We start from the raw sequence: 72,089 nt of genomic DNA on the forward strand, positions 1-72,089 counted from the left end.
CCTTCTTCGAAAATATCAACTACTTCGCATAGAAACGGGTTTCTGATGAACTTTCAGGTTTCACGCTTCTCATCCAGATCTGGAAAGTATTTGATGAACTCCGCTTTCAATTCATTAAGGTGGGTTTCTATTTGTTTCTTCAACGCAGACTCAAAGTTACCATCTTTGAGAGCAGAATCCAAGTTATTGAAGCTCGCTGAATTTCCTTGTTCAATTCGACTCTTCCAAAGGTCGAGTTTGGCTATAAAAGTTCGAATGATGTCATGATGCTTGATGATGTTACCAGTTCTCTGGTTAAATCGTCTTTTGTTGGACGCATATCATATTAACAGTGGCTTAATGTTAGTAGTTGCCACTAACTACTTTGTAGGTTGCCTACAGTACGAGTTCTAAAAAAAATGCCTCTATCTAGTAAGTAAACTTCAATTTGAAAGTGATCTTGATCTTATTGTTCTTCAAGATCAAGATCACACAAAAAAAAAGTGATCTTAGATCAAGGTTAAGATCACCAAAAAAAGTGATTTTCAAGATCACGCCCATCTCTGATCGTAAGTGATATGTTATGGAAACCAACTTGTCAGTTTCTTCGGAAACTTGATTATTCTCTGCTTGCTTTTTGGAATTTTGTGTTTAGGCCTACGTTATCTTAAATATTTTTTTTTTGTGCGTATGTTGAAGCGCGGGAACTTTTCAACGTTTTATTTATGTTTTCTCTTGTAAGCTTATTTTACATGGAAAAATCGTCATTTTTGTAGGGTGGCAATTGAATAGTAGACGGTATGGTCGTTTCATTGTCTCCCTGTCGGTATGGGAACTTGTGTAACTTTTGTATTGTGTATATTGCATATTTCAAACATTGTCGGCAGCAATGGCCGAGTGGTTAGCGCGTTGGGCTCGCAGTCGAGAGCCTGCGTGTTCGACTCCAGCCACACGCACTTGCTGTTGTTTCTCTGGGCAAGAAACTTCACGATAATTGCCTCTACCCAGTGATCGATTTCGAGTAATGGGTAGTACTAAATTTAAGTCATAAATAGAGTAGACAACCGGAAACAGACATTGCCGTCGGCTGCAGCGTGGGTCAGGTGTACGTCGGAAAGCGTACACCGATGCATAGCGCTCAAGTCCGCTTTCCCGCAATGCAGGATAAAGATAAACAAACAAACAAACAAAATGTACCTATGTTCCTGATACTGACAAATAAAACATTGATTGATTGAACCACTGCGTTTATGGCAACACTAAAATTTTGGTCAGATCAAAGTTGAATTTGAATGATTTCAATCATTTTCAGTTCAGTTCAGTTGTTTTTATTTCTGACCGTCATATCAAAACAATACACGTCAACATAGCAAAGGTCGAGAAAAAGGTAGAAGCGACAAAACGCAAACGTCCTGGGCGAAAAAGATACTACTGTAGGCGACAACTACAATAGTCGATTTTCTGAAAGTAGCCTATATACATAACTTGGCAACCTTAGTGACATTTGAATTTGAAGTTTGATTGAACCTTATAGAAATAGAATAAGCTTACCAGTAGCTATATACTGTACATCCCTTACCGCCTGCCGGTACGGTACTATAAAAAATGAGTCTCCTACAAGTCAGCAGTTGTGAACTGAGCAAGTGACAACTGAGTTAACAACTGGCTAAAGTTGGTAAATGCTGAAACTGACAAAGTAATATAATAACTGAGCAAGGGGCAACTTGGCATGTCACAAGTCAATATATTCAGTTTAGCAAGTGATAACCTTGGAAGCATTGAAGCAAGGCCGATGCTGGGTGAAAATTTCATTTGCTGAGTTGTCACATGCTGAGTGTTCTGATTACCATGAAAAATAGATCAATTAGTCTACTTCCCGGGAGTACAATAAAGTCATCTGTAATTGAATTGGGTTGTGGATTCTACTTAGTTTAGCATCTACGGTATTTATTGTTGTGAATGGTGAAGTCACTTAAAGCTTAGTAGGATGTCGAAAGGATATTTTCATGGTGGAATTGAAGGGTAAGCTGATTTTATAGATTTTATATTTTCAATTTTTTTATCCCTATACTCTTGAGCGCACAGCCGCACAAACACTTCCTATGTAAGCCTAAAGCTTATCACAAAGACAAATCGGTATTCTGCCTTTCTACATTTTGCAGATACACTTTTTATACGGTACCGTCAACTGGGGTTACTTTGGAGTAACCGGGTAACTTTGGACAATTTTTAGATTTTGTTCATTTTATTATAAAATCTGTTGTAAAGTGCTGAAGTTGCAGTAATTGCATGGAAATGTCTTCAAAATTATCTGTGTTCATACTAGAGCATTTTATTGAATTGTGGGGTAAGTTGATTGGTGCAAATTTATAAGAATAGCCACATCATTAAAATATCATTTTTTCTTTGTCCCCAAAATTAGCCGTCAAGCTGACCAATGGCTAGTAACATACAAAATTAAATGTTACCCGTATGTTAGTAATATCTTAGCCTTCATGTTGCCCCAAAACAATGATTATGTGGAAATGTGTTACAAAAAATATTATTGTATTGTTGTGTGGTGCTGATATTTCAGTCGAAACTGGGTAACTTTGGACAAGGTCTACAGAACTTTTCCATGTGTTTTCCCAGGTGTTGTCTTCCCAGGTTATTTATGTGAAGGTTATTTATGCAAAAAATGCTATAGAAGTGCTTTAAAAATCAGGTTATTTATGCAAAATGTGTTTTCCCAGGTTATATATATAATACATAGTGTGGTAGAAAAGTAGTGAATGACAGCAAGATTATAATGGTAAGGACATATAAAAGGAAGCCAGGTTCGAGAAAGTACCAGGATTACACAGAGGAACGTCTGGAAAAGGCTGAACTGAAAGTGTTAAAAGGAAGAAAATGTCATTGAGAGAAGCTGAGAGAAAGTTCAAAATTCCCAAATCAACAATAAGTAATAAAGTGAAAGATATATATACATACAAATAAACCAGGAAGGCAACCGGTGTTTACCATCGAAGAGGAAAAGGAAATAGTGGAGCATTTAATAACATGTAGTGTGTGGGGACAACCCTTTTTACCACTAGTTTCCAACACGTTTTGTTCCCACAAACCTCACTAAAATACATAACACCCTGCTCAATTATTCAATGGGTCATTCCATATCAACTCAGCCACCCATGTATATGGCACCTCTCAGATTTTGCTAAAAAGTTGTCATACTATACCTTAGGCTACCAAACGAAAGAATCCTAAGTTTTAGATCAATATCTCAAACGGTTTTCACGTGGCGGCCATTTGAATTTGGGGCGCTACCCTCGTTTTTGACTTGGGGGGGCAGCGAATAGCAATTTCAGCCATTTTCAGAGCCCCATAACTTTTATTGTAATTGTGGTAGAAGACTAAAAATTGCTGTGCTAGTTCATCATAAACTATATATACTACACAATTCAATAGTAACAAACAACATCTCTTGATGCATAAGTGTTAGGTGGGTCATCAAAATCCTGTTTTTTTGCCCCGCATAAGTGATTTTTTCAATTTTCAAATGCTTCTACCACCGAAACCAATCAAAATATTTCTCTAAAACCTAATTATTTGTAATATTTGGAAACTTTTCTTCTACCAACTTGAATTTGGGAGTTGTGGTGCCATTAACAGAGATCTTATTGGAGTCTAAAAACCCTATCAGGCAGAAATGGCCCTTTTTTACCCCTATGTTTAAGGCCCCAAATGACCGCGTGGGCATTTTATGGTCATGCTGAAATTTATACCAGACAAACACATACATTTATTCTTTCATTTCATGAAATAAAATCTTTGAATATCAAACTCCTTCACTATAAATTTTATGTTTTTAAAATGTAACATTTTGGTCATTTTTCGCAAATAATCTCAAGTCCTTAATGTAGGTCAGAGAAAATTCAACAATGACTTATCATGAAAACAGTGAAAATAAGTAGGCACTATGCTTAGTGATCATAAACATTGGAATGTTGACACTGTTGACCTTTAATTTATGTTCAAAATGATGCTTTCACCTCTTCTCACCCATGAAAAAGTACCCACCTGCAATCAATAAGCTATTATATAGAGATAAAATTGTAGGAAAATGATCTATCCGTTTTCAGTTTGCACTATAATTCTGCATTATGTAAAATGCTTAGCTCAAATCAGTGTTCCAATTGTGCGGTTGTTGGTACACAACTCTCACCAAGCAGTGAACAATGCTGAGGGTTCTGTAGATGGGTCCATTTAGGAGTATTTTTTTAGGTAGATTTCCAATTTGGCAAAAATTTCTATTCACCTGATTTTGTTTTTAAGATATTTATGATTTTTAATTTGTCATACCTAATCCAATGTTACAGGCTACAGCACAAAATAAAAGGGAATGCATGATCCATCTTTGTGACTCACCCTTGTTACCTCATCTAAAACAGTTTATCCCGAATCTGCACAAAGTAATCTATTTTAGCGATGGTGCAGCTTCACAATATAAATATTATAAGAACTTCACCAACCTGTGCTATCACAAACGTGACTTTGGTATTTCTGCTGAATGGCACTTTTTTGCCACTTCGCATGGGAAAAGCCCATGTGACGGAATTGGAGGCACTGTCAAGCGTCTTACAGCACGTGCAAGTCTTCAGGCCCCCAGTGCAAACCATATTTTGACACCATTACAGATGTTTGAATGGGCAACAACAAACATCAAAAACATTCAGTTTTTCTTCATTAGTGCAGACGATGTTATAAAAATAAAGAAGAGTATCGTCGTCGACGTCGTGTGAGCCTCTGGGGCCGAGGGTCTATCCATTTACCACCCCAGATTCACAATGTTTCCGGACTACACTGGAAGGCTACTAGAGAGCAGCCAGTCTTTGGTTTCATCATCCATGATACGCAGACCTTCCACTCTGTTAGGTGGCTTGAAAATGGAGCAGTCATTGATGATGTGGTCTGCGGTCTGTTCCTCGGCACCACATTCACAGGAGGAGGAAGAGGCCATTCCCCATTGGTGCATGGTTGAGAAGAGTATGAATTGGAGAGATGTTATGCCTCGACAAAAACTATTAGGGGAACACGTTCACACCATTGCTTTATTCCAATTTCCATTAATATGGTACGAATGAAAAGAATGTCACAAGATTGAATAATATTCACTGACATCAGTGCAGAACAAATCTGTGATGCAAAACATTTGGATGAAAAACGCTTGCTTTCAGATCAATCAAAAATCTCAAGTCTGTTCCAACCAGGAATATGCATTGCCTGTATCTATGATGATGATTGGTTCATTGGAAATATTATTGACTGTTCAGATAAACATGGTGGATGTTTTCGTTAAATTCATAAAGCGTGTAAACAACATTTTGATGTGGCTGCCAGACCAAAGACAAATGCCTTGTTGGGTGCCATTCCAACATATAATTTGTTGTGTTGGTGTACCAGAAACCTACAGACACAGTGCTCGAAAATACAAACTTAACCAAAAAGATTATGAAAATGTTCTGACACCACTTCCACAGTTTCTTAGACAATAGATGATATTCAAACTCAACTGAGCTGATTTGAGCTACCGTATGCATTTTACATAATGCAGAATTATAGTGCAAACTGAAAACAATTTAATTTTTGAACATGACTTATTCATTTTCCTACAATTTTATCTCCACATCATAGCTTAATAGGGTGTGCCACTTTGTAACTTTTTTTTCATAACCAAGGTCTCAACCCATTTTGGGGTTCCTTTTAGGACCAAAAACTATCCCAAAAATAGATCAGAAAGAAAGAGAAGAGATCTATGTTCGTTTGCTTCTTCCTCGGTAATTATATTGAGTTGAACAAACTGAAGAGAATACATCATATCCCCATGACATGATAGCCCCTGTGATCAAAAGCATTGGTGCAGTGAGCCATGCACGATGGATGGCCAAATTACTGTGTGAGTTAAAGCTTGCTCTGTATTCTCTTCAGTTTGTTCAACTCAATATAATTACTGAGGAAGAAGCAAACGAACATAGATCTCTTTCCTTGTTTTTGATATTATTTTATGTTCCTGCATGGATAACAGCACCTGATCCATTTGATGCTCCATATAACGATCTCCTTAAAACTCTTCTTCAACTTAAGAAAAAGAATGATCTTCCAGAATCTTTTTCAAAGTTCATTGCAGCAATGATAAACCGTCTTATGCAACATCTGTGGTATCTTAGTGAACCATTTGTATTTTTGGTATTGTTTTCTGCATTATCGTCTGTGCAAGAAAAGGAAAAATGTCGTAAAGCATTGCTAAAATATAAACCGGCTTCTGAATCATCGTTGAAAAACTTGGGAAAATTAGTCACACCTGCAGAAATGACAATGTCATCTAACATGAATAACTTGTTTGGACCAGATTCTTGGCTTCCCAAAAATTTTTAGGATAGTTTTTGGTCCTAAAAGGAACCCCAAAATGGGTTGAGACCTTGTTTATGAAAAAAAAGTTACAAAGTGGCACACTGGCACACCCTATAGCTTATTGATTGCAGGTGGGTACTTTTTCATGGGTGAGAAGAGGTGAAAGCATCATTTTGAACATAAATTAAAGGTCAGCAGTGTCAGCATTCCAATGTTTATGATCACTAAGCATAGTGCCTACTTATTTTCACTGTTTTCATGATAAATCATTGTTGAATTTTCTCTGACCTACATTAAGGACTTGAGATTATTTGCGAAAAATGACCAAAATGTTACATTTTAAAAACATAAAATTTATAGTGAAGGAGTTTGATACTCAAAGATTTTATTTCATGAAATGAAAGAATAAATGTATGTGTTTGTCTGGTGTAAATTTCAGCATGACCATAAAATGCCCACGCGGTCATTTGGGGCTCTAAACATAGGGGTAAAAAAGGGCCATTTCTGCCTGATAGGGTTTTCAGACCCCCATAAGATCTCTATTAATGGCACCACAACTCCCAAATTCAAGTTGGTAGAAGAAAAGTTTCCAAATATTACAAATAATTAGGTTTTAGAGAAATATTTTGATTGGTTTCGGTGGTAGAAGCATTTGAAAATTGAAAAAATCACTTATGCGGGGCAAAAAAACAGGATTTTGATGACCCACCTAACACTTATGCATCAAGAGATGTTGTTTGTTACTATTGAACTGTGTAGTATAGTTTATGATGAACTAGCACAGCAATTTTTAGTCTTCTACCACAATTACAATAAAAGTTATGGGGCTCTGAAAATGGCTGAAATTGCTATTCGCTGCCCCCCCAAGTCAAAAACAAGGGTAGCGCCTGAAATTCAAATGGCCGCCATGGGAAAACCGTTTGAGATATTGATCTAAAACTTAGGATTCTTTCGTTTGGTAGCCTAAGGCATAGTATGACAACTTTTCAGCAAAATCTGAGAGGTACCATATACAAGATATCTTCATATTGGCTGTTTTGATATGGAATGACCCTCTTGTAACATTTACATAATTTTCAGTCGTCCTACTTTACCCCTAGGTGGGCTTAACATTGATCATAATATCTGTTTGCTATGCTTCATAATGCAAACTTGTGATCGGTCCAAAGTTACCCCACAGCTGGGGTAAGTTTGGACAGTCAGAAATTTAAAAAAATAAACAAACTCACCAATTGCTTCAGTTTATTTTTCAATCCACATGAGATCTATAGTTACCTTCTTAACATTCAAACACATAATTGCTTGGAAAACCTACATTACATTGAAAAAAATACCAGTAATGCCCAAAAATTGTCCAAAGTAACCCCGGTTGACGGTAGATGTTTTTCATAAATTTTTCAGCTGCTAATGACGAACACAAACTCTATCCTGATATTGGGATCAAATACCGCAAAAGCAGTTTGCAGCTATTGTGGTGTCTATTAGGGTGGAGTGAAAAAAACTTTTTCTGTCATATTAATGAAGAGGGGTGTTAAAAGGGTGTCATAAGGTCTAATATTGACTTTAAAATTATTTTTTTGACGTGGCACCCAAAATCGAGCGTGCCACCCAGCCCCATGGGTCACGCAAAGGTGAAAATCCACGAAAACAGCGTAACTTTTTTTTATAATGCTCCTAGAAAGCTGGGAGTAGGCTTAAAAGTTGCAGAACAGCTATGTTCCTATATGCTCTAAAAGAACATTTTGTTCTAAATGCATCTATTGAGCAGATATTCCAAAAAAACGTATTTTTTCCATTTTTGGGGGCAAATTTAGATGAAATTGCATTTATTTGATACTTAAATACATTTTTTTACTACACTTTGTTCATTTATTTTGGGTGTTATTATGGAGTCTACATATTTGGACAGATGGGAACCTTGGCTATTTTAATTGAATAGCTATGGTTGGTTACCTATGACGGTAGTTTGTTGGTAGGTAGGCCTACTATACCATACCGTCCTTAGCATTAGCATATTGTAGCGGACTTAATGAAGCAAGCGAATACTATCTTTTAATTTGATATTGTTATACATTCATCAACATTATAGAGAGTTACTTACAAATTGAACAGGATATTTAGAACAGCACATATCTAGGTATTTAAATTAAAATAGAAAATGCACAATCAAACCATAGCTAAGCCACAATTCGACTGACCTGCCACCATCCCCAGTCCACAATCGAACAATTGTTCAATCTGCAGGAAGTTTAATTTAAAGCAACAGTAGTCAGCTTCGAGGAAATACATGCATATAAAACAATTGTACAGTAAAACCATAAAAAGTGTTACAAGAATAGTAGGTATTCAAATAATCATAATATTAGTCCATTAAGAAGCAAAATGTTTCTTGGTGTCGAAGCGTTTCATTAAACACCGAGAGTTAATTTTTTGCTTGATCAATCCGTCACGTCTTTCATAGCCAGCAACTGAAGACGATGCCTCGGTAACAAGTTTAATGTGCCTTTCAACAGCTTGACTATGACATGGATGACACAATGGGGTGGATCTTACTTCTTCAAGCTGAACATTATTCAAGTGTGTGATTGCCGGATGTTTAGAGATGTCAGCCACGTTTAAATTGACCATTTTAAAATATTCTTTTGCTTTGAAGTTTAGATTTGGCACCAAGAATCGTCGCACATCAACATTATCGTTGCTTGATTCGTTTTCACCATCTGATTGATCAACAAATCCACCTTCAAAATCACCCATATCTATATTTTCAATTGTGTAATTCGATAAACAACCTCTAATTGATAGAATCTTCTGTCTTCTGTCTGTCTTACTGTCTATGTTTCTTTATGTAATTATTTTGATAACCAGAAAATTTAAGTGCAAGTATAGAATCCGCCACCCTGGTCAACATGACGTCACAAAACGGACGCAACTACTACATAAGGGGTTAAAAAAAAGGATGCTGAAAAGCGGCGGAATGAAGGTGATAAAGTGACATAAAATTTACCAAATTGCATCAATTCAACTAAAAATTTACCCAATTAAACTTTAAAAATAAAAATATGAAACATTTACAACTAAATGTGTTGTAGCAATCTAATTTCTGCTCGCATTTTAATTTTTACAATAAAAGTACCAATCTAATGCAACTGCAAAGATTATATCTTATCTAGAAAACGAGCAATCGTTTTTCAAACTTAACCGCCAAGCGAGCTTTTTTTCAATGCATTGTAAAGGCAAATCGATCCTGATTCAGTATACGCCACCCCTGTTTGCTGTGATCGGTAAATAGTGCTTCAACTAAACTTGCTGTGTAGTTTTCTTGTTTTTGCTTGGATTTTAACAATTTTGCCATTGTTGGAAAGCACGATTACATATCTACCCAAATCAATTAAATGCAAGCACAAAGTAAGTACCGTAGCCTACTAGATTTATTTTGTGATAACTTAAACTTCACCAAATTGTACCGATTCTCAGCAATTTAATTTTTACAATAAAATCATTAATTTTTTACAAATTAAAAGAGTATGTCTTACTTTATTTACCTGAAAAGTTTCAGGTTTATATCTCATCTACCATACGAGCAATCGTCGTTCAAACTTAACCGCCCAGTTTAGTGGAAGCACTATTTACCGATCACAGCAAGCAGGGGGTGGCGTATACTGAATAAGGATCGATTCGCCTATACATTGCATTGGAAAAAAGTGTCGCCGAGCGGCGACGTTTGAACGACGATTGCCAGTTTTGTAGATAAGGTATCAACTTGAAACTTTTCATGTGCATAAAGCAAGACATGTTCTTTTAATTTGCAAAGATTTAATGATTTCATTGCAAAAATTAAGTTTCTGAGAATTGCTACAATTTCGTGAAGTTTAAGTTGTCACAAGATAAAGTTAGTACTTTATGCTTGCATTTAATTGATTCGGATAGATATATAATTGTACTTTCCAACGATGGCAAAATTGTTAAAATCCGAGCAGAAATGAGAAAGCTACAGCACTTTCAGTGGAAGGACTATTTAACGATCACTGCAAACAGGGGTGGCTTATACTGAATAAGGATCGATTCGCCTATACAATGCATTGGAAAAAAGCTTCGCTGGGAGGTTAAGTTTGAACAATGATTGCTCGTTTGGTAGATGACATATAAATCTGAAACTTTTCAGGTGCATAAAGCAAGACATACTCTTTCAATTTGCAAAGGATTAATGATTTTATTGTAAAAATTAAATTGCTGAGAATCGGTACAAGTTGGTGAACTTTAAGTTATTACAAGATAAAGATAGTACTTGTTCTGGATTTGTAGCCAATTGTTTTGTGTAGATGTATGAATTGTATGATCTTGCTTTCCAACGATGGCAAAATTGTTAAAATCCGAGCAGAAACGAGAAAACTACAGCAAGTTTAGTAGAAGCACTATTTACCGATCACTGCAAACAGGGGTGGCGTGGCTTATACTGAATAATAATCGATTCGCCTTTACAATGCATTGGAAAAAAGTGTCGCCCAGCGGCTACGTTTGAACAACGATTGCCTGTTTTGTAGATAAGATATACATAAACCTGAAACTTTCCACATGCATAAAGCAAGACATACTCTTTGCGGGTCTGCTACTATTCGACTAGTCCGATTCGGCTAGTTCCCTATTCGGCGAGAGCCCTTTTCGGCGAGTGCCCTATTCGGCGAGTTTTTGAAATTTTTAAAAGGAAATTATCGGGTATCGTAGCCTAATTGCAATTGCCGTTTTTACATCGTTTTAACGTCGCTAAACGTTGAAATCGTGCAGAAAGGAATAAAAATAAAATGTTTGAACTATTAATTAAATTAAAATTCGTCATGTCAGTTCAGTTGTTTTTATTTCTGACCATCATATGAAAAACAATACACGTCAACATAGCAAAGGTAGAAGCGACAATTCACGTCAACATAGCAAAGGTGTAGAAAAAGGTAGAAGTGACAAAACGCGAACGTTAAAACGTGCTTGTGACCGAAGTAAGTTATTGAGTTGAAAGAAATTTGGCAAGGTTGCATCACCTTCAAAAAAATTTGAAATATGAAGGAAAAATAAAACAAAGAAAATGTTACAAAAAAAATAATGTTTATGTCTATAAGTTAGTACTTTTGAATAGTTAAAATCATAGGCGCCTAACTATTTTTTTGGCCGTGGGGGCGAAAGCGTGTTTCATCAGCAGCAACGTAAATTCAGCGAAATGTCACGCAGATGGATGACGTAATTATGTCGTCACACTAGGATTGCTTTTATTGCCACACTCGGAGTTATCGCTACGTTCGACCTACCGTTAATTATTATAAACAAAGCTCGACCAAAACACATGCTATGCGTCTGCGTTGGCTAGCGGTTGATGGACTGCGACTCTTTAAGCTAAGCGCAACATAAAGTTTAGCAACGAACTAGATTTATTAGCATGAAACAAGAGACGAAAAGGTTTACTAAAAGGTATATAATACTGTAAATGGAATGAAAATACTAACTTGATCATATGCTTGAAAATATACCTGTTGAAAGCAAAATCATTCATGTTTACATCAATTCAACAGCACGTCACCTTTAATAAATTTAAAAGTTGCTGACATCCGTAAACAGCCTTTGAAAAATAGTTACAGAGAGACGTTTGATTAAGTTTTCGACTTGACATTGCTCCCTTTTCACTACAATATCGCAACTTATGGCTGACCAGCTTTCAAGTTTCAATTCGCTGTAATACGCTCGTTTCCGTGTTGCAGATGAAACAAAAGATGCGCATATTCCCCGCCTTTGATCGGGTTTCTATGGCAACGGACGTGTGTGCGCCATGCAGTTTGCGCGAGTCCGTTGTTGTATTGATTATGCCGCTTGTGCGACTGTGGGCAGTGCGGTTTGTACCAGCCCTTGTTACGTTGGTTAGTGGTAACCTCGGGCCGAGACTTCAAGTTCATTTTCACAGCAACCGATTCACTGCCGCGACAATTCTCTGCAGAGGTTTCGACTTTCGAAAGCGACAGGAGGCTGTTTGCAAGCGCATTAAGTTAAACGCACGCTGCGTCAACGTAGCAAATTATGTTGTTTTTGGGTGCATTCAACATCTGATGACATTGAATCGACGCAAAATGGTAGATTTTTGCTATGTCACAGGCAGCAAAATCTGTCATTTTTACATTGATTCAACGTCTGCAGACGTTAAATCAACGTAAAAATGACAGATTTTTTTGTCTGGGGTGGGATTGTAGCATCGCTACTCGTTCTAGTGATTATTTACTGCGAAGCTGTTGCGGTTTGTATTTAAAAATGTTTTCCTGCTGCCGATCGCTAGTTCATCTATTGTTTTATGTATCAATGCCGCATAAAAAGTTGCTCCCACGCGGAAATATGCGTGGGGGCCTGGCCCCACGGCTTAGGCGCCTATGGTTAAAATGATTAGTTTGGATCAACAAATGTGTGACCTACACTCCTACAGCTTAGATTGAAAGGAAATTATCGGGTAGGCTACCGTAGCCTAGTTATACCGACCAGCAAAAATTTGTTCCAAGAACCCAGTTAGCCAAAAATTTGTTCCAAGAACCTAGTTAGAAACATTCACAGAAGCCCTACGATACGTTGCATTTTTAAGATAATGTATTCAGACGTTGAATCAATGTACAAATGAAATGTTATGCTAAATGGGTTCTTGGAACAAATCGTAGGGCTTCTGTGAATGTTTCTCAGTTTCAAAGTATCCTAGTCAGCAAAAGCTCCCTTTTCTACACGATTTCAACGTTTAGCGACGTTAACACGATAGGCCACACATTTGTTTAGCCTTTTCATTCTGTTACTACAATGTAAAAATGAACTGTGTTCTTGGAACAATTTTTTGCTGGTCGGGATAACTAGGCTACGGTACCCGATAATTTCCTTTCAATCCAAGCTGTAGGCCACACATTTGTTGGTCCAAACTAATCATTTTAACTATTCAAAAGTACTAACTTATAGACATAACATGATCTATTTTTTTTTTTTTTTGTAACATTTTCTTTGTTTTATTTTTCCTTCATATCTTAAATTTTTCTGAAAGTGTTGCGACCGTGCCAAATTTCTTTCAACTCAATAACTTACTTCGGTCACAAGCACGTTTTAACGTTCGCGTTTTGTCGCTTCTACCTTTGCTATGTTGACGTGTATTGTTTTTCATATGATGGTCAGAAATAAAAACAACTAAACTGACATGACGAATTTTAATTTAATAGTTCAAACATTTTATTTTTATTCCTTTCTGCACGATTTCAACGTTTAGCGACGTTAAAACGATGTAAAAACGGCAATTATAATTAGGCTACGGTACCCGATAATTTCCTTTCAAAAATTTCAAAACCTCGCCGAATAGGGCACTTGCCGAAAAGGGCTCTCGCCGAATAGGGAACTCGCCGAATCGGACTAGTCGAATCGGACTCGCCGAATAGTAGCAGACCCCAGTAGAGTAGTACTTTCACCAATTTAATTATAAGGCCTTCTTGCATAAATGAGTTTTAGTGTAGTATACACAAAGTGACATTACTTGATTTTTGTGTACTGTGCAATATCCACTGCGTTTTCAGTTTATTCTTGGAAATTACTGCACAATCACATCCTTAAGTCCTAATTTAAAGTTTGTTGTAAGTGCCTTGTAGTGTTTTTGTAAATTTTTTTAATTTTCCAATAAAAACTGGACAAATATGATGCTCTGGGTTTTTTTATGGTTTTTTTTGGGTTTTTTAAGTGGGTTTTATTAAAAAAACCACCCGGGTTTTTTTGGGTCGGGTAAAATACCAACAACCCTGGTACTTTTATTGTAAAAATTAACATGCGAGCAGAAATTACATAGCTACAACACATTTAGTTGCAAATGTTTCATATTTTTATTTTTAAAGTTTAATTGGGTAAATTTTTAGTTGAATTGATGCAATTTGGTAAATTTTATGTCATTCTAGGTAGTTATATTCAACACTCGACATCGGTTTAATGTTTTTATTGTAAAAACACAGTAAAATTGTCAAAAAATCCATATCCATTCCGCTTTATCACCTTCATTCTGCCGTTTTTCAGCATCCTTTTTTTCACCCCTTATGTAGTAGTTGCGTCCGTTTTGTGACGTCATGTTGACCAGGGTGGCGGATTCTATACTTGCACCAAAATTTAATTCAAAAAGCGTAGGCCTATTGTGAATTTTTATGGATTATTTTTGTCAATCTATCTAAGCCAGGTCTGTGTCTTATTTCATTGATGATGATAATTATGTGTCTGATCTGATACAGACGTTGCCGATCATGGTCTTCCAAATTTCTCTGTCATTTACTATCCATTCAAAATTGGTAGTTTTGATCATAGGCGCCTAACCCGTGGGGGCCCGGCCCCCACGCATATTTCTCCGTGGGGGCAAATTTTATGCTGTATTGATACATAAAACAATAGATAAACTAGCGATCGGCAGCAGGAAAACATTTTATAAATGCAAACCGCAACAGCTTCGCGATAAATAATCACCAGAACGAGCAGCTATGCTACAATCCCACACCAGACAACAAAATCTGTCATTTTACATTGATTTAACGTCTGCAGACGCACCCAAAAACAAAACAATTTGCTACGTAGACACGGAGCGTGCGTTTAGCTTTATGCACTTGCAAACAGACTTGATGCGTTGCTCGATGTCGCTTTCGAAAGTCGAAACCTCTGCAGTGAATCGCTCGCTGTGAAAATGAACTTGAAGTCTCTGCCCGAGGTAACCACTAACATTAACCAACGCAACAAGGGCTGGTACAAACCGCATTGCGCACACACGGCCGTTGCCATAGAAACCCGATCAAAGGCAGGAATATGTGCATCTTTTGTTTCATCTACAACACGAAAACCGGCGTTTTACAGCGAATTGAAAGCAGATCAGTCATAAGTTGCGACATTGTAGTGAAAAGGGAGAAATGTCAAGTGGAAAACTTAATCAAACGTCTCTCCGTAACTATTTTCAAGGGCTGTTTACGGATGTCAGCAACTTCTAAATTTATTCAAGGTGACGTGCTGTCATAGGCGTAGCCAGGGGGGGGGCGAAAGGCGCCATGGCCCCCCCAAATTTTCAAAGCTTGCATTCCGAAGTTGAGCCCTTTGTTGAAAATGTAATAAAATTTGTAGAAATTTATAACGTTTTCCAAGACATCTGGCTATTACACCCCAAGGACTTGTTTTAGACACACAGAAAGACACCAATAAATTTTGCAAATCGTAAATCGCGCAAAATTTACTCGATTTATGTTTCTTTGAACTAATTTGTGGAAGCAATTTCAGAATGGCTTACTCTGTTGGGTTTTTGTGTAGCTGAGTTTTTGGTGTTCTCTAATGTTAGCCGCAGATTTTGCCCGTTCGTGTGTAAGAGCTACCTTTAATAAGTTAATAGCTGTTTATCTGCTAATAAATTTTATACTAATATTATCCTAAAAGTGTTTCCAGAAAGCGCTATAATCCATTATTTGAGTGTAATTTTGCAAAAATTTTCCGGGGGAGCATGCCCCCGGACCCCCCTAGAATACGCATGCCTTCGGCATGCTCTAACCCCCACCAGTTTCATTGCTTCCCATTGCTCAACCCACCAGGATACGCCACTGCACATCAGGTGGCGATGTCTTAAATCAAACACTTTGTCGTTCTCTTCAATGCATCAAATATTTGCCCCCCCCCCAAATTTTTGTCCTGGTTACGCCACTGCGTGCTGTTGAATTGAAGTAAACATGAATGATTTTACTTTCAACAGGTATATTTTCAAGCGCATGATCAAGTTAGTATTTGCATTCCATTTTCAAAACATTGTCATTCCATTAATACAGTATACCTTTTACCAAACCTTTTCGTCTCGTGTTTCATGCTAATAAATCTAGTTCGTTGCTGAACTTTATGTTGTGCTTAGCTTAAAGAGTCGCAGTCCATCAAACGCTAGCAGACGCATGGCATGTGTTTGCTTAACCGAAGTGATCGAGTTTTGTTTATAATAATTAACGATAGGTCGAACGTAGCGATAACTCCGAGTGTGGCAATAAAAGCAATCCTAGTGTGACGGCATAATTACGTCATCGATCTGCGTGACATTTTGCTGAATTTACGTTGCTGCTGATGAAACACGCTTTCGCCCCCACGGTCAAAAAAATAGTTAGGCGCCTATGGTTTTGATTATTGTGTTTGTGGCCCATTGGTTCAAGCTGTATAAATAAGTTAATCTTTGCCGACCTATGCTTCTTTTTTCGCTGGTGTGTAAGTCTACGCCCTGGACCTAGTCATAACTGCTATGGCATGAATATTCATATGTCAATGATTGGAATCGACCAAGACATATTTCCGTGAAGTGTGCGAACAAAACAAAGATAAAACAGTTTCACCCTATATTTTTGGTCGATTGCAATGTATGACGTTATGGCATTTTTGACCAGGATGGAGGCTTGTATACCAGCTTCCTTCTTTTTTGTATCATGCCCAGTGGTGTTAATTTTGGGCAACACTAAAAGGCGGAAACGCGGAAATAAGCCGAAATAACTTTAGAATTAAAACAGTCTTAGTATTTAATGATCTCACAATTGCTTCTAAATAATATCTTTCAATGATATTTCAACATAAGAAAATGTTCGGTATTGAGTTGTGGCTAAAAATCGCATTTCCGCCTTTTTCCTGTTTAAATAAATTCCTTTTAATTTTCGAAATTTACTCCAATAACTGTGGAATTAAAACAGTCAAAGTATTTAATGACCTCACAATTGCTTCTAAACAATATGTTTCAATGATATTTCAACATAAATGTAGGTTCGGTGGTAAGTTGTTGTTAAAAATCACATTTCCACCTTTTTCCATGTTGAAACATTTCATTCTTTCATGATGAAGTTATCGCTATGTTAAACAATATGGAAGCCAAGATCCTATTTCCGCGTTTTCTACATCGGCATTAAATCACTACTTCTGCGGACAATACGCCATTTCACGCCCGGCTTGATTCCGCATTTCCACCTTTTAATGTTGCCCGGTAAATTTTCCAAATCTCCATGTCTGTGAATATGCAGGCCTCAAAATTCACGGCGGACATGTCCGCCGTCACAGCATGTGATGTCCACGGGAAGTACCATCTAGATCGGTCATATTTGTCTGCCGAGAAATAACGGGAGCAAGTCTTTTAGGCGCTGACAGTTAGGCGCTGGTCTAATAGGCGCGCACACTGTGGCGTCTGGATATTTAGGTGCGGAGCACTGTGGCGCCCGTTCATTTAGGTGCTATTCCTAGTAAAGTCTGTAGATTGTATCAGCTTGGCAGCTTGCCAGAAAATTATATCATGGCTTCAGTGAGTGAAGCTGCTAAAACCGGCAATGCTTTTCACACAAAATGTTACATTGAACAGAAAAATATATTGTTGTTTTATTGATTTATTATTGTTTTATTTGTTGTTAGTCCAGGTTTGCTTTGGTGAAAGCTTTATCAATAAATTATTCAAGCTTCCGAACATTATTGAGTTCATTTTTAGTTAACTCTTTCGCGACCACGGACGTATACACACTAGGGAGGGCCGTCCATGCACTTTTTTTGTCAAATCCCTTAGCAACTCGGCTCAGATAGGAGGCTTAGGTCACAAACAAATAATCTGAAAACCTTTTTTAGATCGGGCCGCGGGAAAACGCCGCACAAAAAAATCAATATCACCCAAATAAAATAAAAAAATTCTTTTTCCAAAAAAAAAGTAATTAAAAAAATACACAAAACGACGTAAACAGTCAAAAACAATCACAGAACGTAATCTTTCTTTGACTCAAAACGTGGACGCTGTGAACGAGCAGCAGTTCGCGTCAGAATAAGTTCATGTCTACGACGTAAAATACGACTATTATCATGGCCATGGCCGATGACTTCATCGCTCACTTCGGTGGCGAGTTTGACTGCGCGCTCAACTGCTTGTGTGCAGCATGGAAAACTGTCAATCGATGTAGGAACATCGGTCTAGACGAAAAGCTCTGTGAGCTGTTGGATGCTGAAATCGAGTAGAATTGATGGCTCAGTGAGTTTCTGCTGACTCCACCGGAGCAACTAGTAGCCTATGTTGTCATTATTTGCATTCAATCAATCAACGTAAAATACGACTGGTAGGCTACCACACTAGCACTATTACGAATTACTGTCCCGAATACCTGTAATAAATTGCGAATTGTGTTTTAAATATCCCTTCACTTCACTATTATGATTATATGTTTCACTGAAACAGAACCCAATTATGGTACTTGCTTCAGTCAGTAGGGTAACACCCTACCTGTTCTGCCTTCACTGAGCACTGATACCTGTGTCGTCCACTCGTCCATATACCCTGACTTCACTTTTCATTGGCCTACTTACTACTTGCATAGGCTACCCTTTCATCATCTTTTATATATGCTACCAAGTACTTAGGCTACTTGCATACCCTGCCTTCACCATTTATATAGGCTACCAAGTGGCCTACTTATTTACATACCATGCCTTCACCTTTTAAATAGGCTACAAAGTAGCCTACTTGCATACCATGCCTTTACCAATTCCATAGGCTACCAAGTGGCCTACTTACTTACATACCATGCCTTCACCTTTTATATAGGCTACCAAGTAGCCTACTTACTTGCATACCATGCCTTCACCTTTTATATAGGCTACCAAGTAGCCTACTTACTTACATACCATGCCTTCACCTTTTATATAGGCTATCAAGTAACCTACTTACTTGCATACCCTGCCATCACCTTTAATGTAGGCTACCAAGTACTTAGGCTACAGTACTTGTATAGGCTACCCTGCCTTCATCATTTATATAGGCTACCAAGTAGCCTACTTACTTGCATACCATGCCTTCACCTTTTATGTAGGCCACCAAGTAGCCTACTTACTTGTATACCATGCCTTCACCTTTTATATAGGCTACCAAGTAGCCTACTTACTTGCATACCCTGCCATCACCTTTTATGTAGGCTACCAAGTACTTAGGCTACCGTACTTGTATACCCTGCCTTCATCATTTATATAGGCCACCAAGTAGCCTACTTACTTGCATACCATGCCTTCACCTTTTGTGTAGGCTACCAAGTAGCCTACTTACTTACATACCATGCCTTTACCTTTTTTATAGGCTACCAAGAGCCTAGTTACTTGCATACCAAACCTTCACCTTTTATATAGGCTACCAAGAAGCCCACTTACTTGTATACCCTGCCACCACCTTTTATATAGGCTACCAAGTACTTAGGCTACTTGTATACCCTGCCTTCACCATTTATATAGGCTACCAAGTAGCCTACTTGTATGTTTAACTGTATGATGATTGATGAATCAACCATGTTTGATGGGTGTGCGGTGCACAAACTCTGAATATACGCCACTGCAATATCTAGGGCTGCCATCGACATGAACCCCAAAATAAAGACAACAGAAAAATTAAATTTTCATACAAAGTAAAACAAACGTTTTTGAACAAATCTCAGCATTTATACGAGCCATTATATATCACATGTCATATTGTTTGCCAGAAACAATGTGTTCCAGCAACTCATTGCTCGTAAAAAAATACTTTGTGCATCTCAAGACAACTCAGGTCTAGGTTTACTTTTACTGTAGTAGGGATTTGGCTGTCATTCCACTAAGTTTATTCACTAATTGTTGAAAATAAGATAAAATAAGGACTCAAGTCAAAAAAAAGGACATTTCCTTGCAATAAGGACAGTAATATTTTCTAAGATAGAGTTCTTCAAAATAAGGACAAATCTTAGAAATAAGGACGGTATGGCAACTCTGTCAATATCCCTGGAATGGGGTGATTTACCGATTAAGTCCCTGTTGTGCGCCGTCTTCCTGGCGTTCAATTAAAAAATGGTTTTCGATTTCGCCATTTACTCGACAAACCTCCTCAGAAACTCGAGTTGCTAAGCGATCTGTTTCCGACGGCCCTCCCTAATACACACGCCTTGGGGTTTTTGCCATGATGACCAAGGAAGTATCCCTACGTCCAAGGTTAAAAGGTATTTCAAGCAAAAAAATAATGTAAATGATGGCAGATCCATAGTCTTTGCCTGACCTTTTTTGGCTAATTAAAAAAAAATATTTTGGCGGTGCAGTTATCAGATGAGGACTTCTTAAAGATGGGGACACAGTGGATTTTTTTTCTTTTACTCATTGGAATTGGCAGTCAAAACTGGCTAGGCAACCTCTTACTTTGGAATTTCTCGATCAAAAAGACTGTAGACTAAATTACGTAAACTTTTTGCTTAAAATTTTCCAAATTTCTCCATAATCATTCTGCTGTACCTCCTAAAGCATTGCGCGCAGAAACGAAGTAAATTTTTTCTCATGTGCAGAATTGTTTTGGCATTCGATTAAACTACATATATTTTCATATTATTGTATCATGCTTGGGTAGTAAAAATTATAATAAAGTACACTTTTCTGCCAATTTTTAATTTTTTAGAAATACCTTTTGGAAAGTTGCTAGTTGTACATAGAATGTTTTAAATTTTATTGCAAAGCTTTGCATCTTCGGATAGCTGAAGATGTATGCTTTCATTTGATGTCAAGATTGTGCGTCTACGTCGATCACATGACATGTTTTTACCGCGTAAATACAACAGATTTGTGTGAAAAATGTCTGGTAATTTAGATTAAATATAAATTACTTCTGTTCGGGATGGATTGGCCATGTGACGAGAACGCGTAAGACGCTCTACTACTGTTCACATGAATACATTTCTACAGAGCATATAGGCTACACCTTGGCTACAAGTTGCAAGCATAATGGTGAGACTTCGCTCTTTATTAAACCTAGTCCGGGTTTTGACGGAAAACTAAGTTACTCTTCACTCAAGCCTACCGCCCGCTTGGGTACAGCCTACGGTACATTTTTTACTGATGTTTAGTTATTATTTGACCTAACTAAAAGTGAACTCAATCTCATACATTTTCGGAAACTTGAATAATTTATTGATAAAGCTTTCGCCGGCGCAAACCTGGACTAACAACAAATAAATGCTGAACACGCGCATTAAAAAAAACAACATATTTTTCTGTTCAATGTAACATTTTATGTGAAAATCATTGCCGGTTTAAGCAGCTTCACTCACGGAAGCCATAACATATTTTTCTGTTCAATATAACATTTTGTGTGAAAATCATTGCCGGTTTAAGCAGCTTCACTCACGGAAGCCATAACATATTTTTCTGTTCAATATAACATTTTGTGTGAAAATCATTGCCGGTTTAAGCAGCTTCACTCACGGAAGCCATAACATATTTTTCTGTTCAATATAACATTTTGAGTGAAAAGCATTTCCGGTTCAAGCAGCTTCACCATATATTTTTTCTGTGTGATATAACATTTTGTGTGAAAAAGCATTGCCAGTTTAAGCAACTTAACTCACTGAAGCCATGACCAACAACGCACACGCATTAACAAAACAATATACTTTCCTGTTCAATATAACATTTTGTGTGAAAAGCATTGCCCTACGCCCCTACCTGCCAAGCTGATACAATCTACAGACTTTACTAGGAATAGCACCTAAATGAACGGGCGCCACAGTGCTCCGCACCTAAATATCCAGACGCCACAGTGTGCGCGCCTATTAGACCAGCGCCTAACTGTCAGCGCCTAAAAGACGTGGACCCGAAATAACACAGGAACTAGCGATACAAATCGTCATTGCATAGCACAAACAACTGTAGCGAGAATATAATCTCCCGCGCATTCTAGCGCGCGACCAGAAAATGTGAATGCTGTATCGCTTAGTTTCCATTCCAGCATGAAAACTTTCAATTTTTACGTTGCTTCAACGAATGATGACATTGAATCAGAGTAACAAAAGTGAATTCTTCGCTAAGAATCGATGGGAGTACGGGTAGGCCTATTTCTACACTAATCACGCGCAACTTAGTTCAAGTCTTACGTCACAATGTCTGGCTTTGATCTCCAAGTAATATTGATAAGGCAAGGTTGGTTACAAAATTAGAGTATACGAGTAAGCTATTACAGCAAAATTTGTTAAATTTTGGTATTACAGTAAGAAAGAAAAGGCCCAGGGAAAGTTCACTTTCGCTCACATGACACGCAAAAATAAACCTAAAGAAAAAAGCCCAGTGAAACTTTGCACAACAGAAAATACTGTTGTAACGTTAGTGTAGAACAGGGATACTCAACTAGCGGTCCAAATCCGGACCTTCTGGGTGTTAATGGTGGACCTCGGGCTTCTGGAGGAATAACCTCATCACATTTCAGGGCCTTTGTAAACAGATTTCTACTGGGAGGAAACAGATTTTTCTGTGATTATCTTAGTAGCTAATCTCCCCAGACCCCTAAATGCTTAGTCAAAAATTCAAGTCGAGTTACATTTTACCTAAAAAAAATGGTTCGGTACCATCATTAATAATTTAGTTTCGTTGTGGCGTATGAAATAATTTATTCACCGGACCGCTAAAAAACATTCAACTTGTCAAACCGGACCTTTGTTATTCATTAGTTGAGTCATGGCCACCTGGAGATGCGGCCTGATTTGTCACATTTTGCAGATTTTGATTACAGCTACTGCTAGTGCTTGACTGACATTTTTTGAGATGTTTTTGCTTTTTGCGGTTTCCTAATGACAAAAAACTTTTTTGTTGCCTTGGGAAAGCAGTAGTAAATGAGAAAAAGAAAGTTGAAAAACGCAAAATCAGACTGTTATTGAAAATTAACAGTCTGACTAAAATCTAAAAAATCAAATTTTTTTTGTTTTTCAACATGTGAGGATGTTAAAGCCTATTGTGTCATCTGGGGAAAAGCATAAAGATAGCGTAAAAATCTAATTTTTAGAAAAATGTATTTAGACGTTCGCCCAAAGTTTGAAAAACCTGGAAAATTCTTCAAAATGTGACAAATCAGGCCGTATCTTTAGGTGGCCATGGTTGAGTGGTACCCGGTCAGTTGGTCGACAGGACAATTGGTCGACAAGACAGTTGGTCGACAGGACGTTAGGTCGACAGAACGATTCATTTTAGGGTTAGGGTTAGTTAACTAACCTTAACTCTAACCCTAACCCTACGCACTTTGCCCTAACCTAACGTCCTGTCGACCAACTGTCTTGTCGACCAATTGTCCTGTCGACCAAATGTCTGTCGACCAATCGACCGTGCACCGGTTGAGTAACCCTGGTGTAGAAGTTTTCCAACTCGTACCCAGAGCATTGTGACGCAAGAAGACACACGAGCTCGTTCGGCGGAAGTTAATCAGTTATGCGGCAATCAACTACACGGCGCTTTGACTTCAAGCACACGTCATTGGTTTGATGAAACCCTTTCAAAGTGACTTCGTTGAAATTTTAAAAAGCCTTCTAAACCGCAGGGTTGCTAGTCGATATTGAAAAAAGTAGGGGATAAATCGATATCAATAGTCAAACAAAAAAGTAGAGAAACATCCGATTTCGATAGCCTCCCAAAAAGTAGAGAAATATTCGATTTCGATCGTCTCCCAAAAAAGTAGAGAAATATCCGATTTCAATAGCCTCCCAAAAAAGTAGAGAATAAAGCATATAGGCTAATCGATATTAAACGCAAAAAAAAATACAAATCAAGTATCTGATTTTATACTGCCTACCAGTGTTCCCTTTCTGCTCAATCATGCATAACTTCAAACAAAATGCTTATCCATTCAACTCCGCTTGATCAGTATTGTTCAGTTATCGTTTTCTCGCATGAGAGTAAAAATACGTTATGATATCTTTGTCCGTCGCATGTTATTAAGTAGAATTAATGGCTTGAAAAAAGTTGCAAAACAATCGAATAAAGAATATCGATTCAGTCAGAAAAAAGTGAAGAAAAACCATAAACGATATTGGCGGAAAAAAGAAAAGACTATGACGTAATCGATATTGAAAAAGTAGAGAATAGCGCTATTGAATAGCGATTTGAAACCGATACTTGCAACCCTGCTAAACCGTAGCTATCGTTCTCAAATGGTGAAGAATTATCAAGATAAATTGATTAAGCATGACGATCGACGCTAAAATTGGTGTGTTCGCCGTGAGACTAAATTTCTCTGCCGAGATAGCTGCTCTGACCGGACACGTTTGTCCGCCGTCAACAAAAACGAATTTCGAGGCCTGATATGCCCTACAAATTCCATCTGGTGCCTTACAACTGTTGTTATTAATCTTCTTTCTGTATTTGCCAATTCCAGAACTTTGACATTACTTTTCTTTTCAGTCCAATAGATCTTCATCATTCTTCTGAGAAACCACATCTCAGCAGCCTATAATCTTTTCTTCATATCGTTACTTATTGTCTAGCATTTGCATCCACAGTTTAAACTAGATTTCACATACATATATATATAAAACAATGAAAACTATTAATATATACTACAAAAAGTGCTCAATGCTAAGCAAAAAAGCAAAGCAGAGCAAATTAAATCAAATATAGTTATTAATTACTACTGTATCGGAATTCTTAACAGCCTGTTTCACCTCAAACGGATCATCAGAAGGGTCTTTTCAAATATTTGAATAAGACCCTTCTGATGATCCGTTTGAGGTGAAACAGGCTGTTAAGAATTCAGATAGTAATAACTATATTTGATTTAATATGATATATATATGATTTTAATACATTAATTTTGATTTTTATTGTTATGTTGCGATTTTTAAAGACTGTGCTCATTTTACCGAAAGTGTTGTGTCATTAAAATAGTTTAATTTAAATGGTTATTATTGGTTAGCCTATTTAAATTTTTTCACTTGTTTATCTTCATGATCATAATAACTGCTATGTAACATGATTACAGAGGTGGCTCGCATTCAACTATGATCATCATGGATTCAAATGGAAAGATTGTTGGAACTAGTGAGGGTCCCGACACAAACATTTGGGTAAGACACCTTGGTCTATAATTGCTAAGTTTGTTTCACTTTAGTATTATCGTGAGCGCAATACTTTTTAGTTACCGGTGTAACGGTCTAGGAGTTACTTTGGTCTAGAAGTTCTCATAGGAGTTATTGCCAGATCAAAAGTGACCAAACGAAGGTTGCCAGATTTGACGATTGCACAAGTTTCAACAAAAATTAGATGAAAGTCAAAGCGAAATCTGGACCGGAAACCCTGGTTCTCCTGGACCGCTACACCGGCATATTCAAAGAGACAGTGAAAAGGATTGTTGATGCTTCAGAAATAATCCAATATTATAGCCTACCATGTGTCATTTTAACTCTAAGTGAAAACTTCATAAAAAGTAATATATATATATAATGTCTTATTGTTTGGTTTAGGCCATGACAATATGCAATCATAAAAATGTTGAAAATTTTTATTTGAAGTGCAATGATGGATCGCTTTTGGTGATTATTGTTGTTTTTCGGTGTTACAGTATTTCGAGATGTTATGTTCAAGATGTCAACTAATTGCTATAAAAATCGGAAAGATTTTACAGCATTACCAAACAGATCTTGTACCATATATAAATTTTTAAAGTAAGGTACACATAATTAGGGATGGGCAATTCAGAATACCGAATCCAGAAGGATTCGGATCCTAAACTATCCGAATCCAAAACGGCAATAAAACCGGGTAATAAGATTCGGTTTTAAAGATATACATAAGTCTTGTGCAAGCTGTCAGCTGGAGACAGTGAACTGAAAAAAAGTGTGGTTTACTCACTTTTTTCTTTGCACTGACACCATCCGCAGTTCTGCACTTTCAAAAACATTGTGCACGCGGTGTGCGCGCACGGCGCATGCAACTTTACGTCACTCGCTCGCATGAGCAATCAAAGAAACTAAGCGCGCAATTTTCTTCACGCTTTGTACACATGCACAATCGTGCAATGCTTTTTTTCAATCCACCTGCGTATGCGACTCTGCGATAGTTTGACTGGTGGGTGTAACAACATTGAGCAGATGCCCCTGCTAAAGGAGTTGGCTCTGAAACACCTCAGCATACCTGCCACATCAGCATCTTCCGAGCGATTCTTTTCGACTGCGGCTTGACGGCAACTAAGCTGCGCTCCCGTTCAGCGTTGCCAGATGAGGAAATAGAATATCAAATTAAAAAATTCTGGTGAAATTTAGAGGTCTTTATTGCCAAGCTTTTTGACCTTGGAACCAGATAACTTTTTGGTGAAATCTGGTGAAATTTTCCCTACTCAATTTTTTTCAAGAGTTTTTTTAATTTTTTTAAACTTTTTAGCAAATAATCCCTGCTCGTACAGAAAATGTTTTGCAAGAGGTTTGCATATGGATGATGGCAGTGTCTTATGTCTTAAAAACTATTTGTATTTAAGCGAAATTGCTTTATTTAGGGTCAGGGCCATAGCCAGATCGCAGAGAAAGGGGGGCCAATTTTTTTTAGGGGGGGCCGAAAAATTTTTTTGGGCAAAATCATGATAATTGTAGCTGTTGCTCGAGAATGTTGGGATTTTGCCAGGGGGGGCGAATGTTTTTCAGGGGGGGGCGATGCCCCCCTTGGCCCCCGGCTGGCTACGATCCTGTTAGGGTGTTTTAAATATCTGATGAAATTTTAGTTACTTTTTGTTGCCAAGCGGCTTCCATCATCTGGCAACACTGCTCCCGTTTGCCTGGAAGTCATTTAGAATGCCTTAATGTGTTGCATTGCAACAAACATTTACTTTGATTGTGTAGCTTTTGTGTCTGAAATTGTTTACTTTTTGTGTCGCTGGAGCCTGGAAGTTAATAGGATTCGGTATTCTGGATTCGATTCTGGATTCGGTTTAGTATTCTGGAATAATTCTGGAATAGTGAATTATTCTGAATTGCCCATCCCTACACATAATATCAAAGTAGGAACTTGATGTTTTGAATTAACCTGCAGAAGCTATTCAACAAACAAATTAAATTTTAAACATAAGTTTTTTGCAGTACCGTATTTTACGGACCATAAGGCGCACTTTAAATTCTTTTTTTTCTTCATAAATTGATCGTGCGCCTTATGGTCCGGTGTGCCTTATGTATGGATCAAGTGCGGTAGTGCTTATGTAGTGCGGTAGTGTAGTTAGGTAGTGCGGTATATATATGTATATATAAATTCAAATTAACTGCATTTTACATAGCAAATCGGTATGGAAGAAGTCTTCAAGAGAATCAATCAAATGATATTGGAAGCAAAGAAAAATGCTGGTATTAATGCAACCATGAAACTTAAATCATTGGTACATACATTTTATATATAGTTGCAACTGATCAGATAATGTCACTATGAGTTGGTTGTAGTGCACTTTTGCTGACACGTAGCTTTGGCAGCAGTTTATTATGGACCTACTGTGTCATTACAAAGCTATTTTGTCTGTGTTTTGTTTAAGAGTTGTATTTGTCAATACAAATCAAGGTTGAAAGATATAAGTTCATAATGGATTAATGACGAATAGTGTAGAATTACCCTTAACCAAACTTCTCTTGTGATCTAGGAAAACCTAATCAGGTTGTTGTAGTCATATTTGAGAAAATCTCAAGAAAACTAATATTTTGTCATTGCCATTAGATAATGAACAGTTGAACACCACATGAATTTTGAGATAAACGGTACCTTAAAGAAAAAAAATACATATTTTGAAATGGTCAGCAGCTGCATCAAAATCATGTAAGTTCAAAAATTAGCATAACTTACTAATTCAGTTTTCACAAAAAACTGACTTGCTATGTTTTTCAGGTTACTAGAGTCTGCTAGGTTATATGATATACTGTATCTCCAATTTGATAAGATACTGGCGAATAAATTTTAGTCTCTATGTCATCACTCTGATGACCGACAAGAGTTGTGTTTATGTTCCAGGGAATGTGTTTGAGTGGTGGGGAACAAGAGGATGCTAACAGAAAAATGGCTGAATACATGTCGAAGCAATATCCTAACGCCACGGAAAGCTTGATCATCAAATCAGATACTTTTGGTTCCATTGCTACAGCTTGCAAAAATGGTGTGTGGGTAACTGGGTATGGGTAGTGATAGTGAATAGTTTTGAGTTGAGCTCAGTGCCTGCAATAAAACAATTAGTGAGGCAACAGGCAACTATGTATTTCATATGTACATATACGTAGCCAAATGTTTTAGGTTCAAGGCTAAAAATTTAAACCTGTACCGTACCGGTAGTTAAAAATATTTTTATAGCTCAAAATTTCCATTTTCTAAATGAATCAAATTGGCAATTAAAAGCACACTGATCCATCTAGATGTCTTCATAATTCTTGCCCAATTTTTGTACACATTCCTGAACCCTTCTCCAAAAAACTGATTCAAACTGCTGTACAACTCTAGTTGATTCCTGTATTTCCACTTTTCAGTACCTTACGCATCATCAAGGCTTTGCAAAAAAGCAAATGCTGAAATGCAATAAACGATTCTTATGAAAAGAAAATTTGTAGTCATTTACTATGATTGACTGCTCTATGTAACTATACTTTTTGTCTCTTGTATCCTCTCCGCTCATGGATTCAATGACTACAAAGTATATATCATAGAGAATATCTACAAAATGTCTACTTTCTACCAAAAAATGTCCTCACAAAGTATATATACTAACTGTATCACAATAATTATGATATAATCGCTTTTCCCTGTTCCTTTAGTTGTCACTTGTCAACTAAACTTGGATACTTTCATTCGTCCATTTGTAGGAGGAATTGTACTGATAGCTGGCACTGGATCAAACTGTCAGCTGGTGAACAGTGATGATACGATGTTTCGGTGCGGAGGATGGGGACACATGATGGGAGATGAAGGAGGAGCGTATTGGATCACTCACAGAGCAGTGAAGATTGTTTTCGACCATGACGATAATTTGAATCCTGCTCCGCAAGATCCCACTTTTGTGCGAAATGCAATGTTCAAATATTTTAAGGTCCGTAACATTGCATGTTAGACATACTAAATAACAGAGTAAACCATATCACCAATGTGATTAACTTTTCGTGCGGCGTTAAGCATTATGCTTGCAGTTTTTTTTTTAAACAAGTTTCAACAGGCAACCCTTTCTTTAAACACATATTTCGTAAAAGAATACGTCGTATATTGTGAAGGGAGCGTTCTTCTTAGCAATTAGCACAAGGCTGAGCGCTCAGCAAACATAACGATGTAGCTTCCACGCTAGCCATTTAGACCATCCAATCAACTATATTATGCTGCCGAGAAACAAATACGTCGTATATGTACCTTACCACATTTTTACATCTGTAATGTTTTATTTTGGCTTTAAATCTGTTTGTGTTATTTTTTTAATATATTGTCTCTCCGTAAACTTTTTTTTTATTAGATTTCCAGCAGGGATGACCTTCTGAACAGTTTGTACTCGAATTTTTCCAAATCGGTCTTTGCTGGGTTATGCAAAGTCTTAGCTACGGATGGTAAGCTACAACTCATTTCCATGATTTTCACTTTTCACGAGAATTCTTCACACACATCGTCATTCTAAACCTTGAATCGTAACACTTAGTTTGTCGTCTAATATTGCCTACTCTTATGTTGATTCCCCGATAGCTATTCAATCGTTTTTTACATTGATTCAACGTCTGCAGTAAAAAACGGCTGCTTTGCTGTCTGGATTGTTATTTACATCTGACAGGTTCAATTTCATATTAATGAAAGAGTTTTGGGAGAGAAGACGTTATTGTCACAAGAGCTGAAGGCTTTTGCTGAAACAGCTTTTTCCGAATAGTTTTTGAAAGTTAATGACGTTTCTTTTAGCTGAGGAGGTTAAAGTATCTTGCCTGTCATGTGATTCGTCTTGTCGAGAAAAATTCAACATGTTGCTAAATGCTAAAATTTGTGGACAGTTGAGAACACGTTGAAAAGTGGCTACATTTTTTTGAACAGGCATTCCGATCCAACCTGCAAAATTATCGTTTCCACGTCGCTGGACGTTGAAACTATGCAAAAAATCTATTTATTCACCGTGAAATGTGATTCCGAGCTGTTGTTTCAGGTAAAGATGATCTGCTGTGCCGAAAAGTATTTGCTGACGCCGGGGAAGTTCTTGCCCAGCATATTCTTGCCGTTCTCCCTAACGTCAAACAGGTGTGTGTTAGGGACATCACATTATGAAACTCCGTTTTTTCACCCACACTTAAGAAGGGTCAATTCTCAATTCCGTTTGATCTGCACACTTCATCAGAACCTTAACCAGAAGCTTTACATCATGTCGAAACTAATTTCATAACTTCTATGCAGCCTCTGCAAAAACAATTCACAAGCCACACTTGAAAAATCATTCAAGATTCTTTTGTTGTGACAGATAAATCACAAGCTGCCTATTTCCTTATTTAAATTCTCAAGTTTGTGTTTACTCCACTAAATGCAAAGAGGTCAAAGATCATGTTCAGTCAACCGAACAAACAGCTGGTGCAAAGGGTCTTACTTGTGAATGCAACATGCATAGCTCATCTGAACGCAAAACAACCAGCCTTCCACATCAAGGGGCTTGACGCACCATAAAGGCATTGCCAATTATTTTGATACGATAAAGTATTTAATATCAACATCCAGGCAGGGACCGAACTCAATTTGGCGACACTGGGCGATCTAGCGCAAATCCGTGATTCATGGAAGCAGATGCCCGTGTTGATGTGCTGTCTGCTTCAGCGGAGATGGTGACTGAATATAATATATTCATATTCAATATTTGACACAATATTCTACTTCTCAACGGCCTCGCATTTTTACACCGCTTCAACGTCTCATAACGTTAATCTGAATTTATTTTCAAGCTCAGGCGTTACGTAACCAGTTCCCTTTTCCACCTCTTAATCTTTTCAAAAAGAATATCAAGTGTGTGTTAGTTTTCGTTATCGATGCAGGGATTTTCAATTCGTACAGCGCATCACAACCATCTTTAGTTCTTTACCGTTTGCCCAGCGAGAACAAATCACGGATTTGCCATAATAGCTTTTTTTGATTTTCCGAAGGTTATAAAATTGACCTTTTGAAAAATCCATTTCAATGTGAAACTAACCATCACAGTTCTTCATTGATAGTGAACTTTTTCGTTCGGCATTGCGTTTAGCATTGACCATCGTTTTCGTGACGTCGGCACAATGTCTTCTTTATGCTTAAGTCACCTCAGTAGAATTAATATCGTCTTGACTTTCTCTGCAGGATGGATAGGTGTCAATAGTTCTTTATATTGCAGGAAATGCTGAATCAAGATGGCGGATTACGAATTGTATGCGTTGGGTCAGTGTGGAAGAGCTGGGATCTTTTAAAAGAAGGTCAGCGAATAGTGACGTTGCTTTTGTGTACCTCAGCCGATCATTACTTAGTTAGAGCATCATTTAACTGATACATTTCGCCACTAAATTTATCCTGCACTGTATTGTATATCTTTAAACCTGATATTAGTGAATGTTGTACGGTTGAAACTGTGAATGTGGGCTGTTCAAACACCACATGTATGCCTCCTTTTCCTCACACCCTTACCTCTCTTAACGTATTTTTGTCGACAACAAAACACACTACAGTGTTTTATCGTCATTTCTGGCATCCACTGTGAGTGTCGTACAAGCACTTGCAAAAACTCCCTTTATTACATGACAAATATATTCCATTGTTCCACTGTGAACTACCGTCGATATCAAGGGACATCTGGCGTCATTGACGAATCTTGTTGTTTGGTATAAGTTTTTTGTGTCTCAAATTATCTTAAGCAAAATTTTGAGGAAATATTAACCTGCTTTTCTTACTCTCAGCATTCATCAAAAGGTTGCGAGAGAAGGCAGACGGAAAGTTGAAATCCTTCACTTTGGTTGAGCTGACACAGAGCAGCGCTGTCGGGTCTGCGTTGGTGGGCGCGAAGCATTGCGACTGCGTTGTGCCGATAGATTTTACCAAAAATTACAAACTTCTCTTCCAGGGTCAATTGTAATTCAGTTCCTTTCAATCTCAATCCCACTCGTTTTAATGCGTGATTAGCAATTGATTTCCAATGTATTGTACCGTTTTAACTCGCCATACAAGTACATATTGTATACTATTTATGTGTCGTTACGGTTATTATTTAGCATCATTTTTCCCCGTAATAGCAGGCCACAGCAAGGAACATAACCCATATTTTTTAACCAGATTAAATTCAAAATCGTAATCCATGCACTATACTTGTTAATCAAACATGACCCTTTCGTATCTTTATCTAAAACTGACTTTCTCAAAATCTCCAACATCCGATCTGCTTGCAGAACAGTAGGCTGCAAGCACTGTTGCCATACGAATTAAATATTTCTATGCAAATTTGGTTTTTCTAACTTAGCTTTTCCAACAAAGCACAACAGTTCTCAACTCTACAGTTACAAGACACAATTTTGCTTCTGTAGCATCAATATAATTTTATTTCACTTGAATTTTAGTTTTTTACAAATTTAGACAGTTTCTTTGGCATTGTGTGCGGTTCGATATTTTAATCATATGTATTTTTCCTCTTAATACTCGCCAGTTTTTTTTTTCAACGATTTGAAGTAGGTTCCCACCTACATGAACAAACAGTGCCAGCACCATTGCTGAGGTTAATCGTGGTTAGAGGGAATGCATTAGTGAGGCATTGTAAATGAAGATGGTAAAGATGGTGTGCTAATGCCGCGGAATTACCGTGGTAGGTAATCGGGTCACTTCAAAAAGTTCAAATTATTGTTTCTGACTGAGCTGAGACATTAGCTGCAAATGAAGGCTTCAAATGAATCTAACCAAGAATTGAATTTCAAACATCTCTAACTTTTACACCCTCGGTTTATTCCTGTGCTGAAATTTCAAAGGTGTCATTATTCATTACTGAGGTGATTTCGGTGTTGCCACCGTGCCAAATTTTTGTATTTAGTAAATCATTTCTGTCTCGAGTACACTTTGATCTTTCCCCTGTCAAGTTTTATAGCTGTGATGATCAAAAATAAAGCATGAAATTTAGATCACTAGGTGGCGAAATAGATCTAACTTTCATTGAGTTGATTAATCTTTTCTCAGTGATTTCTACGTTCCACTGCAAACAGTGAAAAACTACTCAGCAAATCAGTCCTTTTTGTAATTGAAATTTCATTGATTCAACATTTGCAGACGTTGAATCGATATAAAACGGAATAGTTTGCTTGTGTGGACACACCGTGTCGCGTATAATCGAGAAATGTGTCTTTTGATGATCTGATATATTTTCCAAAGGCTATTGCTTTTACTTTCATTCAACGTACTTTCATATTAAATTTGCCAAGCAGTGCAATGTTGCATTGATTGTACCCAGTTAGCAAATCAGCCCTTTTTACGTTGATTTAACGTTTGCAGGCGTTGAAACAATGACATAAAAAGAACGTTGAAACAATTTAAAAAGGGGCTGGTTTGCTGACGGGCCTTATGCTTACTTTGTGGTGGAAGAGATTTTTTGCCACATAATTTTTATGATAATCTTTGTGTCAATTTATTTTCTTCTGTCAAAAAATGAAACCGCCCCAACCAGAAAATCAGTCGTTTTTAACACTGATTCAATGTCTGCAGACGCTGAAGTAATGTAAAAAACGACTGATTTGCTGTCTAGGGCACGACATGAGCTTGAAGTGAATTCGTGTATCTAGAAATCTGGTGATATTTTGTTTTTGTTATCGTTGTTATCTTGATTCCGTGCCATCTTGTTGATCTAACCTACATGCAGACCAAGCAATATGCAGTGTTTATAATCCACCTTGTAGTTCAGTCCGCCTGCCTGCGTAGACGTAGTATTACAATACATCAGCTATAATAGTATCTTGAGTTGTTTGTCTTAAATCTACCGACGCTAAAGTTTACTAGCTGCAGAAACAATCTCTGACGATTTCACTCCAGGAGTGTTGACCACCGTCCTTCGCCTAGTGAAACAACACAAGTCTCCAGGGCCGGATCAGCCTTGAACTTGTGCCCTGTGCTGGCCCTGCCCTCAAGTCCTGGTCAGGGCCTATAAGAGGGGGGTACGAAGGGTACGGCGTACCCTTGAGGGCCCAGGCCTGTGATTGTTGGGAGGCCCGAAATTGTGATTTAATACTTTACGCGCAAAAATGTTGGTTAAAACCATCTATCGACTAAATTTAAGCATGAAAGTTGTTATTCTTTAGTCCTGGGGGGGCCTGTAATGTAGCAAAAGGGCCCGGAAAAGTAATTGAGTGCATTGCGCGCAAATTAGGAGCCCAAAGTAATAATTTAATGCTTTTCGTGCAAACATGTTCTGTTAAAAGCACCCTAAATTAAATCATAAAAGTTGATTATTCTCCTGTTCGGGAGGGGGGAGACATAGGGTAGCAAAAGCAAGGTTGAGAAAAACCCTTGAAAGTGTTTTTGGGATTTTTTGTGTTATTTAAAAATCGTTTGAAAGGGGTAGTTTCACGCTTATTTCCCTTCAAAATGAATTTCGGAGTTGGAGCAGGAGTCAATACTTTCGGAGCAAGAGTGGAGCCGGAGTAAAAAAAATATGACTTCGTTCACCTCTGCTAGGCATGTGGTGAATGCAAAAGTCAATGAAAAAAGGTTATTAGTCAGATAATTAATTTGATTAAAAATGTCTTAACAAGATGTTATGTTTGAGCCTTGGTAGAGAGATTGACTTGTTGTAAGCTTACCAGATACATATAACTTATAACACTCAGTAACGTTGGCGGATTTAAACATTTTTTATTAAACACACACAAAAAAAACTACTAAATCCATCGTTTTCGACACCACATAGTGTCCTCATCAGGAATATTTATAGGCTACATCTAAGAGAAATAAGTTAGTGAATTTGAAAATGTTACTTTTTAAAGCTGTACAAACGACACATCTCAACAGCACCATCAATAACTGACTCACGAATTCAATGCAGGGTTGCCTAAACAAATTGGAGAGGGACAGATCACATGACATGCACAACACTAAATAATAGTTTTATTGCAGCCTGATGCTATTACTGCGCACAGATGTCCAATTCTGCAGTAAAATGTTGTATGGTGTGCAATACGCCTAAGCAAGCATCACGCGCTTTGCCAAAGACAAAGGGGGCCTGGAATAACTCTTCGTACCCCTAGTGAAAATTTCTCTCAGAGGCCCTGGTCCTGGTTACGTCGATTCCTTTCTTCTTGCTTGCACCACCTCACAATCCCAAAAATCTAGAGAAGAGCTTCAGTGGTTGCGATCCCTAAGCCTAACAAGCCACCAGAAGACACACGGAATTATCGTCCATCTTTTTTTGAATGGTCTTCCTCTTTGACGGATATAGGCTACTATTCCGCTTTTTGTGAAGATGCACCCGTGACAACACAAGCAGATGGCTTGCATGTCTAAAATTTTTGACATGATTTTTGTGGTGTAAAGGGCCAGATTAGTGCTTTGTAGTTGAAGCTTGAGATTAACTGGCCGAGAAACCAATGTTGATGTTCACCTTCAAGCATTAGGGGAGACCGGGGCTAGTTGTAACATTTTTTGAATTATTTATTATATGTCTGTAAAAACAAGTCTGAGCGAATTTTTTGGAGATTAGTTGTATAGGTAGACTATTTACGCATATTATTCCACCTAAAGCCCTGTGATATGTATTAAGGATTTTGAGAAAATTGGCCTAGAAAAACTTCAATCGAGCGTTACAACTTGCCCCGGATCTGGGGCAAGTTGTAATACAGGCAGAGGCAAGTTGTAACAGAATATTTTTGCTGCTAATAAATAGCAAACACTTTACTGAACATTCACTTTTGCTCAAGAAAGGTTTATTCACTCCTCAAAGTCAGAAAATGTTCACCCGAAGGTAGGCCTACACACTGAAGCAAAACTGCACTCAATATAATAGGCATTTCAAAAATTCACATTTTTCCTTTACTCCTCACAAAGGTGACAATAATACTTTGGCAATCCCTCGGTACATTGAGAATGCGACCAACCATGGCACTTTTCACACCTGACCCAGTTTTCTCCCGGTCTACAACTGTTCGAATACGCTCGAAAGACATAGGCCTACAGGTGTTCAATGTTTTTTTTTACAATCAGTAAGCTATCTTAGGTAGGCTAGTTAAAATTATCTTTAACTTTCTTAACCAGTCTGTACAAAGTCACATGGCATATGTTGTAATCTTTGGCAATTTTTCGATAAGACTCATTTCCAGTGATGCAGGTGGAATCTTCCCACGTTTACTTTTTCTTTTATAATTACGCATAATTGTAACAGTTACCAAGTAATCTAGCTCATTTACTGCCAAAGAACATAACACAGCTCTTGTTACATCTTGCCCCAATAGCAGTAAGCCATAAACTGTTCGATATTTCACCAATAAAATGCCACATATTTTTGGTCACCTTTAATTTTTTAAATACCTAAGTAAATGGTTATATCAAAAAAAAAAGACCAGCCCTCTAGCTTACTTTTTCTTGTCGTAGTAACTACAAGTTTATTTTTCTAAAATTTTACTTTCAGTAGGCAAAAAATGCTTTTCGTTATAACTCAACTGTACGGAGAGATATTGAAACGAGGGTTTCTCTGTAACTTAGCTACAATACACTTGATAGAGGGCGCAATAGAGAAATACATTTTTCTGTTTAGTTGGGGAAAAAATGATAGTGTTACAACTTACCCCTGTTACTTTCAGCCCCGGTCTCCCCTATCACGTGTCCTGTCAAAGACACAAACACTTGATCTCGGTAGGCCTCGAACCAGCGACGTAGCGAGAAAGAAAATTTTAAGGGAGCAAACGTGATACGACATGAATTACAATGGAAGTAAACCGTTATGATAGTATTAAAACATTTTTTTGGGAGGTGGCGATTGAGAGAGAGAAACCTTTCACTTTGTCTGCTGCGAAAAATAGTAGCCTATAGCCTACGGCAGTGGTTCCCAACTCGTTTTTAAGGCGACCCATTTTTAGAAAAAATTCAGTTCGGTAAAATCTTGCGACCCAAGCAAATTGTCGTAGTATTTTAAAACACATACAAGATGGCGTTGCAAACAAACAGCACTACAAAAGCAGTAACTTTTTCCGAAAATAATATGTTTATCAAATCACTAATGAGATAGCTGTGCTGGCTTGCTATCATTGAGTTTTTGAAATCGAGGCGTTATTTTGCTTAGCCACTTGTCGGCTTTAACTTCCAGCCGGTTTCGCTGTTTAGTTTTCAATACACACATGACGCTAAATTCAGCCTCACAAAGCCAAGTAATTGCAAATGGAATCTGTTTTTGAATCACTAAATTTGAAACTGTGGGATACACTTTGTACATGAAAGCCCAAAAGTGGATGTTTGCAGAATCTTTGGGGTATTTGTCTTTGAAGGACGCAAAAGAAATACGATTTGCTGCTTCTGTCGTTATGTCCATAAACTGTTCTGCAACATGGATGGAAAGTTGAGGCAGATCTTTTCCAACAAACGGATCAATTATCCAATCATTTTGGCTATTAAGTGTTAGAGATTCTCCATAGTAGTGCACAAACTTTTTGGCAAACTGTTCCAGGTGTCCAATTATGGTTTGCTTAATATCAACTTTCTTGCCACAAATATATTGCGTTAGCTGAGGAAATATATCGTACTCATCTCTGGTGACATAACATTTCCAGAATATGAGTTTTTTGTCGTAAGCAGAAACTTTGGCGGCGCGATCAATCACCGCTAAACCGTTGCCTTGCATAGATAAATTCAGAGAATTCAGAGAGTCAAATATATCGGCAAGGTAAGCAACTTTTGCGTTGAAATCTTCTTGCAAAAACTTCTCGGCTAATCTCACAAGTTCTGTTGCTTCAGGAAGATAGCAATTTACTTCCACAAATTACAAACTCGCTTCAAGACACGACCTTGTGACAACCATCGCACTTCTGTGTGCAGCAGCAATGCTTGATAATAATCAAAATCCATGTCAGTGCACAAAGACGAAAACAAGCGCCGATTTAGTGGACTTGCTTGCTTTGAAGAAGTTTACACACTTCACAACATCATTCAACACTTCGTGCTGCTCTTGAGACAGCTTTTTTGCAGCAAAGGCCTCACTGTGAAGAAAGCAATGAGTCCATACAGCACTTGGGGCTTTGTCTTTGATGCGTTTTACCACATCAAACTATGTGTGGCCCAACGTGTGGAAAAATTTGTCATGGTTTGTCCTACATAGTGTTCGTGACATATAGTGCACGTTAAAATGTAGGCCCTATATCCAGGGCCGGAATAAGGGTACTGTAGGCCTAAGGCTGTTTACTAGAGAAAGGCCTAATTTTGCAAACCAAGCTACAAAAAGTAATAAAAACTCATACATGAAAAATTGAAAGTATTTACTGCAAAATAACATTACAGAAAAATGGCTAATGGTGGTGCATATTGGTTTTGGAAACAAACACAATTCAATTAAATTTGAAGCAGATAGAAAATATTTTGGAAAAAAAAATGGATAGTAGGTACCTAGTATGGTAATACTTTACCTAATGAAACTCTAAACCAGGAGTTCTCAACCTTTTTTCCACCGCGATCCCCTCAGAGCAATCAATGTAGTCTCGCGCCCCCCCCCCCCCCCGTAAAAGTATTCAACAAAAGCATATTTAATGCAAAATTTAACCAAATTTGATTCATGCCGACATTCAGTTATGTTTAGTTTTGCTGTTCCAAGGTGAGCTTCTGAAACGAAAAACGTTTTTCTGCGATGTTATCACGACTTTTATTACATTTCCTCCGATTTTTATTTCCATTTTTTATCAAGCCTAGCTAGATAATAGGAGAAAACAATAATGAGAATAATCTACGTTTTCACACTTTCACCGGTTGAATTTATTGCAATCTTTTATGCATTCATTCAAATCAATTTTAGTGAGATGGTTGGTATACTGCATATTTTTAACTATTTAGTTTGTCAATGCGTGCACCTGTTGCTGAAAGAACTTTCAAACAAAATAGCCGACACTAATTTTTTTCAATGCCATTGAAAACGATACTGAGAAATCTATATTTTGCATAGGATTCTACATAATTTTGCTTTTTTACCATAGCGTTGTTACTGGTTAACTTTAGTCTGCACAAAACAACGTAGGCTACAAGAAATTGGTGAAAAATATCGAAAACAATACACTGGAATTTCAAACGCCTCCCGAACCTTCTGTTGAAAAGCCCTGCTCTAAACTCAGTTTCAGTAAAAGTGGCGCCTACGTGGTTTTGAAAATGGGCTCTTCATATGTATTGACTCAACTCAGTCATCCGTTTTTAAGCAAAAACTGTACTGGATCTGCATCACTATCAGCCTTACAAAAATTGAGGGCCGAATTTTTCCAGGGCCTAAGGCTATAGCCTTATTAGCCTAATGGTTAATCCGGCCCTGCCTATATCCCGTAGGGGAAGACGGGGCAAAGCGGGACGCGGGGCAAAGCGGGACATCGCGATTTCTAACGTTTTGTATTGTTTGGCTCCCTCTAACCGGAAGCACTAGTTAGGCAACTATAAACTGTATTTGCTGTGAAAAAATGGCGACTGGCAGAGCACAACGCGTGTCGTGAGGAAGTAAAATGTGTTTTGGCATGGTTTGTTATAAGAAAGAGATGGAAAAGTAGCTACCACATTCGCTAGCATAAGCGAATTTGTTGGTAGCTTTGTTTTTATCTTAGACATTGAGACAGTATTTGTTGGTAAAAAAAGCAACTTTTACCTAAAACTTTACAGGTTTCAGCAGAGATGTTATTTTCTAAAGGCTATAGGCTACTTTGGGGCAAAGTGGGACAGCTGTATTAGGGCAAAGTGGGACAGTGCATTAGAGCAACATGAGACTCTAGAAGTCTAGATTGTATCTATGGTTCTTCTGTAAATTGAATTTTTGTTTATACCTCTTTTAGCCTTCAAGATTGTAAAATATTTATCAGCATTCATTTATATTGTACCGGTAGACCTACACAATTTAATTCTGACAATAGTTCGTCGCTATAAGAGAAAAACTGACATAGGTGAATGAACGGACAGGCTATCAATATTAAGAATGCAATAGAAGATGTGAAAAGCAAGAAGTTGTCTTTGAGAGAAGAGGCTAAACAGTACCAAATCATGCAAAAATGAAGTGTCCCGCTTTGCCCCACGGCTGGGGCAAAGCGGGACATTTAAAAAAAAAAAAAATTTTTGATTTGTAGGCTACTACAACAGTAGAAAGATTCCGCTTGATCTTCGAACCAAATATGCTGACCAACTAAGGCTTTCGATTAAAAAAGAAATCAACTAAATCCAACCATCACTGTTGCTGAAATTACGTTTTTACGAAAAGTGTCCCGCTTTGTCCCGTCTTCCCCTAATTTTGGAAAGTTCATTTATGTTTGAGACTGAAATTTTTGTTGGGTTTACATTTAATAATAATATTATCAATAATAAAAACGAAAACTGTTAAAACTTCTTGCACTACGATCATGCTACAAAGCTTTCCGATGTCTCGACATGAAACGCTTCATGACTTGTGTTTATATTTTCCTGTTTTGTGATCGATCTCATCACGTTTTAAATTTTTTTTATTGTTATTTTTTCGTTGCAGATACAATATGCGTGAAAAACAAGCGACCCAAAAAATAATCAGGCGACCCAACTTTAGGTCGCGACCCATGTGTTGGGAACCACTGGCCTACGGTACAAATATATTTAACAACAGACAGGAAGCAGCGAAAGACTATATTAGCCATCGAGTCAACTGCTTCCGGATTGCCCTCAAATGAATCCACCTCCTAGGCAGAGATAATTATATAGAACTAATGAAAGTTTGTGCGCCCAGGAAGCTCAGCTGAAGCGCCGTAACTACTCAGTGCATGAAGGAAACGCAAGATCACGCAGCTCGGGTGTGTGCGCTTAAGCAACGCATTCAAAGGACTGCTCTCTATTTAGTGGCTAAACAGGGTGGTCCAAGACTACGAACATGAAGGGCCACAGTAGGGTCTGAGAAAAACTTCACGGCCGCATAGTGAGAAATGATAACGCGTTGTTGAAAGTAGAAACGTTGTTAAATAAAAACTTAACTAGGTTGCGATTTTGAACTTCTTTTCTATAGATTTCGATCTGTTTTAGCTACATTCTTACTGTTTGCAGGCTATGAACATTAACAAATCTTGTCGCTGACAAAATACAGTTGCAATGAAAGGACTGAGGTTGCTGTTCTGATCGACCTAATGTTTTGCTGAACGCCTAACTCACTTTTTAATCTCTGCTTGCGACTCAAAAAGTGATTTTCAGCTAGTAAAAAAGATACGATACATAACACGTCAACAAATTAGCCAAAACAATTTATTGTTTTTTGTTTTTGCATATAGTGTAGATTTCTGGTTTAAATTCAGTGGTCGACAGACGTAAGCAGGCATCCAGGGTTTCATTAGCCATTCTGTTCCGTGTGTCGCTTTTTAATCGCTTCATAACGGAGAAAGTGCCTTCACAACGGAGAAAGTGCTAGCAACGAAAGCAAAATATCAACGCACGTTTGTGTCGTCACAAACCCACATTGTTCCCTCATAGTTACCTATTGACCCGATTATGCGCGACTTATGTAGGGTTGTGGCGAATGTAACGTATTTATAAAACGTTGGTGTATTTTTAAACCTTGGATTTAGCACTGATAATTGCGGCATGCACAAAGTGTTCGCGGGCCGCACAAAAGCTTCAGGGTTGGACCACCCTGGGCTAAAATAACAACAATTCAACAATTGGAATCTTTTCAAACTTCACTCGGTCTACCGAGAAAATTTATTTCACTTGTTTTATAGTCCAGCTAATTTTTTTGTTACCGATGTCACCAAAACACACTAGAAATGTAATTGACAAAAAGGGACTTACCAGAGTAGTTGGTTTGGTCGCCCCAATATTCGCTATTGCCATCAATTTCCAGAGCTGTGATGAAGCGCATGTCTTCCCCAGCATTCCTCCTCACACCTCAATGAGTAAAAAATTTGCCGCCCGATAGCTCAGTTGGTTAAGCGTTCGACTTCGTGCACAAAGAAATTTGCCGAAGTGAAAATCCAGCCCAGTTTTTTTCTTCAGTAGGTAGGCTAGTGGGCCTAATCTTTAAAATGTCCCTGTGACAAGCGCATTAATGTGGCTGACATTTTTAAATTCGTTTTAAGTCAATAACATGTTTTGAAGGCGAAAGAACATCAATAATAATACATGCCAAAATTCACGAGAAATTGAGAAAGTTACAGCAACCTAATTTGATTCGTCTAGTCTTCGCCTGTAGCCCACCACCCTACGGCAAGCAAATTAATCAAAAAATAAAATGTGCCGGGTTGTTATGCAGTTTCTATTGACGAGCCGCCACTGGTTGTGAATGATATCAGATAACGTAAGCTTTAAATTTATGTTTATTGATATTTTGGTAGTGGTGTGATCCCAGACCGCCAATCCGTCGTTTTTACGGTGATTCAACATCTGATTTGCTGTCTGGGAAGTGACGTTGGAACGCTAGAGGTTACTCTGTGTCATGGCCAGTGGCATGTCATTTGACGACAATGACGTGTTGTGGTCTGGACTTTGCACTGGATGGTTGGTAGGCTACTGTGGAGTGTGGAAGTAGTTTCGATCATCTGATCAATACATAATTTAAAGCCCAAACTGTTGAAACTAAACTCATGTTTAGCAAACGTTTCGAAACCTAAACTGTTTCCTATCTTCAGCGCTATTGAATGAAGAAATCCTTAGTGTTGTTTGACTTAACTTGTTTGCATCAATCTGTTCTTGTCCTATAATTGCAACTGCGAATGTCAAGTAGATAGTTCAAATTCAAACATGCGTTCACTGACACAAGTTTAGATTGTGAGCAGTGGCGGATCCAGGAGAGGGGGGATCGCCCCCCCCCCCTAAAACACAGAAAAGTTACTTCATTCACGGTGTATTTGCAAGGTCACATTAATGGAGATCTACACAATACACATCATTGCGTTTTGTTCAAATCATTTCCATAAGGCGATTTGCTGGATCCACCAAGATTGTGAGATACTTAGAATATCTGGTATTTTGTTGATATTTAGGTTTTGTCTACGTCCGGAGCTGAAAGAAGTGGACTGGTAATGTGTGAAAACAAGCGGTTCGACAAAAATGGTTTGTAAGAAAGGCAATTCAAAACGAAATCAAAACACGATTTTTTGATGAAACAAACGTTTGCCTTGTTTTGACATTTTTTCGATGTGTTTCGTTTTGAACAAACGCAAGCGTGAATGACTCAATCTTCGAAGAGCATAATCCAAGACTACATCCAGTAGCGTTGACAGAAGGCTTCAGGTGGTAGCCTACTCTTAGTCCCAGGCCCGGAGTGATTTTAGGAAGCCCTAACCAGGAGCGTAGATAAAACAAAATTTTGAGGGAGCAAATACGTATTTTTGCACATATGAGTGAGCCCTGCAACAATTTACTGGAGCGGTGCATCCACAAGTGGTTCTGGAGGTCTCTCCCAGAAGATTTTGAAAAAATAGGCTACCTTAAGATTGCGCATTCTGAGAGTACTTTGAGCCTAAATCAATTGTAAAACTTTGTCAAATGATGCTGTAACAGAGTGTAAAATGTTTATTTAAAATATTTCATGGGGGGCTATTGCCCCCTTTGCCCCCCCGACTAAGCCCTTGCCGTAACCTTTCCGAGAGGCCCCAAAGCTTGAAGAAACCACCGCATACTCCTTGGAAAAAGTGTCGTTTTTTTAATGTCCTGATTTTGAGCCCGAATATCTCATTGGTACCCGGCTCAAATTATTCTCTTAACGGCCCTGGCCACATCGCCACCCACTTTAAATTGTAGGCCTAATCAGTTTACTGGTTTCAGACCTTTTCGTGTGTTTTAAATTGGCAACTACATAACATAACATGCTTTTCTTTCAAAATAGAACAATATAAATGTTTTTCTTCGTTTTTTTCACCTTTTTCACCTATACCACAGCAACTATACCGTGTAAACTTTAAGAAATATTGCTTCTTTACTTACCCTCGTTTATAGAGTAAATTTTTGTTTCGAACAGACCTATGTTATCTTTGGGCAACAAAGTTTCGTTATGTCCATTGTCCACTAAAAAAAATCAAAAAAGTTAAAACAAATTGACCAAGGGAATGACAAACATTGTGTATTACAAATTGAACACTATAATATAAACGACGACCTACTCTAAAAGGTCGTCGTTTATATTATAGTGTTCACACTTTTGTTAAATTTTTGATGCTTTTGTATGTGCTTTATTACGCGGACCCCCGATTGACTTTACGTTGATACGGGTTTAAAGTAATCGCCCTTTTTTAAAAAAAAATTGTGTATTACATTCACAAGTTTCAATCAAATTGTCCGCGTTTTGTCGCTTCTACTTTTTTCTAGACCTCTGCTATGTTTGGCATACATTGTTTCTTCGTTATGATGGTCAGAAATATAAAAAAAAAACTAAAACTGAATTAAATGCTTGGAAAGCTTGTCTTGATCACCAGACTGACACAGAGTAACCTCTATAGAAAAACAAATGAGGTCACTATCGTGCATCAGTTTGTGGTTATTTACGTCATTTTAAGCCGCGTGTGTGGTTGTTCTGTGACTTAGCCTACAGACAGTTGTGTTGATAAAACTATAATTTTTTTGTTCAGTTACTGATTGCTGTATTAAGCTTTGATCAAAAAGTGGTCATTCTTCAGACTTATTCAGGTAACATCTTAATGGGGACGCTTTATAGGTCGAACTATGCAAGCTAGAAGATTATGTTGGAGAGCAGGTCTATGGCGCAACTCAGAAAGTAGCTATTCTGAACTTGCAGACCACATGCTAACAAACAGCGATGCAGCTAGAAAGGAATTTTAGGAGGCTAAAGCAACTGTTGGGAGGCAAACATTTTAATATTTGAAATTAAGAATTTCATTTAAAAATGTAGCGACTGAAACGTAATTCAGCATAGCCTACAGACCAGTAGTTCTCAACTGGAGTCCGCGGACCCCGAGAGGTCCGCGAAGCGATTTCAGGGGGTTCGTGAAAGTTTGCAACATGATTGATAAATCACAAATTTAAACATTGGTTGTGTGTAGTAGTTGTGTGTAGTTGTGTTGTAGTGTAGTGTTGTGTGTAGTGCATGAGCAAATTTTTCTGAGCATGTTCCTAGTGAACTAATACATACTTTATTACGCAGGCTTATATTAGCTTTAACAATTGTGTTCTTTCTTGCATAACGCAATGAAAATAAATCGGGTAATAAATCGGCTAATGTGATGACATCTAAAGTCTAAAATAAAATTCAAAATGAGCCCTTTCGCTAAAAGACGTTAGCTGTTGTAGAACGACAACAAACCATAACGATAACAGTAGGCTATCATCATTATCAAGTGGCTGTAAACGTTTTTAGAGCTACAAATGTCATGTGCAGTCTATCGACAAACTATACAATTCCAAAGATTTCACTACATATTTTAATGTAATTTGCATAAAAAATCAAAACAGCGTTTTTGGCAGCGTTTGCTTCTTGGTTGTGGAAAACACCTTCAATGAACGCGTCTGCTTAAACGCTGTCAAGCGTAAACAAAAGCTTCCACGGTTTACCACGTTCTGAATCTTTTTTAACTTAGAAAAAACTTTATTTCAAAGTAGACTCACGTAGCTTTGTTCAGATCAGTTTAGTGACCAATTAGACAATGCCTTTTATTTTTGATATATTTGGTATGGGTTCCAGAACTGATTGAGATTTAGGAAGATTATCGTAAAAAAAGATGTTGGATTTCGTTTTTTCTTAGCTGAAAATACGAGGAGGTAAAAATGAGCAAAAAGATATTTGACAAACCTGCAATAATGTGAAAAAAGAACAACGCACAAGTCGCACATAGCCTACGCACAATCAGTAAATATGAATAAGTTTGTTTTAGAATGATGGGAAAACAATGTGTGTTTGGTCTAAATTTCGCTGTATAGGCTACATCGCAGACACGCATATTCCTAGTGATTTTACATGGTAGCTCCAGTGCAGGTTTTTAAAATAGCCTCAGAGACAGCAAATTAATGTGGACCACGGCGCACTAAATTCTTGAGTCGGCCGTGTGTGGACTATTTGGTATGAACCAAGTGGGCATGGAATTAACGTCTATAGACAATCTGTGCTACTACGCTCTTTGCTATTACACTGTGTTTGGATGCATTTTAACCTTAAGATATGCGATACTGTCTACTTCTTAGAAAGAAAATATTCTCTTTGTTGAATTGAAATCTAGAAAATCCATTCACAGAATATATTTCAATTAACTTGTTTTAAATCTTTACAATTACTGTTGCAAATATATCTGTGGTCTACACACGATTCAACGAATGCCTATTATTATTTACCAATTACCATATCACATTTTACGTTTTGTTGTATTGCTTCGTGCTATTATAATTAGTGCCTAGCCATTTCTGAGCATAGATTTGGAAAACAATATACGGTAAATCAAACTGAGAAACGGTCGCCTTTGTTTACCATAGCCTACTAGGAGAGAGTAGCTTATAGGAAAGTCAGCAAGCTACCGTACCTACTTTAGAGTTAGATCACAGTAATTTTTCTGCTGCAAAAGCTCCGAATAGATAAAGAACATGTGTGGACTGAAAGTAGCCTACGACCTTAGATGTTAGGCAAAATAAATTGGTAGCAAGGAAAGCAATGGGGCTACTGCCACTTTATATTCATTTGATGAAGTTTATGATCCTCAATACAACTTTCTAATTTCAGCAGTCCTAGAATCTGTAGTTGTTTCTGAAATTATTTTAGAGGAATGATTTAAAAGCATGTTGCAACCTAAATAGTGCTCTTACAAAGAGCTATAACTTCTCGGGTTAAAACGTCATTAAATTTATTTTGCTACCGTAGCTTGTGAGAATTTAAAGCACTGGTTTCTATCTTTTCTGCAGCCACGGTTTCCTTTTCAAAGAAACAATATGCTTGAAGACATCTAAATCAGAGAGACTACGAAAGAAAGTGTTGCAAAATAACGCAATTAAAATGCATAGAAAGTATGAAATTTTCTTCAACAAATAAATTTCAGCTCTTTTTATAAGTCCGTGTTGCCCAAACCCTTCAAATTTTCCGCGTCAGCGCCAGCGTCAGTCAGCACAACCATTTTTCGTTATTCCATTGATCATACTGTCTGGTTTGCTTGTTTTGTCATTTTTGTGTGATAACTATGGACGAAGTTTTGTCTGCAGTAAAATTATAATAATTTTATCTGTTGTTTTACCTATTTACTTTTTACCTGAAACAGTTAGTCTATGATCAGCTACTGCAAGCTATTTAAAAAATATATTTTCTTGTATTGTTTTTCTGATATTTTGAGCAGTCAAATTTTTGAAAATGCCAGAACAAAGACGATATCAGATTGTATGGAGAAATATTGCTATCATGGGAACATTACATGCTTTGGCTATTTTTTCTTTGACGCAACTCTCTAAGGCGCACGTTCGCACTTTAGTATGGGGTAAGTCGGTACTTAGCTCACATTAAAAATGTCATCAATCTTTTGATAATAGGCTACACGTAGGCTATTATTGCTAAATCCTGTGCTAGTATTATTTGCTTGCCTGTCCGAAACTACTGGCAGAGAATATTTTTCATGATAACAATTGTTGGATCGACTAATAAGACGTAACTACGTGTATTTACGTATATGTATATACATATATTTTGACGTGCATTTTGTAGACTGCATAACATTATTTAAAAGACAATACAATAAGTAGTTTTTTAATAATGTTATTCAATCTGATTAATTTGTTGCCTGTTATCTTTCTATGGAATTCTAGAATTACGTCTCTCCCAAAACTACAGTATACTATTTTTTATAGTCTATCGGCAAACTTCAATTCCAAATATCCAATCAAACGCAGTGATTTAGTTTGCACAATTAATTTTTCAAATGTTTTATGTTTGTTACGCGTTGAGCAGATCACGTCACCATCCGCATTCTTAACTAATCGGTGGCGACAATGATCGGTAACTAAATGGTTTTAAATTCACAAGTGTCCTATGGCAATACTAATTTTGCAATCATTTAGTATTAAAATCATATAGGCTAGTAGATGTGCGTCAAATCATTTTCTGTTGGTCATTTACGTGCCAGTGACGAAATAAGTGGTTGTAATAGAATCTTGTCACAACTCACAAGTGTTACAAGGGTCTACTACTATAGAAGGCCGCTGAACCGGAAACGGTGACAAAATTTGATCTCAATTGAACATGTGCATAATATTTTTTTTGAGTAGGCTAAGCGTAAAATTCTGCAGCTAGCGCAGTCAAATATATTTGGTTTTCTCGGTAATTCAAGTCGTTTATGAGAAGTACGGATACATTAATATGAGTTACAAAAAATATTATCCACTCTACTTATAATTTAAATCCAATTTTTATTTTGTCAAAAGCTTGATTTCGTACATTTTGTTTTAGAGATTTTCTATTATATTATGGCGTCCATGGGAATAACAGCCGGTGCTCATCGCTTGTGGTCGCATCGATCTTATAAAGCTAAACTGCCACTAAGAATTATCTTGGCTATATTTAATTGCATGACATTGCAAGTAAGTATTATGGAAACGTTATTGTATTTAAAAAAAATGTAGCTTGGCCATCGTCCACAGTCGAGGCCCAACTGAGTGTTGTATAGGCTCTAAGCCTATCTGGTCCACACTGCCAATAGGTCTCCCAGTTGATTATGCAGTTTGCGCAATGCGCATAGGTAGTTACATCTTTTATATCGTTAAAAAACGTTGACGTGTACATAAATTGTTACGAAGTCTAGCCTACTTGCTTCGTCAAATTGCAAAACCAAAGTATAACTCTAAAATCAAGTAATAGGCGATGTTCACTTTACAGCAATTTATTGAAAACAAATCAGAATTTTTTGCTATATCCTCTTTTTTGCACTCTGAGGCCCATCAAAAACCAAAATGATTTTCTCACAGTCAACCTCTTAGTGGTAGGCTAAGCCCTGGTAATTGATTCTTGCGATCAAGCGAATGATGACAAATCGAAACAGCAATTTCAGCTCACAGAGCACCACGCAATCCATCCTGCACAGGCCACAGAGTGATGCTAACCCAGAACATGCGCCTTTCATGTGTAATAACTGTTCAGGGCGGGAAACTTCGGTTGTCGTATGGGAAGGCATCACCTTGCTGCAGTTGAATGTGGAAGGCCTGACCAAGTCTAACATCGACACGTAACTTGTAAATGAACCCCGGCCAAACTTCCTGCATGGGATAGTAATTGATTGCAAATGTAGGCCTACTTAAGACTAAACATCCCGAATCTGTTCAGTTTCCGTTGAAGCTTCTGGAGCTAGGTTGTGGACAATAGCGTTGACAAGGTGGTCCTGGAGGTACTTTCAGACCCGGGCCGGGATAAATTTAGAGGCCCGTAACGTTTCTAAGGGGTCCGGAACTTGGAGAAACCACCTCGTATTTGTTGAATATAGGCTAATAAGTTTTTCTTAGAAATTTATCATAAATTTGGGACACGAGGATCTCATTGGTACCGGGCCCAAATGATCCACTCAACGGCCCGGGTTGTGCATCATGTTTTTTAGGCATGACAAAATAGGGTTTTTAGGAACGAATCTAGATTTCATTCAAATTAAGCTTATTTGCGTCCTTACAAAAAAAAAATTTTTTTTTTTAACCAACATGCTTTTGTTATGTTAAGTTTTTATTGTGTTTCTGTGTGTCTTTTATGTCGAATTGAAAACTTGTTGATGAATTATGTGTCTATTTCCAGAACTCTATTCTGGAATGGACCAGAGATCACAGAGGACATCATAAATACTCCGAAACCGAAGCGGACCCTCACAATGCAAAACGTGGTTTCTTCTTCAGTCACATCGGTTGGTTGCTTGTTAGAAAGCACCCGGATGTAATCAATAAAGGAAAAGGACTTGACTTAAGTGATTTAAAAAACGATCCTGTTGTCATGATTCAAGACAGGTGAACTAAATTAGGCCTATGTCATAGCCTACAGAAGGCTTAATAAGCCAATGTTTTAGTTTATTAACAAACAATATTTTATTTTATTATCAATATTTCATTTTATCATTTATATCAGACCAATAGATTATTATGTCTATTCAAGTCTATCATAAAAAGAATGCTCAATGTCAAATAAGTTACAATGCCGCTTAGATGAATTCCAGTAGTCTAAGTGAAATCGCGCTAGCTTAATTATCAAAACCATCCGCACTAGGATATTCATCCGATTTATATCGTTGATCCTAATATAGGCTACGCATCAGTTTTGAACGCATTCTGCCATGAGAATTTAATTAGAGATAGCATCACTAGCAAAAAAAGTCGTACAATTTTCAAATTTTCACTCAATATTTGTTTTCAAATTTTAGCTAACCCGCTCTGCATTGCAGGTATTACCGAACTTTCGCTGTGACCCTTGCTTTAATCGTCCCGACAGGTAAGACGCAATTTACCTCAAGGTTGTACGAACAGATTTGTTCTATATTTGTCTTTCAGTCTGACAACTATCGTAAGTGCTTTAGCTTAGTTTAGTCTTTAGCTGAACCTCAAAAGCTAAAAACAAAAATGGATTGTGTTTGTCAAATTTGCAATATTGTCATTGGTCGCATCATTTTCAAAAATGTCAATCCTACCAAATAATCTTTAGGTGTATCGAAATATACGTAGCATATACCTACATTGCGCAATAAAGCTAAGGATTTGGTAAAAGTATTTTTGTGCAGCGAGTAGCTTGTCATTCTAAAAATTCATTTCTCATTAAAATGTCTCAAATTGCATTTAATGATAAAATGCTTTTATCAAAAAAATCCAGGTAACTTGCCTGTTTTTCGAGGATGACTTTTTTAACACGTTTATTTACAGTTTTTCCTCTATTTTGGGGCGAGAAGTTATGGGTTTCATATTTGCTTTGTTTGTTGCGACTTTGTCTTGTTTACAATGCCACTTGGATGGTGAACAGCGTCGCCCACTTATGGGGAAATAAACCGTACGACAAATATATAAATCCATCCGAAAATACACTTGTAACTTTATGCGCAATGGGTAAGTTGACTTATCTTCCACAAACCACAGTTAAGGCAGCAGAATTCATCATTATTACATTGACTCAATGTCTGCAGACGTTGAATCAATTTAGGAATGAGACATTTTGCTGTCTGAGAGTGCCTTAAGCTTGATCATACCGGCCAAGAACACTTTTAATAAATACTTATAACATTTTTTCAAGTTAAATCACATGTCTACCTCTTAGTCTAGGCTGCTTTAGTCAGCAGTAATAGGCTATTATATGTGACAGCCTATTAGGATAGGAATTCTTCAAAACGTAAGCTGATATCACTTTATGCCCCTTCTTTATTTGATGCTTACGGTATACCTTTTGTTGTCAGTGTACATTGTACACCTATGCAAAATGACGGTTTTAACAATTTCATAAAGATGTCCTGTGGTATATCGAATTGGGCAAAAAGTGATAGGCATAGGCCAGGCGCGGATTTATGGGGGCCCCCCCCCCGAAATTTTGTGAAAAATTGTATGTTTCCGCATCAAATGGTTTGATATGCTTTTAAACAGCTGATATTAGTCCCTCGGCATCACAATTGATGAAAATGGTTGTTTTAATGTCTAGCAATCTAGCATATCGTATATGTCGTAGTATCATTGTTCATATCTGTTTAGCTTTTTCTTTCTTTTTAATTGATTTTCAAATTTTCTGGCCCCCCCCGAAAAAAACTCTTAGATTCGCGCCTGGCATAGGCTAAGCCTTACACTTTTTGTTTTTATAAAGCTATGATTTTCCAACTTAGTAGGAAACACCATCACAAAAATTTGACTCTTAGAATTTCGTTTTTACGGTGGTAAAACAAACAAACTTCATCACTTTTAAAATTAGAAACCAAAAAAGCTGTGCTGGAAGTAGTCTAAATGTGTATCTAGTAATGCAGAACAGACCAAGCGTGCTGTTATCACGCGTCTGTCATGAGGCAGTCACGCCTAGCAGAGGTGGATTACGGTACTGAAGAAAGGTGCGGATAAGATTGTTCTATTTACAAAGAACGTAGCTTTCATTGAGTGACAACTGTTCACAGACAACTGTTTGACAGAAAAAGGATGGGGAGCTTTGAAAATTCTAAACCAGTTTTCGTACAAAGAACAAAAAGTGGTGTCGGTGCAGTGGTGCACTGAATGATCAATCCGACAAGACAAACTTTCTAAAAGTACAGCTGACTACGGTCTGCTACAAGCAAAGCAAACAAAGAATGTCTTGAGGAAATGTTGGCTTCCCGAAAAAAAATGGAACACACAAACTCTGACATACAAATTGCGGCACAGTTGCATGTGAGTCAATAGTCAGTGAACTGAGAAGAATGGTTGCGAATCTTAGCATAAAAAATTTAGAGTTTCATGATGAAACACAAGCGTTTGGAAAAAATGCAAACCATGATGTCGAACAGAGTCTTCATGACCAATAGGACCTAGATTCAAATTAAGATGAGAAAATTCTCCTGTTCACCAAACATAAAGCCCCTATTCCTCAATTGATTTTGGAGTCAAGAATTTGGACTGATTATACAGACTGGTTAGGACTTTACAGAGAGAAGAAACAAACTGCTGACCATGTTGTTTTTGAATGCCCCATTTACAAGGCCCCAAATTGAATGCATGGCATAGCAGAATTGGACGAAACACGACTCACCTGGCTTTTTATCACTTGCCTTGAAATCTGTACAATCCTGTCTCACACGAAAGATGGCAACGGTCTTTACAAAACTGCAATAAAAAACCTTACTTCAGAGGAACTTGGCGTTTCATTGTCTCCAACCTTCAATGAGAGAAATAAACTTAATGATGACAGCTCAGGTGATTAACTGCCTGACTTTGTGCACGAAGAAACCCCAAGATCAAGCGGCGCTGGTTGGTTTTGGGGGTGTGCGTTTGAGCAATGTATTTCTAATTTTCTGGACTGGTTTCCATTCAGCGGCACCTAATGGATGGAATAATACGTAGTTAACGATAGGAAACTTCAGTCTGTTCATCTCGGTAACCGGGCCTGAGTCAGTTGTCAGTCCGAGGATAAAGATTTATACTGATTTAAACCAACCAACTTTATTAAGCAACTCCACACAAAGTAAAAGTTATTAAACTGCAGACAGAGACCACTTATTTCGACCTTACGGATCTCCTCAGCGTAGAGAAAGAAAGTTGATTTTTGATTGCTTTAGTTTTTCATGTTTCAGATTGATTTGACTTAAATTCTTCGTTCTTCTGATTCGATAGTGGTTTGGTGACGTCAGTAATAAAAATACCAAATGATACAAGTTTTAATTTAAAAATTCAAAAACCGACGAAACGCAATTTTTTATCAAAAGGAAGGTTGGGCTTTTTTCAAAAATCATCAAACAGTAGCACCCTAGTAGCACACTACTGCCCACTTCTGGCTATGTATACGTGCTATGCCTATATCTAGTTTAGAGATTTAATTAGCAGTAAAAGTTAAAACTTTACCCCGCCAACCTTATCGCAGAGTTTTTTGATTTGTTTGTTTGATTTCGCAGGCGAAGGCTTCCACAACTATCACCACGTATTCCCTCATGACTATAGAACCAGCGAGTATGGACTTAAGCTGAATTTCACCACAGCTTTTATCAACATAATGGCGTACGTTGGACTGGCGTGCGACTGTCGTAAAATTGAATCAGAAACAATTCTTGCTAGACGAAAAAGAACGGGCAACTTAAAGGAGAACAATGACTCATCGAAATAAAGAAATCTCAATACAAGTGAAACGGACACTTGAAAATCAATGTTTTTCTGAATTGTGTTAAATATATTGCAATTTTAAAGAATAGGCTAGTTTCATTTTCAACTTTTAGCCAAGCATGACTTTTGCGACTGGATGTTGTTGGTTCCAGCCAGTGATGTACGCGCATACAAAAAATATTGACGCCGTTAGCGTAAACGCAAACGTTCGAAAAAACATACGCCGTATGCGTCAATGTAACTTGTAAAAAAAGTTGGCGGCGTCAGCGCATACACTAGCGTAAACTCATTTTGTTTGCTAGGTGCCAAACATTCACACGGTATAAACCACTGGAAACAAACAAATTTTATTTTGAATTTTCACGAAGAAAGGGAGCGTTCAAATATTACGTAACGCTGTTTTTCCGAATTTTTGACCTCCCTCCTCCATGTGACGCCAACGTAACGTTTTTGTCAATCCCCCCCTCCCCCACGTGACGCTTTTCCATTACAAAGCCCGTTTTGCCAGTTTATATCAAAATTATGACGTGGAAACACGTTGGTTACAAGAGTAGGTGCTCACTGCCTACCTACAATCCCTCCTCGGTCTGCCTCAATCATACTTGCAATTGTTTCTTGGTGTTTTTTGATTTATTGAGTTAGCGAGTTGGGATAAAAACCTGATTTTGTATAAACTTATAATGGCTTTAACAACGATAACTTAAATCCGAAATCCGTGGTACACATTGGCATTTCTCTAGCTTGGTATTTCGATAATGAAAAGAAACTCAACACATAGGCAAAATTGTGACCAGAAACAACGGCTCCAGGCACACAGCACAAAGCGACAATCAGTTGTGAAATCTCTTTGCAGCCAGGCAAGCCACATCACGCAGAACGCAAAAAACAACGCAAATTCAATGTCAACAAATTTTCATCACAATTTCAATTCTAAACAAGTTTTCATCACAATTTCAATTCTAAACAAGATTTCATCACAATTTCAATTCTAAACAAGAGGGCAATTGACCCGCCGGAACACACGTGCTGATAAAATATCTTGCTTTGTATGCACCTAAAGCTTTGGTAGGCACTTTATAACATTACCCACTCGTCGAAAAGCGTACTCGCGATTCAGCTGATTTCAGTCATGTGACTCGACACGTGATATTCTGATCGAAAAATTTTGATACAAAGACATTTAACTAAATGTTTCGCTACAACTAGCGTTGCCTAATGGTTAGGGCAGAGGAGTAGTAATTTCGATTTCGTGGGTTCGATTCCCATCCTCTGCTAATACTATTTTTTCTTCTGCAACTGAACTGAGTGCAAGAAGGATCTTAATGACTGCAATCAATGGAGTTTATAAGGAAAATTGTCACTAAAACACAAAGCAATTTCACATTAAAAAGCAGGCACTCTTCGACGAGTGGGTAATGTTAAAGTGCCTACCTAAAGCTTACGTTTGAGACATGAAACTTTAGCTATATTCTTTTTTTGGAATTAAAACGTTATGTAGGCTACCTACTGAAAACGTTTAGTAGCCCACCGTCCAAAATGTTTCGATCCAAACCTTTCATAGTTTGGTTATGTATTGAAAGAAACATTACAAAAGCGCAAAAGAAACCGCAAGGAAAGCTAAGCATCTTCGAATGGGGTCATCAATGCTTCAAAAATGTTTCTATATCTGGGTCCGTGATTAGCCTACCTTGATGAAAACGAAAAGCGATCTTTTTACTTTCATTTCTCTCTTTAAATGCAAATGTGTCATGCTCAATCCCGCAAGAATAAACTGTACGGGTAGGCTATGCATTAAAATAAATCTATGCTGCTGCCTACAGTGTTATGTGTACATTGACCTTAAACTACATCTACATCTTACCTTTGCGAGGCAGGATTCTCAGCTCTTGTTACAATAAAAACTAAACATCGAAATCGCCTGGGCGTTGAAGATGACATGCGTGTTGCATTGTCAAAAACTCAACCACAGTTCAGTCGTTTAGTTCAGGAAAGGCAACAACAGCCCCTCATTAAATTTACTTACGTTGAAAAAGTTTGTTTGTTTTTCATACTGTAGCCTATCTTTATCCTGCATTGCGGGAAAGCGGACTTGAGCGCTATGCATCGGTGTACGCCTTCCGACGTAAACCTGACCCACGCTGCAGCCGACGGCAATGTCTGTTTCCGGCTGTCTACTCTACTTATGAATTAAATTTGGTACTACCCATTACTCGAAAATCGATCACTGGGTAGAGGCAATTATCGTAAAGTTTCTTGCCCAGAGAAACAACAGCAAGTGCGGGGGGCTGGAGTCGAACATGAGGCTCTCGACTGCGAGCGCAACGCGATAACCACTCGGCCACTGCATGACACTTTAGGTCACCTTAATATTCAAATACTGCTGACATGTCTTGAACAATTCATTCATTTTCTTATTTGAGCAACTGTTTTACCTTATATTTGCCGCAGGAGTCATAACGGCAATGCAATATGACACAGTACAGTAGTTGAGTAGCATAATTATCACAATAGTCAATAGTAGCCTATGTTAATTGAGTTTCAGGCAAAATTTAGGTAGGGGTCTGCAGAATTAATTATTTGTCTAAAGGGGTCCGTGACAACAAAAAGGTTGGGAACCAATGACTTAGAACCTGTATGGGATTACAGTACCGTAGTTGATACTTGATAGAGATTTTGTTGGTGCTGTTGGATATGATTTCAGCTTAATTTAGTATCCAAACGACGATACCAGCAAGCACAAATAAACTACCGTACTCGTAAGCGTTACGTAACGTTTTGCTTGAACCCCCTCCCCCCCGATGTGACGCAAACGTAACGCTTTTCATAAACCCCCCCTCCCCCTCGATAGCGTTAGCCTACGTAATATTTGAACGGTCCCAAACACAAGCATCTGAAAGTGTTCATCTGACATTTTGCTGCGTTTTGGTTTCAATATGTCTTTGCCCATTGTAAACATTCTTTCAACTTATTCAAAATTTGGAAAGTTTGATAAAAAAATAATTCAAACAACAGCTAAGTAATTACAAAGTATGCGTTGACGCTATGCGCTAAAAAACCGCGAAAACTTTACGGCGTAGCCTCAAGCGACAACTATCCAAAAAAATGTGGTCGCAAGCGTTAGCGTAGCCTAAACAAAAAGTCTACGGCGTAGAATTAGCTGCGTATACGTTCATCTCTGGTTCTAGCACAAGCGGCGTGATTTTTCTAAAGCTTCAATGAAGCCCGTTAGGCTAGTTGTAGCCTACTTTGGCTGAAAAATATTGTGAGCCACACGAAATCAGCTTAGTCGACTACCTGCAAATGGAATCGGCGATATTCAATGCATTATCTTGTCTGATGCAAATAAACGAAATAATAAGTAGGCTATCATTAAGAGTTTTACTCAGAAATCCAATCACTTTTTTGTGCTTTCAACAAAACTCAAGAATATTAGTAAGTTGAATGTTCTTGGGTTTGCGTTATGTCGTTTCCCACTAATTTTTGGATTCGAGAGTGTTCAATACAAAAATGTAATGCAAATCTTCTGCCAGGACGATTTTGTCCGAAACAAAATTTCTGTGGTTTAATGTCTAGCTAGCCTAATATAAAGTTCAAAAGTGGAAAAGGCGATCTGGTACTGAGACACTTCCTTAAATTGGCGATCTACCTAATAGGCTACAGAAGCAATCACTAAGAAAACAAATTAATAGTTTTTTTGCTCTACAGTCTAAACCAGTGGTTTTCAACCAAGGTTCCGCCAGTAAGTCTAGGGGTTCCGCAAGTTTACATTCAAATCCGAGAGTTTATTTATTATTATATGCATATTGCTTAAATATAATCAAATATTGATTAGGTTTGCCACTATTAATAAATTTGCTACACTTTAACACGTTCGCTGGGATCCGGAATTTTCGTTGTTTTCTTGTGGTGCGATTACCTTTAACTTTCCCGCCACATTTTCGTCGACATGGTTTGTAGGCTACATCAATAAATCTGAACATGAGTATTTTAATTTTATTAATCAAACGATGTTTTTTGCATAAGGCAATTAAATTATTGAACAGGGGTACCTCGAGTGGAGTTTTTCCGATTGTTGCGGGGGATTATTCCATTCACTAGGTGCCGCTGAATGGAGAGCAGTCCTGAAATGCGTTGCTCAAGCGCACACCCCGAGGGTCGAATCACCACCGCGTGATCTTGAGTCGGGCGCGTAACCACTGAGCTAACGGGGCGACATTTCTTTGCGCAAAACAGGATTATCAACGCTTGTTGGCCTTCTGGCACTTCTGCATTACTAGATTTGGCCCGCCTGGGAAAAATTTGGACATCCCTGGCCTATGGCATAGATGCATGACGTGTATTCATGCCAACCTTCACTATGGTAATCTGCGGTGTTAGCTCCAACATTACACACGGCTGTTTCAGTTGTAGTTTTATTTTATAACTCAGCAAAAATAATAGAATTGACAAAATAAAAAGTTTGTATTGCTGCAATGACCATGGTCGACAGTACGAGTTGTCAAATACACTTGACGCATTGCCTTTTGACGTTTCAGAGCCACGTAGCTTACATTGTAGATTTAAGGTAAAATTCACTTCATCAAATTGCACATACGATATCAACAGCGCACTACTATCATGATTAATTTAACTGACAGGCCATTCCACACCATTCTGGCAGTGCATGATATTGTACAAGCAAAGTATGGTATTGCGGAAATAAATGCATTAAACACTGAAAATATACGGAATATTACAAGCTGAAATGTACAATACGCAATTAGCATGTGTAAAGTGTGCGAGTATTTCAAGCAAGCAGCTGCAGTTTAAGTTCAGCAATAAACGGTGACATCAAAAACTATTCAAACAATTGTGTATCTTTTCCTCACCTCGGACAAATACCAAATGAGATGCACTAAGTGAAGCTTTCTTCATCCAATCCAAGAAATTCCAAGGCATTCTCACATAACAGCCTTTCCTAGAATGTCAAAAGCAAATTATTAAGCTGGGTTAGTTATTATTGAATGAATAAAAAACGTTTGAAACGAATTTAATCAACAAAATTTTGATCTTACAACGGGGATTCGTGAGTAAACTAACCGTATCGTGATCGGAACAACTTTTACCTTGAAAGTAAAGATTGTCAATTTCGGAACACAAATTTAATGCATGATTTTAATTGCACAAGCGTCCAGAGCAAATGTTCGATAACTCGAATGGTCCGGTTTCTTTTAAATCGCTTTATCTTCACATCGCATTGTTTTTCAAAATTGATGGGGGCCATGCAGCTGTCATGTCAAAAAATTGAATGAATGGTGATTTCATTTTCTAAAGTGGCCTACTGCTATTTTACATCAAATGCTGGCATTTGCACAAAAATCTAACCTCTTGGCTTAATTTTGATAGTTAGAGCATCAGTGGTCGAAATAACAACCTTGTAATAAAAAACAAGCTCCTTCACCTTTTGGACGCCAGTGAGATCCGGGCTGGTCTCTATCAGTTTGCCGGCATGAGACTCTCCCAGTGGGAACGGGTAATCAGATCCCAACATCACCTTGTTCTGAAAAAAATGATTGCACTATCATTGCTTTTTGAACATTGCTGAATGGACAACGACTGCTTTTTCATGCGGTATTGAAGTAGTCACATTGTTTTATTACAGTAGAATTCGTTTAATTCGCAGTTCGCCTTATTCGTCACATTTCTGTCGGTCCGGGAGAAGTCGTTATAGTTTTGGCCTACGGTAATTGCATAATTCGTCCGTTCACCTATTTCGTTGTTGACGGATTAGTAGAATTCTACTGTAGTAATTATCCTGATTAGACTAGCCTACGTAAGAAAACCATTAAAAAAAATTGGAGAATTGTAAGGAATTACATTGGCAGTGTCATCCATGACAATTACCTGTCCATTCTACGATGCAGTGATCAATTACTTGCCAAAAGTAATTCTCATTTACGAATTGTCAACTTCAAAGCAACTGATTACAATCACTTGTTTATGCTGCAATTGTCGCCATGATTACTTCAATCTCAAGCGGACACGCATTCACAATATTTGAACGGAAAAACCGTCATCTACGATACTGTAACCTAGATAGCAAATCAAGCATTTTGTGCATTGGTTGATTTGCTGTCTGGGAATGCAGTAGTTATCAACCAGGGGTTCACACATCACCGAAGGATACGGAACCTGTGCCAAGAGGGTACGTCACGAACATGTGGCGCCCTTAAAGTAGCGAATACCTCAATCTTCACGTATTTTGAAAGCAGCATGTACGGGTGAACAAATTGGTGTCAAAAACAAGCAAAAGCAACGGTTTTCTATGACCATTGCAAAGAGTCGAAAGACATGTCGGATGCTCATTGATGAATAGCCACCTGTGTCAAAGGGGGTGCATGGATGCTACATCATTAGGGTTAGTTATAAAATGCCTCTTCACCGGGCTTTTAACCAACATTAGGAATTGTAACTTTTCAGCCATTCTAGGAAAGGGGTACGAGAACTGGTCGGTGATTTCAAGGCTGTGCCAACAAGAAAAGGGTCAAGAACTATCGCGGACAAAGAAATAGAAACAGCCTTACGACTGGTGATTGAAGATTTAAATTAAGTGGACGGGAAGGCAAGGAAGCCAATCTTCGTGACCACCTTCAGGCATGCCTTTAAGTGTGTTACCAAAGTCCGCATGCATGTGAGCGGTGTCAAACCGGCGCCCTTTCGAACGTCGTTCCAGGGCTCTCACCACTCGGCAACGCAGCCAACTACTGCTGTAATGGATAAAATCCCTCTTTATAATTCACTTTCAATTTACAATTGTAATGCCTCTTTATAATTCACACCTGTGGACCAATTTCTCTGCTAAATGGAGAAGGAAGTCTAAACTTGCCACCAAATAAGGCATATTACATCAAAATTTTATGATGCTGCTTGTAAATTGCCGTACAAGGAAGATTGAGATGTTTGTAGTCTTTCCCCTGTGCGTGTATTTTTCCTCACTTTGTTTTTTTGTTTGTTTTTTTCTCTTGTAATTCCATATGGATATGTAACATGTGTGCATATCTGAAGCAAATAAATAAATGAGACTTTGTATATCATTATGCATGTTAAAGAAAAAACATGCCGTTCAGAATGAAAGAACCTTCTCAAAGATTTACCCCAGATAGTTGTCACACCGTATTTGAAAAGCGCTTAAACCACTGGCGCAGGTTCGATCAACAAGCTTGAAAGGTAGAAGCTTCTCCAAGCTACCGAAGTGTTGCTAACAGTCACCTACTTTAAAGAAGCCGCTGAATGGGGTTTTATGTAAAGAACGCTATTCTTTAAAATTTTCTAGAAAATGAACAAGCTATGGTTTCTTCATCCTGTCATTTATGTGTTTATAGACCAAGTAGCTATGAACTACTGTCCTGTTGGTATCCCAGACAGCAAAGCAACCAATTTTTACATTGATTAAACGTCTGCAGACGTTGATTAAATGTTAATTGAAAGTTTCATGATTGGTTTTTCTTCACTTTTCCATTTTTGTGAAGTATTTCCAAAACTAACACAAATAAATATCTAAAGCAGTGGTTTCCAATCTTTTTTCGAAGCGACCCAAATTTTCTAAAAAATAAAGGTTAGGAAATTTTGCGAGCCAAACATAACCTGATATCTTACTTTGAAGGCATCCAGAACAAAAAACAATATGATGGCAACATTACATGTTGATAGCGTTTTAGGTAGGCCAAAAGCAACATTAAGTAACAATGCAAGTAGGTTGGCGACTTGCAAATAAAGAACGATCGATAAACGCAACTTCACGTGTAGGATTTTGCTTTACCCATTACTGCAATACATTTACAAACATCTATTTTATCCTAAACATTTTTCCTGTTAGAACAAAAAAACAAGTGACCCAACTTTGTGTTATGGCCTATACGTTGGGTATCACTGATCTAAACCATGTATAAGTCTATATAAGTCTTACCTCTCCAACTACATCGACTAAATACTTCAACGCACGATGGTCATGAACAAGGCTGTCTGTGTAAAACGTTCCTATCTGCTGCTTTGGTGAAATGCTGGTGTCGGTGGCACAAAGATCAGGACGACAAACAAACCCTTTCTCCATGCGGCCCAAAGTGAAAGGGTATGCACCACCGCCGTGAGCAAAGCAGATCTATAAGTAAGGCACGACACATGTGTGATGATAAGTTTTAAACTGCAGCGTTATACAGTAGAGTAGATACTATTTTCCTTATTACAATCTTTATGTTAAACGGGATAAAACACGTTAAGCGCACTTCAATGACGACAAAAACAATGTAAAACGAGGGTTGAACAAAAAAGTAGCAATCTTACACAAACGTTGCACCAAAAGACAGTTTTGTTTGTGCTTTATCAGAAGAATTCGCATTATTTCTTACTGATATCACTACAAAAACAAACGCTTCAGAAAGAGCAGTGCAGCTGCTATACCTTTAACTTGGGGTATTTTTCTAAAACTCCACCGAACACAATACATTGAATGGCGTGTGCGGTTTCAGAAGGCATACCTGTAGAATTACAAAGTTTACTAAAGCAATAGCGTTTAGCAAGCGGCTACATCCACTCAGCAATACAAAACGATACTAATACTGCGGGAAAGCCTTGTTGTGAAAGTAGCAAGCCATGTGAGCAAGAAGACAGTTCAGTTCAGCCTTTTTTGAACCATGAACAGTGAACAAAAACGTAGGCTAAGTAACGCTCCATAACAACAATAAGAAGACATACACAATATGAAGACCATTACTATAACCAGCTCATAAATAATCATTCAGCATTGACCATAACGATCACCTTCCCAGGAGGTAAGACATACCAACAAGCCATGGAGCCCAATACTTCTTCATCCTTCCACCAAGCTCCATATCCCAAGGATGAACAAAAACTGAACAATTCAGTTTTTCAGCTGCCTGAAAAAGGGAACATGTGCTCAAACTATGCGCAGACCTAACCATTACCAAAAAAAAGTCACTTTGCCAGTAGTTCAAAATATTACATGAGCGCTTTTTTCTCTTTCATTCAAAACATCGATCAGATATTTAGGAGATGGCGTATATAATGAATACAGAACACTTTCATACAATTGAACAAGCCAAGCAATAACTTCTGAGCGAACATAGCACCAAACTCGGCGCAACAGAAAATATGCCTGGATGACAACATATAATTTGGACAAAATACGCGTAAACATCCAGGATTAAAAAAGTAAAAAAGCAAAAACACGTTAACTCGGTGCTTTACAAATTACAAACCATCACACTACCGTGGACACAAGAAGTTTGTACAGACGCGGTAAATTGAATTCACAGTCATAAACTATATGCAATAATGAGCTCCATACTACGGTGACATAGTGACTACATACACGGTGACATGGCACTTAACCACTTAATATAGGCAGCTGGCAACACAGCAGGTGCCTGTGTTGTTTTTGTGCGTGTCAACCACAAGTATTGAGTGGAAAAACTATGCACATGGCGTTTGCATAAAAATAAAAAAAATATTATAGCGTTGAAAGAACTTTAAATTGCTTTATCAAAAAGGTCGTATTTTAGACTTAAGCAGTTCAACAAATCAGGTCTTTAATTATAAATTGGAAGATGCCAACAATTGTATTTTTTGCAACAAAAACGGGTCTGCTACTATTCGGCTAGTCCGATTCGGCTGCAGTCTTTTTTGGCTGGTTTGTTGGATTTAGTTAAGGATTTTGTTGGATTACAGAAGGATTATGGTTGGATTTTCAAAAAATTTTCCGAATAGAGAACTAGCCGAGAAAGACTGTACCCGAATAGGAAACTAGCCGAATCGGACCAGCCGAATCGGACTAGCCGAAATGGGCCATTCCGACAAAAACACTACCAGTTATAACATATCGTTAATCCAACGTTGTTTTACGTCAGCAAGTCAACAATGTCACGTATTGCAGACAAAAAATCTTAAAATGGAGCTATTCTTGAATAACAATAGCAGACAATGCAATTCTCCTAATGCACATTTCAGTTTAACAATGTTGCAATGAGGTTCTAAGTCTAAATGTATAACATATGCCTGCTTGTGGTGGGGGTGAATGCCTAAGTGACGAAACCATCAGGCAATTTTTAGAAGAGTATTATGATCAAACCCCACTAGCATGTACACTACAGCAGCTGTGTTTTAGCAAGACACTTAGTAGCGTGTTTAAAGATCCTTTTTTTGGTGTTCCATCTAGGGATGGGCAACATAGAATTTCGAATAGTTGCAATCCGAATATCTAATTATTCGAATTGAAATGACATTTCGAATCGAATTTTCCAAACCGAAATTAAAAAATCCCCTTTTCCGACTACCAAATTTTTTTATCGATTTTTTGCTGATCAATTACATTCGGCTCAGCGATAGCTCTTCGCTCTAGCGAAAACGGCTAGCCAGCTCTCTACCAGTGCGGTTTGTGGACGTCGGAAGACCTTTGTGCTGTGGATTTGCATTTATTTTTATCGTACGAAGCATGGAGCACAATTCAACTCTGGATGAGGCTACCGCTACACCTAGTGTCATAAGTTCCACAACAATGCAGCAATCCAATGAAATTTATGATCTATTGAGCTCTGGTGTTGAAGGGACAAATACTTCAGCATCAAGACGACAAGGAACAGCTTTCAGCTGCTGAGGAAATCCGATCGTACCTTCAGGCAAAAGTGCCAAACAGCGATGCAAGACTGCAAGTGAATGGTGGAACAAAAATAAAGAAAAGTTCCTGCTGTGGTTTGATCTTGCCAGGAAGTATTTACTATTCAGCCACTCCTGCATCGCAACAAAGACTTGCTCTCCTAGGCAGTTACTGTTGTTTTTCGTTTCGTTGCCGCTTTTCAATTATGCGTCTTCAATAAAACCACAATAAAAACAAAGCTTTTCGACATTTTCTGAAATTAAAAAAAGATTATTCTAGAATAGGTATTCGAAAATCTAAATTCGAAAAATTATTCTAGAATAATTCTAGAATAGTTTATTCTTCTATTTTGCCCATCCCTAGTTCCATCCAGTAAAGGGGTGCTCAAAACTTTCAACCACCGGGCACAAAACTGAATTCAAATAAAAGTAGTCAAGCAAAAGACGACCTTGCACGCAAAATCAAAAAACATTTTGGTAGCTGAATCATAAAATGGACATAGAATTAACATCTGGCTCAATACATATCCCTGCTGTAAACAGGTTTAAAGCAGACCTTCCAAAAGCAGTCAAGTTCTTCGGCATCAAGATTCCAATCATTAATGTGAGAACCAATTTGGACACCAGGAAAACTAAGTTCAGTGATACACCTGGTCATTTCTTGAACCGCAAGCTCAGGAGCTTGCATTGGCAATGTACCGAGACCAACAAATCGCTTTGGATGGCTGAAAAAGTTGATTGAAAACTACTCTTTAAATGTCATAACAAAATAAAATATTTAAATCATAAGGAAGTAGGGCAATTCAAGCTGAAATATACTGCAAACGTTATCACGATGTACTCAAACATGAAGACAAATTGAAAACAGTGGCCATCAGGCAACAAATATTGGATTCGGCAAAAAATATGATTCATTTAAGTTTTTAAAAGACTATAAAAGTGATGCATCTAAAATTTGATGAAGCTAACCAGCAAAACAATTTACAAATTTTCTGCAAATTTTAACGTTTTTGGTAGAAAAAATAGAAAAAAACGAGTGAATTTAATGTTTCCCTATTGAAAGCGTTAAAATTGTAAGAGCTAGTGACAATGTGTAAAAAATTTAAGAGTCGCAGGGTCATTTTAGAGTCATATAAGGTTTATAGTTATCAAAAAGATCAAACATTTCAAGTGCTATTTGCCCCACCTGATAAATATAAGACATTTTCAAACACAAGAACACATTTGCTTTATGATGAAAATGTTGTGATCATAAATTTACAACTGCTCCTATAGATAGCTTACAAAGATATTGCAATAAGTCGGCGCAACAGGGTAGTAACAACAAATACGCTTAAGAAAAAAACAACTAAAATACATAGGCAGATTTAAATCTACTGCATGTGTACGAGTTGTAAGAACAGTAAAAATAAGCATGTAAATACAACAAAACTGCACAATGCACATCAACACAAATGTAATTCTCTTAGACACTGCATACTTGGCTATTCGAGATTTGAGGTCATTGTTAATGATCTGGCATAAATCCAAAGTATCCTTTGGTTTGGCCCAATAGCTAAACATGACTGGTACAGTTGATAGAGCTTGTATGGAAACACCTAAGGTAATACAAAACAAGTATATATCTAGTGGTGCTTTTACCTTGAAAACAAACTTCCAAAAATTATTTTTCCACTCTTTTTTAGCTTCAACAAGAATGTAAAAGGCAAAATTTAAAACTAGTATGCTGAAAAAAGTGTGAAAATAGATACCCATTTCATCCATTTCTTTAATCCTAGCTTCAGCATTAAAGCAATTTTTTTCAACAATTCGGAAGTGTTCACCATTCTTCATCAATTCACTTTTTCCCTATCCAAACAAAAACAAACAAATGTTTACAAAAACAGTATATACTGGTACGGTCTATAAAACACAATTTTGTTTCATTTTGCATCACCAATGCCGCATAAATATTATTTTATTTTACTTAGCCATCAGTCATTATCATTTTGTTTATATTCAACTAGAACATATGGGGAATAGCAAGATTTTTTCTCGCATGTGTGGCGCTACGAAACATACCAAATTGACAATTTCTCTATCTTTTTCCAATTAACTAGATGAGATCTTGGGTAAGACCAAAGATTGGCTGTCCTGTGGCAGTAGTAGATTTTCAGTTGACATTGACAAAAGGGAGTTATGGAGAGGGGTATCATTTACGGGTCTGCTACTATTCGGTGAGTCTGATTCGGTGAGTTCCTAACCTCTAACCCCTAATCCTAACTCCTAACCCTAAAACGGCAATGATAATTAGGCTACGGTACCCAATAATTTAAAAAAAAATGAAAAAATCCCCTGTTAAGGGATCGGACTCACCGAATCGGACTCACTGAATCGGACTCACCGAAACGGGCCACTCCGATCATTTACAGTAGCCTACCACTTCTCGCTTTACTACACTGATTATAAAAAAGTATGACAAGTAGAGTTGGTTAAATTACATTGTTATCATCATCATAATTCATCGTCGGTTTGTTCCCCACTAGTGGGGGTGGCCGATTGTTTCCACGCAGCAATTGTTTTAATCCCTTTTCTCCATTTCACCCTGTCCCTTGCATCTTCCTCCTTCAGTCCGACTTTTTTAAATTCATCCTTCACTTGTTGTTTCCACGTTCTTCTTGGACGACCGCGTTTCCTCTTCCCATCCACCTTAGATCTAGTGCCTTTCTAAGAAAACTTCCTTCCTCGAAATGAAATTTATCGTTATGAAATTTTCAAATTACCCTTACATCCAAGCTTAAATAATCATAAATTTCAATTACAAACTAAGTCTAAGCTGTTTCAATATTTGTGGTTACCGTTGTTTTTTTTACATTTTTATTTTATCAAATATATATAGTAAAATTGCATTTGATAAAGATTTATTGCGAAAATTATCTGAATATACAAAGTAGGTATCTTTTAGCTGTATGAAAGTTGCAAGCGATTGAAAACAGTCATTCTGCTGAGGTTGGAAAATGTAACAGTTAGCCCAAACAGCAAGAGTAAAAAGTTCTTCACACTTCTTCGTTCTTCAACCCTTTTTGAACCGATTGCTGCCTCCCGTGTATCCCACAACACTTTATTTAGTTCAAATCAGTGTCTCATATGTAAAAGCCCATTTTGAATGCAAACCAAGAACAGTATAACAGTATCATATGTCATGCATGCAAGATTGCAAGTTATATACTAGATATAATTTTAATTAATTTGGACTAATTTTCTTTAAATTACGATTACACAACTACAAAACAACTCAATTACAATCATATTTTTAATTATTATATACCGGTACGGTATATCTGAAAATATGTAATGCATTGCATTCATTGATCTAACTCTGATGAACGGCCAGTAAAAAATCCTTAAATGGTCAACAGTGGCCGGAATAATACAAAAAATACAAAACAAAAGTAAACTTACACAGTCCATGGGACGAATTTGCAAAAATCCATCGTATCCATACCTCTGCATAGGCAAAAAATGCAATTATGGTACGGGTACTTAAAAATATTCATTAAACTGTGGGCTTAGTCGACAAGTATACATCTTGCATCTACAACTATGAAAGATTGACCCCTTTTCGTATGGTATTAAATACAGATTTCTTTGTCGAAGAGTATAGAGACAATGATAAAGTGGAAGTAGAGTACAGGAACAAGACCAAGATAAGTTGAACCAACAAAAAAATAATTAAACGGCAAAGATTTCCAATATGTACCGTACCCAGACTGTAAATCCATTATTTTTACATTGATTCAACATCCGCAGATGTTAAATCAATGCAAAAATGAAGTATTTTCCTGTCTGCATATGATATAGAGTAATCTAGTACAATCACCAAACCATAACTAAAACAACTGGAAGTGTGCCAACAATTAGGGGATGACTGAATCTAACAACCAGTACAGAGAAAATCAAAACCCCAACACAATATTGTTCTCAAATATATTCTCAATAATATTCTGGTTCATTTTAAATTAATTCATGTCCAATTACAATGCAATCAAATAGAAAAGGTATCAACTCTCAAATCCTACCCTAATTTCCTTACCTCTTTTAAATTAGGCCATGATTCTGGAAGTATATGGTTATGGATATCAATTTTCATACCGCTTTTTTCTTTGCAAGTTTTTTTTAGCATTAAGTCAACTTACCTTAAACTGCTGAAAATAAAAAACATCTGAATTGTACAATATGCCAGTGCAGTTAAATAGTTTCAGCATGGAAGTTAAACAAAAAACAGAACATATCTCGGAGCTGGTATACAAGTCCCCCCCCTTGGTAACTCATGACAAAGACAGGACTCAACCAAACATATAGGGTGAAACTACTTGGGTGCAACCTAGTTCGTACCCTCAATTTGTACCCTGAAAAGGTCGAAAGAAAAAAATAAAAAAGCCGAAGTCGCTGATCGCAGTTTAGTAGCACAAAGCCGAAGTCGCTGATAGTGATTGGAGTTTCCGCAAACAGCTCGAGGGTTACGGTTAGCGGAAACTGCGGAAAAATATTTGCGGAAACTGTGATCAACGAGGGTTAGGGAGCATAGATTACTCGATGGCTAGAATTAGGGTAAGCGGAAACGGCGGTTAGCGGAAACGACGGTTAGCGGAAACTGCGAAAAAATGTTTGCGGAAACTGCGATCAGCGAGGGTTAGAGCATAAATTACTCTATGGTTAGAGTTAGGGTAAAGGTTAACGGAAACTGCGGAAAAATGTTTACGGAAACTGCGATCAGCGAGGGTTAGGGGTCTGCTACTATTCGGTGAGTCCGATTCGGTGAGTCTGATTCGGTGAGTTCCTAACTTCTAACCCCTAACCCTAAAACGGCAATGATAATTAGGCTACGGTACCCGATAATTTAAAAAAAAAATTGAAAAAATCCCCCGTTAAGGGATCGGACTCAACGAATCGGACTAACCGAATCGGACTCACCGAAACGGGCCATTCCGTAGGGTTAGAGCATAGATTATTCTAAGGTTAGGGTTAGCGGAAACTGCGGTTAGCGGAAACTACAGAAAAAGTTTGCGGAAACTGCGATCAGCGAAGGTTAGGGTTAGAACATAAATTAGTCTATGGTTAGGGTTAGCGGAAAGTGCAGAAAAATGTTTGCGGAAACTGCGATCAGCGAGAGTTAGCGTTAGGGTGAGGGTTACGGTTAGCGGAAACTGCAATCAGCGACTTCGGCTTTGTGCTATGTTTCTCTCGATCTTTTCAAGGGAAAAATTTTAAAATGTTTGCGGAAACTGCAAACAGCGACTTCCGCTTCTTTTAAGTTTTTCTCTCGATCTTTTCAGGGTCTGAACTGAGGATACGAACTGTTCAGAGTACGAACTAGGTTGCATCCAAACTACTTTACCTTTGCTTTACTGTTCACACACTTCAATCCACATATTTTGGTCAATTCCTCTTTGTCATGAGTTGCCAGGGGGGGGGGGGACTTGTATACCAGCTCCCATATCTCAATGTCCAATTTTTTCTGTGCAACAAATATTCATATTCACCCCTTTTTTTTCATCTCATTCTGTCTATCACATCATCTTCTTTCTGTCCGACCTTCTCTGCCTCATCCTTTATATCATATACTCTTTCCATGTTCTTTTTAAATACGGTATCAGTTTCCTCTTCCCTTCCTCCACTGTTAGCCCTCCATATTCATATTTTCTAAACTTTAGTTATAATTATGATTATATATATGTGTTTATGTGATCATGAGCTCAAACGGTCCTCCCGGTATTCTTTTCTCTGGCTAAAGGAAACTTTGATTACAGCATCTAACTTCGTCTACAAACACATAGTTACAAAAAAGGATATTGATATGATAGCTGAAGGGAGTACTGCAGTCTGTGTATGTGTTGAGCAATACGAAGAAATTGTGGCTAATCAGAATGATAAGCTCATGGTTACACTCCCATCATCGGATTTACTATCTTACAGTCAGTAGCGTATTTAGGGGTGAGGATAAGGGGCGATGGCCTCCCCCTAATGATCAGATAAAATTTTGTTTTCAAAAAAAAAAAAAAATTTTGCAAAGAAAAAAGTTGTAGGCTAGCGCAAGACATAATTGCTTGAATGATTCACCCTAGCGCGGGGGGTATACTTTTTGCAATGTAATTTTTCAATAATATTCTGAGTTTCCAAATCAAGTTCTAGTTTAATCTTGATTACAGTAAGTTAAAAATATTTAATTAAGCAAGCAATCACTAGTATACACTGCATATAGAGTGGCGGCTCGTCTAATGGTGCTGTGGTGCTGCAGCACCACAAAATTTTCTAAATAATATTCTTCTAGGTTACTAAGCCTCTTTCTAAGCTCCTACAAGGACCTACACATACGTTGAATTCTGCAATGATGAATGTTAGAAGCTGCGCAACTGTGTTGCAAGACCTAAGGGGCGATAATAGGCTTTTTCACCAACGTTTTGGTGGCAGGTTTGGTGGCCGTGCTTGACTATATTTATTGATGCATATACCGCAATATTAGATCCTTTCACGCACGTCTTAAACCATTAAGGTTTTGCCACCTTTTCCTTTTGTTAGTTTTGTTACTGTATTTCTTTTTCTCAATATCATTTCTTTTGCATTCTGACGAAGAAAAATAAATTGAATTGAATTGAATTTAGCAAAGGCTTGCTCAGTTTTTGGCGAAGAAATCCGAATGCCCCGGAGAGAATCTTAACCACAACATCGACCTAAAATTCCAGCTGAAACTGCGGAGGTCTATTTCAAACGAACAGTTTTTCTTCCTTTTCTAGACAATTGCATGGCACAAATTCACAAGAGATTCAATGAGCACTGCTCGCTAGTTTTTAAAGTCAGCACATTTCTGCCTTAATTGATTCATGAAGATATGGACTGCCTGATCGACGAGATTTTCGACTTCTACAATGAAATGCTGGATGTTGAACCAAGCAATTACTTTGCAGCTACTGTTGAATTGCAAAGATGGAGAGCGAATTGGCTTGCAGTTTCTGCGGATAAACGACCTGCGACTCTTGTGGATGCGTGTCAACTTCCTGAACAACTCCGCACTTATCCGATCAACCATAAATTAGGCTACTTCGAATCTTTGCTACGCTTCCAGTTACAACTGCCTCCAATGAGCGATGTTTCACTTTACTAATTTGAAAAATCAGGCTATCTGAAAAATTATTACCGCACGACCATGACCGAGCCACGTTTGGATGGTCTAGCTCATATGTATTTAAGCAAGGATATTGGGTGCTGGTTTAGGATCGGCCGCCTAGGTTAGTGACGTCACAAAAATCTGTGACGTCATGCAAAAAAACGCAACTACTTTTAGGAAGGGTGTAAAAACGCGGAATAGAAGTAAAAGCGGAATGCCTATTGATTTTTAAATATTTGTAGGCATTATTATTGATCTAGCGCTAACTTAAACTGTTACTATTTTGTACCAATTCTCAGCAATT

The 72,089-nt window shown here is 37.7% G+C and overlaps 3 protein-coding genes across 4 annotated transcripts; 2 read left to right on the forward strand and 1 right to left on the reverse strand.

Moving 5' to 3' along the window:
• Window positions 1–1,847: 1,847 nt before the first annotated feature.
• LOC145770213 (N-acetyl-D-glucosamine kinase-like) lies at window positions 1,848–34,080 on the forward strand. Its single transcript, XM_082581803.1, has 9 exons — window positions 1,848–2,001; window positions 25,154–25,238; window positions 27,431–27,529; window positions 28,150–28,291; window positions 28,989–29,212; window positions 29,624–29,714; window positions 30,293–30,384; window positions 31,496–31,574; window positions 32,052–34,080. The coding sequence occupies exons 1-9, from the start codon at window positions 1,967–1,969 to the stop codon at window positions 32,225–32,227; spliced, it is 1,023 nt and encodes a 340-aa protein (XP_082437929.1). The 5' UTR covers window positions 1,848–1,966; the 3' UTR covers window positions 32,228–34,080.
• Window positions 34,081–47,490: 13,410 nt separating this feature from the next.
• Window positions 47,491–55,990, forward strand: LOC145769883 (acyl-CoA desaturase 1-like). The gene is made up of 6 exons (XM_082581424.1): window positions 47,491–47,699; window positions 48,665–48,795; window positions 49,991–50,196; window positions 50,628–50,674; window positions 51,100–51,279; window positions 53,790–55,990. The coding sequence occupies exons 1-6, from the start codon at window positions 47,576–47,578 to the stop codon at window positions 53,996–53,998; spliced, it is 897 nt and encodes a 298-aa protein (XP_082437550.1). The 5' UTR covers window positions 47,491–47,575; the 3' UTR covers window positions 53,999–55,990.
• Window positions 55,991–58,403: 2,413 nt separating this feature from the next.
• Window positions 58,404–68,827, reverse strand: LOC145770133 (2-amino-3-carboxymuconate-6-semialdehyde decarboxylase-like). Of its 2 annotated transcripts, XM_082581720.1 has the most exons (10): window positions 68,714–68,827; window positions 68,083–68,127; window positions 66,393–66,489; window positions 66,122–66,239; window positions 65,198–65,366; window positions 62,813–62,906; window positions 62,431–62,507; window positions 61,940–62,131; window positions 59,435–59,533; window positions 58,404–58,951 (listed from the first exon to the last, which is right to left on the reverse strand). In XM_082581720.1, the coding sequence occupies exons 1-10, from the start codon at window positions 68,801–68,803 to the stop codon at window positions 58,889–58,891; spliced, it is 1,044 nt and encodes a 347-aa protein (XP_082437846.1). In that variant the 5' UTR covers window positions 68,804–68,827; the 3' UTR covers window positions 58,404–58,888. The 2 variants fall into 2 exon arrangements, with proteins under 2 accessions (XP_082437846.1, XP_082437847.1); XM_082581721.1 differs by lacking the exons at window positions 68,083–68,127; window positions 68,714–68,827 and adding an exon at window positions 67,122–67,451.
• Between the last annotated feature and the right edge of the window lie 3,262 nt (window positions 68,828–72,089).

The sequence above is a fragment of the Aplidium turbinatum genome, chromosome 5 (assembly GCF_918807975.1).
Source record: "Aplidium turbinatum chromosome 5, kaAplTurb1.1, whole genome shotgun sequence".
Taxonomy (NCBI): Eukaryota; Metazoa; Chordata; class Ascidiacea; order Aplousobranchia; family Polyclinidae; genus Aplidium; species Aplidium turbinatum.

Coding starts and splice junctions, on each gene's coding strand:
- LOC145770133 (XM_082581720.1), bottom strand. CDS start 68,803: ATGCTAAAAAAAACTTGCAAAGAAAAAAGCGGTATGAAAATTGATATC. Junction 59,534..61,939: donor TAGTCGATGTAGTTGGAGAG/GTAAGACTTATA, acceptor CATTTTTTTCAG/AACAAGGTGATGTTGGGATC. Junction 58,952..59,434: donor ATCTCACTGGCGTCCAAAAG/GTGAAGGAGCTT, acceptor TTGACATTCTAG/GAAAGGCTGTTATGTGAGAA.
- LOC145769883 (XM_082581424.1), top strand. CDS start 47,576: ATGCCAGAACAAAGACGATATCAGATTGTATGGAGAAATATTGCTATC. Junction 48,796..49,990: donor TTAATTGCATGACATTGCAA/GTAAGTATTATG, acceptor GTCTATTTCCAG/AACTCTATTCTGGAATGGAC. Junction 50,197..50,627: donor GTTGTCATGATTCAAGACAG/GTGAACTAAATT, acceptor TCTGCATTGCAG/GTATTACCGAACTTTCGCTG.
- LOC145770213 (XM_082581803.1), top strand. CDS start 1,967: ATGTCGAAAGGATATTTTCATGGTGGAATTGAAGG. Junction 27,530..28,149: donor CCATGAAACTTAAATCATTG/GTACATACATTT, acceptor TTTATGTTCCAG/GGAATGTGTTTGAGTGGTGG. Junction 29,715..30,292: donor CAAAGTCTTAGCTACGGATG/GTAAGCTACAAC, acceptor CTGTTGTTTCAG/GTAAAGATGATCTGCTGTGC.